Consider the following 72,089-nt stretch of genomic DNA (forward strand, 5'->3'; position numbering starts at 1 on the left):
AGGTGCACCTTGGGACTTCCTGGTTGTATCATTATCATTATCATTAGGGATAAATTGGCACTTGGAACCATACGTTTTTGAAGTATTAGGAGTGTGGATCACTAGGTTATCCCAGTCTCCTCAGTCCGCCTTCAAATCCTTTCATCCTCAATTCTTATTGATCAGTAATTAAAGACTGAAATAGATATGCGTAGCTAATTGAACACAGTAGAAATGTTACTATTTAGGCTATACTGAAGACACACACACACAAACACAGCTGTAACATGTTGGTCTACATTTCTAGCTGATGATAAATGTGATGGTAGTGAAACAGGTAATATCCGCTCCTCTCACTGTAACATGATAATATGGAGAATTACCTACAGCTATCCAGACTGTCCCAAACCAGAATATGTCTCCATGAGGTTACCTTGGGTTACCGCTGTCCAGACTGTCCCAAACCAGAATATGTCTCCATGAGGTTACCTTGGGTTACCGCTGTCCAGACTGTCCCAAACCAGAATATGTCTCCTTGAGGTTACCTTGGGTTACAGCTGTCCAGACTGTCCCAAACCAGAATATGTCTCCATGAGGTTACCTTGGGTTACTGCTGTCCAGACTGTCCCAAACCAGAATATGTCTCCATGAGGTTACCTTGGGTTACAGCTGTCCAGACTGTCCCAAACCAGAATATGTCTCCATGAGGTTACCTTGGGTTACTGCTGTCCAGACTGTCCCAAACCAGAATATGTCTCCATGAGGTTACCTTGGGTTACAGCTGTCCAGACTGTCCCAAACCAGAATATGTCTCCATGAGGTTACCTTGGGTTACTGCTGTCCAGACTGTCCCAAACCAGAATATGTCTCCATGAGGTTACCTTGGGTTACAGCTGTCCAGACTGTCCCAAACCAGACAACGTCTCCATGAGTTTACCTTGGGTTACAGCTGTCCACACAATGTCTCCATGAGGTTACCTTGGGTTACAGCTGTTCACACAACAACTCCATGAGGTTACTTTGGGTTACAGCTGTCCACACAACAACTCCGAGGTTACCATGGGTTACAGCTGTCCAGACATCTCCATGAGGTTACCTTGGGTTACAGCTGTCCACACAACGTCCCCATGAGGTTACCTTGGGTTACAGATACCCACACAACGTCCCCATGAGGTTACCTTGGGTTACAGATGTCCACACAACGTCCGTGTTGACTATTAAAAAGGCACAGTGACACTTGATAGTACACTACTTCCTGGGGTTTATTATGGATCCCCATTAGTTCCTGCCAAGGCAGCAGCTACTCTTCCTGGGGTTTATTATGGATCCCCATTAGTTCCTGCCAAGGCAGCAGCTACTCTTCGTGGGGTTTATTATGGATCCCCATTAGTTCCTGCCAAGGCAGCAGCTACTCTTCCTGGGGTTTATTATGGATCCCCATTAGTTCCTGCCAAGGCAGTAGCTACTCTTCCTGGGGTTTATTATGGATCCCCATTAGTTCCTTTCAAGGCAGCAGCTACTCTTCCTGGGATCCAGCAATAATAAGGCAGTTATATACAATTAAAAATATTACATGACATTACATGTCTTAACACTTTTCCTAATATTTTTTGTGTGTTCCCTCAGGCCACTTCTCCACTATCACATATCTACAATACAACATCCATGTGTACGTGTGTGTAGAGTGTTTGTCTTTCATGTGTATCTGTGTCTGTGTCTGTGCCTGTGTGTGTGTGTGTCTTTTCACAGTCCCGGCTGTTCCATAAGGTGTATTTTTATCTGTTTTTTAAATCTAATTTTACTGCCTGCATCAGTTACCTGATGTGGAATAGAGTTTCATGTAGTCATGGATGTTTGTTGTACTGTGCGCCTCCCATTGTCTGTTCTTCACTTTGAGAATGTGAAGAGATCTCTGGTGGCATGTCTTGTGGGTTATGCATGGGTGTCTGAGCTGTGTGCTAGTAGTTTAAACAGACAGCTCCGTGCATTCAGCATGTTAATACTTATTACAATAACAAGTAGCGATAAAGTCAATCTCGCTTCTACTTTGAGTCATGAGAGATTGACATGCATATTATTAAAACTCCTTAGGGATAGGCCCCCTTTTTTTCTCAATTTCCTGCCTGAATGACGTGCCCAAAGTAAACTGCCTGTAGCTCAGGTCCTGAAGCCAGGATATGCATATAGTTGGTACCATTGGAAAGAAAACACTTTGAAGTTTGTATAAATGTTAAAATAATGTAGGAGAATATAACACAATAGATATGGTAGGAGAAAATCCAAAGAAAAACCAACAGGATTTTTTGTTGTTGAGAGAGACCATTCTCTTAGAAATGCAAGAGAATGGTCATATTGTAAAATTGCTCCCTGATGCATATCCTATGGCTTACATAGGCTGTCAGCTGTCAGGCTTGTAACTTCAAAGTTGCAGACCTGCTAAAATCGGTTTCCTATTGAACATACTTCTTTCCGAAATAAATATTATAGTTTGATTCCATTTTAGAGTATATGAGGAGTAAATAGAAACTTATTTTGACTTGTTGAAACAAAGTTCAGGGGTAGATTTTCGGATTCCTTTCTTTGCAAGTTGAACGAGTGGATTACTCAAATCGATGGCAACAACTTAACTGAGTTTTTGGGATATAAAAAATGATTTTATCTAACAAAACTACACTACATGTTATTGCTGGGACCCTTTGGATAACAAACTTTAAAAAAATCTTCCACTGATTTGTGAATATTTAATCGCTACTTGTGAATGTATGAAATCTGTGCTGGTGGAAAAAAATATGCTGATGTGGGGCGCCATCCTCAAACAATCGCATGGCATGCTTTCACTGTAATAACTACTGTAAATCGGACAGTGCCGTTAGATTACCAAGAATTTAAGCTTTTAAACAATATGAGACACTTATATGTACATAAATGTTTAAAATCCATAATCTTTATTCACATTTTTTAGAATTACGCGACCTCCAGTTTCACCGGAAGCTGTCCCGCAAGCGGAACGCGTATTTAACCTGTTAGGGCTAGGGGGCAGTATTGACACACCCGGATAAAAAACGTACCCGATTTAATCTGGTTACTACTCCTGCCCAGTAACTAGAATATGCATATAATTATTGGCTTTGGATAGAAAACACCCTAAAGTTTCTAAAACTGTTTGATTGGTGTCTGTGAGTATAACAGAACTCATATGGCAGGCCAAAACCTGAGAAGATTCCATGCAGGAAGTGGCCTGTCTGACAAGATGTGTTTCATCTAGGCTGTTTTTATTGAAGATTTAGGATCTTTGCTCTAACGTGACACTTCCTACGGCTCCCATAGGCTCTCAGAGCCCGGGAAAAAGCTGAACGATATCGAGGCAGGCTCTGGCTGAAACACTTTATCGCGTTTGGCAAGTGGCCGCTCAGAGTACTGTGGGCTTAGGCGCGTGCCCGAGTCGACCGAATGCTTTATTTTTTTTTGTCTGTTTACCTAAATGCAGATTCCCGGTCGGAATATTATCGTTTTTTTATGAGAAAAATGGCCTAAAAATGGATTTTAAACAGCGGTTGACATGCTTCGAAGTACGGTAATGGAATATTTCGATTTTTTTTGTCACGAATTGCGCCATGCTCGTAACCCTTATTTACCCTTTCGGATAGTGTCTTGAACGCACGAACAAAACGCCGCTGTTTGGATATAACGATGGATTATTTTGGACCGAACCAACATTTGTTATTGAAGTAGAAGTCCTGGGAGTGCATTCTGACGAAGACAGCAAAGGTAATAACATTTTTCTTATAGTAAATCTGACTTTGATGAGTGCTAAACTTGCTGGGTGTCTAAATAGCTAGCCCTGTGATGCCGGGCTATCTACTGAGAATATTGCAAAATGTGCTTTCACCGAAAAGCTATTTTAAAATCGGACATATCGAGTGCATAGAGGAGTTCTGTATCTATAATTCTTAAAATAATTGTTATGCTTTTTGTGAACGTTTATCGTGAGTAATTTAGTAAATTCACCGGCAGTGTTCGGTGGGAATGCTAGTCACATGCTAGTCACATGCTAATGTAAAAAGCTGGTTTTTGATATAAATATGAACTTGATTGAACAAAACATGCATGTATTGTATAACATAATGTCCTAGGGTTGTCATCTGATGAAGATCATCAAAGGTTGGTGCTACATTTAGCTGTGGTTTGGGTTTATGTGACATTATATGCTAGCTTGAAAAATGGGTGTCTGATTATTTCTGGCTGGGTACTCTGCTGACATAATCTAATGTTTTGCTTTCGCTGTAAAGCCTTTTTGAAATCGGACAGTGTGGTTAGATTAACGAGAGTCTTATCTTTAAAATGGTGTAAAATAGTCATATGTTTGAAAAATTGAAGGTTTTGCATTTCTAAGGTTTTTGAATAACGCGCCACGGGATTGCACTGGCTGTTACGTAGGTGGGACGATTTGGTGCCACCTAGCCCAGAGAGGTTAATGCTCCCCGTGTAACTTTTAAGAACCAGCAGTGCTGCCCTGTTCTGAGGCAATTGTAATTTCCCCCTCTTTGTGGCACCTGACCACACGACTGGACAGTAGCCCAGGTGCTTCAAAACTAGGGCCTGTAGGACCTGCCTTGTTGATAGTGTTGTTAAGAGGGCAGAGTAATGCTTTATTATGGACAGACTTCTCCCTATCTTAGCTACTGTTAGCTACTATCAATATGTTTTGACCATGACAGTTTACAATCCAGGGTTAGTCCATGCAGTTTAGTCACCTCAACTTGCTGAATTTTCACACTATTTATTACAAGATTTAGGTGAGTTTTGGAGTTGAATGATGTGAATGATTTGTCCCAGATACAATGCTTTAAGTTCTTGAAATATTTAGGACTAACTTATCTTGCCATCACTTCTGGAACGTAATTTCACTCATTGTTGTAGCTGACATGTAAAATGTTGAGTCATCCGCTTACATAGGCACCAGTGGCAGATCATTCATAAAAATGTAAAATAGTAAAGGGCCTAGACAGCTGCCCTGGGGAATTCCTGTCTCTTGCTGTACTTTGTTGGAGAGGGTTCCATTAAAGAACACCTTCTGTGTTATGTTAGACAGGTAACTCTTTATCCACAATATAGCAGCTGCCACAATCTTTCTCTTAGCCAATCATCAGTTTTTGTGCAGTGCTGAAAGTATGTTGTCAATGGGTTTACTGTGACATAGAAAACTAAATTTTTTCCAAAAGTTTACTAAGGGTATAGCTAGTAAAGGGGGCTTGGAATGACTTTTCCTTCCCTCCAGGCCTGACGGCAAACACCTTCTTGTAGTCTTAGATTGAAATAGGAGTGGCAATTTCATCTGCTATTATCCTCAGTAATTGTCCATCGAAGTTGTCAGACCCAGGTGTCTTGTCATTGTTGATAGACAACAATAATTTTTTCACCTATTCTACACATTTACTTTTCAGAATTTAAAATGACAATGCTTGTTTTTCATAATTTGGTCAGTTGTACTTGGATGTGTTGGGTTGATGTTTGTTGCTGCCATGTCATTCCTAAATTTGCTAATCTTGCTGATAAAAAAATAATAAGTAATTGGCAATATCAGTGGGTTTTGTGAGGATTGAGCCACCTGATTCAATGAATGATGGACCGGAGTTTGCCTTTTGCCAAACATTTAATTTAAGGTGCTCCAAAACTTTCTACTATCATTATTTGTATAATTGTCTTTGTTTCATAGTATAGTGGGATGATGAGATGATGGGGACGGCTGTCGTCTTATCGGCTATTAACCAATCGTGCAATTTTTTAATTTTTTTGCGTTGTTCGTAACTTGTTTTATACATAATGTTGCTGCTACCATCTCGTATGACCGTAAAGAGCTTCTGGACATCAGAACTGTGATTACTCACCTCAGATTGGACAAAGAGTTTTTCTTCAATGAGTCGGATGGGAGGGAGATACTACAGACACGCGACCAGGCCCAGATACCTGGCATTCGCTGGAGAAGGAACTGAGATTTCGTGTAAAAATATCAAGGTGCCTTGTGAGGATCAGGCAATGAGTGGCTAATCTGCCTTTGACTTCCGTCCTGCTAGCCAACGTTCAATCATTGGAAAATAAATGGGAAGAAATAAAAGCATGTGTATCCTACAAACGGGACATTAAAAACTGTAATGTTTTATGTTTCACCGAGTCGTGGTTGAACGACGACATTAAAAGCTGGCGGGTTTTGCGCAGGATAGAACACCAGCATCTGGTAAGACATGGAGCGGGGGCCTATGCATATATGTAAACAACAGCTGGTGCATGATATCTAAGGAAGTCTCAAGGTTTTGCTCGCCTTAGGGAGAGTATGTCATGTTAAACTGTAGGCCACTACCTAGAGTTTTCATCTATATTTTTTGTAGCTGTCTGCATACCACCACAGACCGATACTGGCACTAAAATCTCACTCAATGAGCTGTATACCGCCATAATAAAACAGGAAAACGTTCATCCAGAGGTGGCGCTCCTAGTGGCCGGGGACTTTAATGCAGGGAACTTAAATTAGTTTTACCTCATTTCTATCAGCATGTTAATAAATGTACAACCAGAGGGAAAACAATTATAGACCACCTTTACTCCACACACAGAGACGTGCGCAAAGCTCTCTCTCAACCTCAATTTGACAAATCTGACCATAATTCAAATCTGACCATAATTCTGCAATCGGAAGAATTGTGATTCTTCCGATTGCATTAAAGTGTACACCACACATCAGTCACTGGCTTTATCAATAAGTGCATCGAGGATGTCTTCCCCACCCCAACCAGAAGCAATGGATTAGAGGCAATGGATTGTGCTAAAAAGCTGCCACTTTCAAGGAGTGAGATTCTAACCCGTAAGCTTAATAAGAAATATCACTATACTTTCCGACGAACGATCAAACAGGCTAATTGTCATTGAGCAGTACACCACATCAGTCACTGGCTTTAACAATAAGTGCATTGAGGACGTCGTCCCCACAGTGACTGTACGTACATACCCCAACCAGAAGCCATGGATTACAGGCAACATTTGGACTAAGCTAAAGGGTAGAGCTGCCGCTTTCAAGGAGCGGGACTCTAACACGGAATCTTTTAAGAAATCCCGCTATGTCCTCCGACAAACCATCAAACAGGCAAAGCATCAATACAGGACTAAGATTGAATCATACTGCACCGACTCCAATGCTCGTCAGACGGGGCAGGGCTTGCAAAATATTACAGACTACAAAGGGAAGCAGAGCCGAGGGCTGCATAGTGACATGAGCCTACCAGATGAGCTAAATAACTTCTATTCTCGCTTCCATGCAAGTAACACTGAAACATGCATGAGAGCATCAGCTGATCGGGACGACTGTGTGATCACGCTCTCCGCAGCAGATGTGAGTAAGACCTTTAAACAGGTCAACATTCACAAGGTTGTGAGGCCAGATGGATTACCAGGACGTGTACTCCGAGCATGCGCTTACCAACTGGCAAGTGTCTTCACTGACATTTTCAACCTCTCCCTGTCAGAGTCTGTAATACCAACATCTTTCAAGCAGACCACCATAGTCCCTGTGCCCAAGAACACTAAGGTAACCTGCCTAAATGACTACCGACCCATAGCACCAACGTCTGTTGCCATGAAATGCTTTGAAAGGATGGTCATGGCTAACATCAACACCATTATCCCAGAAACCCTAGACCCACTCCAATTTGCATACCGCCCCAATAGATCCACAGATGAAGCAATCTCTATTGCACTCCACACTGCCCTTTCCCACCTGGACAAAAGAAACACCTATGTGAGAATTCTATTCATTGACTATAGCTCAGCGTTCAACACGATAGTGCCCTCAAAGCTCATCACTAAGCTAAGGACCCTGGGACTAAAAACCTCCCTCTTCAACTGGATCCTGGACTTCCTGACGGGCCGCCCCCAGGTGGTGAGGGTAGGTAACAACACATCCGCCGCGCTGATCCTCAACACAGGGGCCCCTCAGGGGTGCATGCCTAGTCTCCTCCTATACTCCCTGTTCTCTCATGACTGCACGGCCAGGCACGACTCCAACACCATCATTAAGTAACAGCTGTCTTCAGAAATGGACCAAGGCGCAGCGGGAATGTGAATACTCATACTTTTAATAAACTCAAGTAAAGCATCCACAGGAAAAACAATAAACCAGACAGCAACAGTTTTGCAGGCTATACAAACGCAGTGCAAAAACAACTACCCACAACCCCAAAGAAAAACACACACTCCTATATAGGACTCCCAATCAAAGGCAACTCAACACACCTGCCTTCAATTGGGTGTCCAATCACCCACACAACATTTAACATACACAAACCCCCTGCCACATCCTGACCAAGACTAACACAATTACGCCCTCTGCTGGTCAGGACGTGACAACAACTCAGTGACACAATTGTTGAGATTATCTGAGCTGGTTTTGAGTCATTCATAAGTCATTGTTTCAACACAACCTTGAAATGCATGGACAGAGTCCAGAAACCAAGATGAGTTGGATGGACTCTGAGTATCTTCTGTTTCCAGAATCAAAGTTATCTGTAAAAGTGATTCCAACAGAGCTACAGTAGTCTTTTAGCCAGGTGTGTAATGCCTGTAGCCTGCTGAATATTTCACACCTGCGGCCCAACCATGGTACCGGACCGGAAATGATTGGCTGCATTTTGGAATCTTTCAGTGCTAGAATCAGTTCTTTCTAATCCATTTTAAGAAGTTGTGAGCTAGCCCTCCTAATGTGGTTTGACCCCACATGGACTACGACAGCGTCAGCTCCCGGCATCTGTTGTAGAACGGTAGGAAGCAACCTTGCAATGTCCTGTACTCGTGCTCCAGGATAGTACGGGTTTTTTTCCCCCCAGAACCAAGATGTTTCTTACCATAGAGCTGCAAATGACAACAGCTGGTGCAGTGGCTGATGAGGTCCCAACATTCTTTCGCCTCAAGTGATTTCGCAAACCCATTGAGGACCGAAGGCCGGTGGGGCCCGATGGACCCGGGCCAGCTGTAGTATCCGTCGTGGATGATGATGAATGTGCCAGAGTCTTAGAAAGCCTCACGGTCTAATGATAAACACCGGATTGTCTCTTTTGAAAGAAATCCACCTGTAAATAATCTGTGAGTATTTTATAAAGACAGGTTGAGGCAGAGTGGAGTCTGATAAATGATCTGTGTCACACGGCTGAAGAACCCTTTCACTGAGACTGACAGGGACCTGATTTCTTCTTATGTTAATGTGTGTTTGTGTGTTCGTGTGTGTCTGTGGTGGCATGCGTGCATGCTTTCCTGTGTTCATGTTTGTGTGTGTGTCTGGCAGACAGACAGACAGGCTGGAAGGCAGACAGACAGACTGGCAGGAAGGAAGGCAGGCAGGCAGGCTGGATGGAAGGCAGGAAGGCAGGCAGGTTGGATGGAAGGCAGGAAGGCAGGCAGGGTGGATAGAAGGCTGGCTGGCTGGCTGGCTGGCTGGCTGGCTGGCTGGCTGGCTGGCTGGCTGGCTGGCTGGCAAGTCAGGCAGGAAGTCAGGAATGCAGGCAGGCAGACAGAAAGTCAGGCAGACAGAAAGTCGGGAAGACAGGCAGGATGGATGGATGGATGGATGGCAGGCAGGCAGGCAGGCAGGCAGGCAGGATGGAAGGCAGGAAGGCAGGAAGGCAGGCAGGCAGGCAGGAAGAAAGGCAGGAAGGCAGGAAGAAAGGCAGGAAGGCAGGCAGGCAGGAAGACAGGCGGGCTGAATGGAAGGCAGGCTGGACGGAAGGAAGGCTGGCTGGATGGATGGATGGATGGCAGGCAGGCAGGTAGGCAGGCAGGCAGGCAGGCAGGCAGGCAGGCAGGCAGGCAGGCAGGCAGGCAGGCAGGCAGGCAGGCAGGCAGGCAGGATGGAAGGCAGGGAGGCAGGCAGGCAGGCAGGCAGAAAGACAGGCGGGCTGAATGGAAGGCAGGCAGGATGGAAGACAGGCGGGCAGGCAGGTTGGCTGGATGGATGGATTATTAATGAAAGCATATTGGGTATTAATGAAATGTGTATTAATGAAATGTGTATTGGTATTAATGAAACGTGTATTGGTATTCATGAAACGTGTATTGGTATTAATGAAACGTGTATTGGGTATTAATGAAATGTGTATTGGGTGTTAATGAAACGTGTATTAATGAAATGTGTATTGGGTATTAATTAGATGTGTATTGGGTATTAACGAAACGTGATTTGGGTATTCATTAAACGTGCATTGGGTATTAACGAAACGTGTACAGGGCATTAATAAAACATGTATTAATGAAACGTGTATTGGTATTAATGAAATGGGTATTGGGTATTAATGAAACGTGTATTAATGAACCGTGTATTGGGTATTAATGAAATGTGTATTAATTAATGAAACGTGTATTAATGAAATGTGTATTTGATATTCATGAAACGTGTATTGGGTATTAATGAAAGGTGTATTGTATTAATGAAACGTGTATTGAGTATTACTGAAACGTGTATTGGTATTAATGAAATGTGTATTGAGTATTCATGAAACGTGCTTTGAGTATTCATGAAACGTGTATTGAGTATTCATGAAACGTGTATTGGGTATTAATGAAACGTGTATTGAGTATTCATGAAACGTGTATTGGGTATTAATGAAATGTGTATTAATGAAACGTGTATTAATGAAATGTGTATTGGGTATTAATGAAACGTGTATTGGGTATTAATGAAACGTGAATTGGTATTAATGAAACATGTATAGGGTATTAATGAAACCTAAGGGACACATGCCTCTGTCTGCTGTAAATGATAGACAGGCATTCCCTTTCTGAATGTTACCTAGAGTTGTATAATATTATGAGTAATTTGCTTTGGTTTGCCCCTTAATGTTATGTGGTAATCAATGTGAACATACTGTCATGACGTTGGCCTCTTTTGGTACAGGGAGGACAGTTGACCCCTCCCTTTTGCACCACCACCCCCTACCTTCCCCCCAATCCACCCTGTGTGTAAAGGGTCGTAAAAACTCTAAAATTCCAGGAGAGTCTCTGGCCACATGACCCATAGAGAGACACAGGAAATTCTTCCAACTCATAGAATTGGAGAGCCAAGCGACATTTTGTGTTCTGGAGAAGGTATGGAAGATTGGTGAAGAATCCAGCTACTTACTGATCCGCTTGGTACAATTTTGTGATACTCAGAAGAGACAATATAGCCATATTACCATAAAACTGTTTATATAATAGCATCAGCTTGAGACTTGCAACATAATGGTTGTATAGAATGTATTAATAAGGATAAAGCTTTTGTAAGACATTGAGATGCTATGTACTGATGTAATGTGATAGAATTGTATTTCTGTAACCAAATCTAACTCAGTCATAGGCACGCCCCAGGGACACATACAGGACCAGGCGTCATTTGACAAGCCTGTTCGATGGGCACTATAAAACACCCCCTGATTTACATTTCTTCAGACCAGGCCTACACTCCGTGGCCACATAGGTTTTACCATCTAATTCCTCTACTGAAAGTGAACCATACCACGTGGTTAACTTTTAGATTATTGATACCGACAGAATAAGAATAAGTCTTTGATATTAATTATTAGTCTGCAGCTAAGTAAATTATATCACTGAACGCGAAGACCAACGAAACAACCATTCGATGACGACATTAATGAATGTCGCTCTGAAAGATCCATTCTAACCGAGAGAGAGAGAGAGAGAACGCGGACAAAACTTCCCAACAGAACCGAACTCTCCAACAAAGAACGACGACACACTGAGCGTAAATATATATTGATTGCAATTGTTCCCGAATGAGTGAGCCTTCAATTGTCAATTGTTAATATTAATGAACTCTGTGTAACTTCTCAGCTGACCGTTTATGACCCATTGTCTAACAGACCAGCCATGCTTGTTAGCCATTAGGGCACATTACTATACCAATCCTTTGTGACGATAATTACTGTTTGTATGTTCTCTGTTAATAACTTAGTGTAGTAAATAAATGATTTTAAGACAATTGATGTATGGATGATTTTAGTAAAGACTGGGTTCGTGCAGATACAACCATTTACGACGTTTGGAATGAGACTGGACTAGAGCTAAAATACACCATTTAAACCAGAAGATAATCGGCCTATATAATAATATAGGAAAGTTATGTTAGGAAAATTATAACTTTGTAATCTGAATATTCTCCTTGGTGCCCCGATCTCCTAGTTAATTACAATTAAACGATTAATCAGTTTAATCGCGTGATAATAATTACAGGGAGTTAATTGATAAACATGTCTTCCGTTTAATGGTACCCAAAGACACGACAATACACAAGCCTAATCTTTACAATGGAGTAAGCATCTGATTTCTATGGAATGTCTACTGAGACACTCCTTTCATTTTCAGAACTGAAACACTTATTTGTAATAGCATTAGCGTACATGGATGTTGTATTGTAAATATGCGGTGGTGTGGTGGTGGCCTGAGGGAACACGCTACATGTGTAGGGTAAGGTGTTACGAAATGTAATGTCATATAGTATTTTAAAACTGAACCTAACTGTCTTATGTTGCTGGATCCTAGGAAGAGTAGGTGTCGCCTTGGCAGCAGCTACTGGAGATCAATAATAAACAACAAAATACAAAATAAATCAAATCAAATCGAATTTATTTGTCACATACACATGGTTAGTAGGTGTTAATACAAGTGTAGCGAAATGCTTGTGCTTCGAGTTCCGACCATGCAGTAATATCTAACAAGTAATCTACCAATTCCACAACAACTACCTTGTACACACAAGTGTAAAGGAATGAATACGAATATGTACATAAAAATATATAAATGAGTGATGGCCGAACGGCATAGGCAAGATGTAATAGATGGTATGGAGTACAGTATATACATATGAGATGAGTATTGTAGGGTATGAAAACATATAAAGCAGCATTGTTTAAGGTGGCTAGTGATACATTACATCAGGATGGCAAGATGCAGTAGATGGAATAGAGTACAGTATATACATATGAGATGAGTAATGTAGGTTATGAAAACATTGTATAATGTTGGCAGCAGCCACTCAATGTTAGTGATGGCTGTTTAACAGTCTGATGGCCTTGAGAAAGAAGCTGTTTTTCAGTCTCTCGGTTCCAGCTTTGATGCACCTGTACTGACCTCGCCTTCTGGATGATAGCGGGGTGAACAGGGAGTGGCTCGGGTGGTTGCTGTCCTTGATGATCTTTTTGGCCTTCCTGTGACATCGGGTGGTGTAGGTGTCCTGGAGGGCAGGTAAACTACGGTGATGCGTTGTGCAGACCTCACTACCCTCTGGAGAACCTTCCGGTTGTGGGCGGAGCAGTTGCTGTACCAGGCGGTGATTCAGCCCGACAGGATGCTCTTGATTGTGCATCTGTAAAAGTTTGTGAGTGTTTTTGGTGGCAAGCCAAATTTCTTCAGCCTCCTGAGGTTGAAGAGGCGCTGCTGCGCCTTCTTCACCATGCTGTCTGTGTGGGTGGACCATTTCAGTTTGTCTGTGATGTGTACGCCGAGGAACTTAAAACTCTCCACCCTCTCCACTACTGTCCCGTCAATGTAGATAGGGGGCTGCTCCCTCTGCTGTTTCCTGAAGTCCACGATCATCTCTTTTGTTTTGTTGACATTGAGTGCGAGGTTATTTTCCTGACAACACACTCCGAGGGCCCTCACCTCCTCCCTGTAGGAGGAGCTAGCTACATTGTTTTAAAAGCTATCACATTGTTATGCAGATTTCAAAAGGACCAAACTGGGACTGGGCTGCAGAAAACACACGTGCCAAATACACTAGAGGCATTAAAGATCAGCAATACATCCTTCCACTACCAGCAATACATCCCTCCACTACCAGCAATACATCCCTCCACTACCAGCAATACATCCCTCCACTACCAGCAATACATCGCTCCACTACCAGCAATACATCCCTCCACTACCAGCAATACATCCCTCCACTACCAGCAGTACATCCCTCCACTACCAGAAAACATCCCTCCACTACCAGAAAAACATCCCTCCACTACCAGCAATACATCCTTCCACTACCAGCAGTACATCCCTCCACTACCAGCAATACATCCCTCCGTTACCAGCAGTACATCCCTCCACTACCAGCAATACATTCCTCCACTACCAGCAGTACATCCCTCCACTACCAGCAATACATCCCTCCACTACCAGCTGTACATCCCTCCACTACCAGCAGTACATCCCTCCACTACCAGCAATACATCCTTCCACTACCAGCAATACATCCCTCCACCACCAGCAATACATCCCTCCACTACCAGCAATACATCCCTCCACTACCAGCAATACATCCCTCCACTACCAGCAATACATCCCTCCACTACCAGCAATACATCCTTCCGCTACCAGCAATACATCCCTCCACTACCAGCAATATATCCCTCCACTACCAGCAATACATCCCTCCACTACCAGCAATACATCGCTCCACTACCAGCAATACATCCCTCCACTACCAGCAATACATCCCTCCACTACCAGCAGTACATCCCTCCACTACCAGAAAAACATCCCTCCACTACCAGCAATACATCCTTCCACTACCAGCAGTACATCCCTCCACTACCAGCAATACATCCCTCCGTTACCAGCAGTACATCCCTCCACTACCAGAAATACATCCCTCCACTACCAGCAGTACATCCCTCCACTACCAGCAATACATCCCTCCACTACCAGCAGTACATCCCTCCACTACCAGCAGTACATCCCTCCACTACCAGCAATACATCCTTCCACTACCAGCAATACATCCCTCCACTACCAGAAATACGTCCCTCCACTACCAGCAATACATCCCTCCACTACCAGCAATACATCCCTCCACTACCAGCAATACATCCCTCCACTACCAGCAATACATCCCTCCACTACCAGCAATACATCCCTCCACTACCAGCAGTACATCCCTCCACTACCAGAAAAACATCCCTCTGTTACCAGCAGTACATCCCTCCACTACCAGCAGTACATTCCTCCACTACCAGCAATACATCCATCCACTACCATGTTGACAAAAAATGATGGATGGAATGGAGAGAGAAGCTACAACTTCAACGTAGATAATCCAGGCTTCAGCCACTTTATTCATCTAGAGGGTACTTTATTCATCTAGAGGGCTACTTTATTCTTCTAGAGGGCTACTTTATTCATGTTGAGGGCTACTTTATTCTTCTAGAGGGCTACTCTATTCATCTAGAGGCCTACTTTATTCATCTAGAGGGCTACTTTATTCATCTAGAGGGTACTTTATTCATCTAGAGGGCTACTTTATTCATCTAGAGGGTACTTTATTCATCTAGAGGGCTACTTTATTCATCTAGAGGGCTACTTTATTCATCTAGAGGGCTACTTTATTCATGTAGAGGGCTACTTTATTCTTCTAGAGGGCTACTCTATTCATGTTGAGGGCTACTTTATTCTTCTAGAGGGCTACTCTATTCATCTAGAGGGCTACTTTATTCATCTAGAGGGCTACTTTATTCTTGTAGAGGGCTACTTTATTCTTCTAGAGGGCTACTTTATTCATGTTGAGGGCTACTTTATTCTTCTAGAGGGCTACTTTATTCATCTAGAGGGCTACTCTATTCATCTAGAGGGCTACTTTATTCATCTAGAGGGCTACTTTATTCATGTAGAGGGCTTCTTTATTCTTCTAGAGGGCTACTTTATTCATGTAGAGGGCTACTTTATTCATCTAGAGGGCTGCTTTATTCGTCTAGAGGGCTACTTTATTCATCTGGAGGGCTACTTTATTCTTCTTGAGGGCTACTTTATTCATCTAGAGGGCTACTTTATTCATCTGGAGGGCTACTTTATTCTTCTAGAGGGCTACTTTATTCTTCTAGAGGGCTGCTTTATTCGTCTAGAGGGCTACTTTATTCATCTGGAGGGCTACTTTATTCTTCTAGGGGGCTGCTTTATTCATTTAGAAGGCTACTTTATTCTTCTAGAGGGCTGCTTTATTCGTCTAGAGGGCTACTTTATTCATCTGGAGGGCTACTTTATTCATCTGGAGGGCTACTTTATTCTTCTAAGGGGCTACTTCATTCATTTAGAAGGCTACTTTATTCTTCTAAAGGGCTACTTTATTCTTCTAGAAGGCTACTTTATTCATGTAGATGGCTACTTTATTCGTCTAGAGGGCTACTTTATTCATCTAGAGGGCTACTTTATTCATCCAGAGGGCTACTTTTTTCATCCAGGGGGCTACTTTATTCTTCTAGAGGGCTACTTTATTCTTCTAGAGGGCTACTTTATTCATCTAGAGGGCTACTTTATTCTTCTAGAGGGCTACTTTATTCTTCTAGAGGGCTACTTTATTCTTCTAGAGGGCTACTTTATTCATGTAGAGGGCTACTTTATTCATGTAGAGGGCTACTTTATTAATCTAGAGGGCTACTTTATTCATCTAGAGGGCTACTTTATTCTTCTAGAGGGCTACTTTATTCTTCTAGAGAGCTACTTCTCAATAACTGAGTGGAGATGACAGATGGTGTGTATCTCTATTCCTTTTGTTTGTCGGAAGAGACAGGCAGGAGACCCTAGGGGTGGTAGAAACAGACAGAGATACAGACAGGAGACGCTAGGGGTGGTAGAAACAGACAGAGACAGGTAGAGAGACAGACAGGTAGAGACAGACAGAGAGAAAGACAGGAGAAGCTAAGGGTGGTAGAGACAGACAGAGACAGGCAGGAGACCCTAGGGGTTGTAGAGACGGACAGGTAGAGAGAGACAGACAGAGAGACAGGCAGGAGACCCTAGGGGTGGTAGAAACAGACAGAGAGACAGACAGACAGGAGACGCTAGGGGTGGGAGAGACAGACAGAGACAGGCAGGAGACCCTAGGGGTGGTAGAGACAGACAGAGAGACAGACAGAGAGACAGACAGGTAGAGACAGACAGGGAGAAAGACAGGAGAAGCTAGGGGTGGTAGAGACAGGCAGAGACAGGCAGGAGACCCTAGGGGTGGTAGAGACAGGCAGGTAGAGACAGACGGAGAGAAAGACAGGTAGAGACAGACAGAGACAGACAGGAGACGCTAGGGGTGGTAGAGACCGACAGAGACAGGCAGGAGACCCTAGGGGTGGTAGAGACAGACAGGTAGAGACAGACAGAGAGACAGACAGGAGATGCTAGGGGTGGTAGAGACAGACAGGTAGAGACAGACAGAGAGACAGACAGGAGATTCTAGGGGTGGTAGAGACAGAGACAGGCAGGAGACCCTAGGGGTGGTAGAGACAGACAGAGAAACAGGTAGAGAGACAGACAGAGACAGACGGGAGACCCTAGCGGTGGTAGAAACAGACAGAGACAGGCAGGATACCCTAGGGGTGGTAGAGACAGACAGAGAGACAGACAAAGAGACAGACAGGTAGATACAGACAGAGAGACAGACAGGAGACCCTAGGGGTGGTAGAGACAGACTGAGAGACAGACAGAGACAGACAGGTAGAGACAGACAGATAGAGACAGAGACATACAGGAGACCCTAGGGGTGGTAAAGACAGACAGAGAGACAGACAGGTAGAAACAGACAGAGAGACAGACAGAGACAGACAGGAGACCCTAGGGCTGTTAGAGACAGACAGAGAGACAGATAGAGACAGACAGAGAGACAGACAGCGAGACAGACAAAGAGACAGACCGGTAGAGACAGGAAGACAGACATAGACAGACAGGGGACCCTAGGACAGGTAGAGGCAGGTAGAGACAGACAGGAGACCCTAGGACAGGTAGAGACAGACAGAGACAGACATGAGACCCTAGGGGTGGTAAAGACAGACAGAGACAGGGAGAGAGAGACAGACAGACAGGAGACCCTAGGACAGGTAGAGACAGGGGAAACATGGACAGACATACAGGCAGACAGACAGACATCGTAGGGAAGAGTGACGCTGATTGAGAACAATAGATTTAGTTAGGAGCTGAAACATCATAATTGTTTGTGTTCCATGTACAGATGGCCGTAGCTCAAACAGATTTGGGACCAGGCTAAGATATCACAAAGCCTCCATGCATATTTGGGGATTTTTCTCTAACCTCATACTGAACAATAAATTACTACAATATGAGTCACACATGGCTGGTGGAAGAGATTAGTTTTTAGGATTTGCTCCTGTCCATGGATCTGAAATCTTGCTTTTTTTTTTAAACACACTTTCTTTTACAAGAATAATCTGAGATAGAGATAATAAATCTGCCATCCACAGACAAAAGCCCTCTAGATTCACACTGTAGCACTCCCATGTTTCCTACTGCCAGACCAGGAGGCTTTAACACCATACTTGTCTATACCTGTCTATTCTACACTAGATTGATTACAGGCACACTGTAAAACGTGTTGAATCTACTCAACAAAAAACTAAAATAAATGTACACAAGTAAAGCAATTCCAGGGAATTACTAGACAGCAAATGCGTTGGATTTACTGATAATATGATTAAATATGAGTAGATACTAGTGTTTGAAAACGCTTTATATTGAAAAGTGTTTAATGTATTTGACAATTTGACATTTTAACCCAGTTTAGCTGTCACGTCCTGACCCTTGTAAGATGTCATTTTCTATAGTAGAGTAGGTCAGGGCGTGACAGGGGGTGTTTTTGGGTGGTTTTCTTGTTATCTGTTTCTATGTTGTTTTTCTAGGTTTCTATTTCTATGTTGGGGTTGTTGGGATGATCTCCAATTAGAGGCAGCCGGTTCTCGTTGTCTCTAATTGGAGATCATATTTATGTAGGGGGTTTTTCCATTTGTGTTTGTGAGTTGTTAATTTTTGAGTAGTGTTATTTTCTCTGCGTCACGGTTTGTTGTTTTGTTGTTACAAGTATTTTGGTGTGTTGCAAACATTTCACGGAATAAATACATATGTGGAACTACAACCATGCTGCGCGTTGGTCCGATCCTTTGAACAACCGTGACATTAGCAGGCATTGTGGAGCACAGGGCTCGATCCACCAGCAGTAAAGTACCTGGAGGATGAACTACAGTCACCACAGTACTTATTCCACCAGCAGTAAACTACCTGGAGGTAGAACTACAGTCACCACAGTACTTATTCCACCAGCAGTAAACTACCTGGAGGGAGAACTACAGTCACCACAGTACTTATTCCACCAGCAGTAAACTACCTGGAGGTAGAACTACAGTCACCACAGTGCTTATTCCACCAGCAGTAAACTACCTAGAGGTAGAACCACTGCACAATGCTGAATTAGCCTCTGTCATTAAGAAAGGTGACGTGGGAATGTTTTTTATATCTGTTCATCGTGATCCATTACATCTGATGGCACAACAATCTGCTTAAAACTAATATAGAATATATTTTTCTTTATTTAAACATGCATTGAACATTGTGTAAAATAATCATAAAGTCAAAAAATGTTGAATTACCACAATCCTCTAAAAACGGGCAACATGTTTCAAGAACAAAAAAATATTATATTTAGAGTAATTATTATTATTTCTATTATTATTCAAATGTTCTCAATTTATAAAAATGTAGTTACACACAGACAAAGCCCTCCCTCCAGGTCAACACAGACAAAGCTCTCCCTCCAGGTCAACACAGAGACAAAGCTCTCCCTCCAGGTCAACACAAACAAAGCCCTCCAGGTCAACACAGACAAAGCACTCCCTCCAGGTCAACACAGACAAAGCCTTCCACTCTCCCTCCAGGTCAACTCACAGACAAAGCTCTCCCTCCAGGTCAACACAGACAAAGCTCTCCCTCCAGGTCAACACAGACAAAGCTCTCCCCCCAGGTCAACACAGACAAAGCTCTCCCCCCAGGTCAACACAGACAAAGCTCTCCCTCCAGGTCAACACAGACACAAAGCTCTCCCTCCAGGTCAACACAGACAAAGCCCTCCAGGTCAACACAGACAAAGCCCTCCAGGTCAACACAGACAAAGCTCTCCCCCCAGGTCAACACAGACAAAGCTCTCCCCCCAGGTCAACACAGACAAAGCTCTCCCTCCAGGTCAACACAGACACAAAGCTCTCCCTCCAGGTCAACACAGACAAAGCCCTCCAGGTCAACACAGACAAAGCCCTCCAGGTCAACACAGACAAAGCACTCCCTCCAGGTCAACACAGACAGAGCCCTCCCTCCAGGTCAACACAGAGACAAAGCTCTCCCTCCAGGTCAACACTCAGACAAAGCCCTCTACTCTCCCTCCAGGTCAACACAGATACAAAGCCCTCCAGGTCAACACAGAGACAAAGCTCTCCCTCCAGGTCAACACTCAGACAAAGCCTTTCACTCTCCCTCCAGGTCAACACAGATACAAAGCCCTCCAGGTCAACACAGAGACAAAGCTCTCCCTCCAGGTCAACACTCAGACAAAGCCTTCCACTCTCCCTCCAGGTCAACACAGAGACAAAGCCCTCCAGGTCAACACACACACACGGTTACAATTTTCTATAGCACAAGGCATCAGTAGTTAACGGCCATTGCAACTGAATATATCTCGATGAGAAAAACTTAGAAAGGTCTAGTGATCTTCTGAAATAATTGGGGCAATTTCATGAATTAATTCAGACACAGGGCCCACTGCATTACATTAATTATGCTTAAGCAGTACAGCTAGATGATTCACATATTCAATAGGGCACTTCAGGAGATCTGGTAGGTTTGCAGGATTAGCAGCAGTGGAAACCGAGCCACGGACCTGATCAATATATTGATCCACTTCCTTCCTCCTCACTGAGACCTGCATTCAATTTACCAACAATTAGATCCACCAGGAGGTTAATGTGGATGTTAATCTGGTGTGCTGGGGAGATTACTTCCAATTCGCTTTCTTTCTAACACACATTGTCTATCTCTCTCTATTTCTCCTCCCAGCAGTCTCTCTCTCTTTCTCTTCAGTCTCTCTCTCTTTCTCCTCCCACCAGTCTCTCTCTCTTTATCTCCAGTTTCTCTCTTTCTCCTCCCACCAGTCTCTCTCTCTCCAGTCTCTCTATTTCTCCCCCCACCAGTCTCTCTCTCTCCAGTCTCTCTCTTTCTCCCCCCACCAGTCTCTCTCTCTCCAGTCTCTCTCTTTCTCCTCCCACCAGTCTCTCTCTCTCCAGTCTTTCTCCTTCTCCTCCCACCAGTCTCTCTCTCTCCAGTCTCTCTCTTTCTCCTCCCACCAGTCTCTCTCTCTCCAGTCTCTCTCTTTCTCCTCCCACCAGTCTCTCTCTCTCCAGTATCTCTCTTTCTCCTCCCATCAGTCTCTCTCTCTCCAGTCTCTCTCTTTCTCCTCCCACCAGTCTCTCTCTTCAGTCTCTCTCTTTCTCCTCCCATCAGTCTCTCTCTCCAGTCTCTCTCTTTCTCCTCCCATCAGTTTCTCTCTCTTCAGTCTCTCTCTTTCTCCTCCCATCAGTCTCTCTCTCCAGTCTCTCTCTTTCTCCTCCCATCAGTTTCTCTCTCTTCAGTCTCTCTCTTTCTCCTCCCATCAGTCTCCAGTCTCTCTCTTTCTCCTCCCATCAGTTTCTCTCTCTTCAGTCTCTCTCTTTCTCCTCCCATCAGTCTCTCTCTCCAGTCTCTCTCTTTCTCCTCCCATCAGTTTCTCTCTCTTCAGTCTCTCTCTTTCTCCTCCCATCAGTCTCCAGTCTCTCTCTTTCTCCTCCCATCAGTTTCTCTCTCTTCAGTCTCTCTCTTTCTCCTCCCATCAGTCTCTCTCTCTCCAGTATCTCTCTTTCTCCTCCCGTCAGTCTCTCTCTCTCCAGTCACACTATTTCTCCTCCCTCCATTCTCCCTCTCTCTCTCTCTCTCTCCAGTCTTTCTCTTTCTCCTCCCATTTGTATCTCTCTCCAGTCTCTCTCTTTCTTTTCCCATCAGTCTCTCTCTTTCTCTCTCTTTCTCTCTCTGGGTCTCTCTCTTTCTCCATCTCTCCAGCCTCTCTATTTCTCTACCCATCAGTCTCTCTCTTTCTCTCTCTGGGTCTCTCTCCAGTCTCTCTCTCTGGTCTCTATTTCTCCTCTCGTCAGTCTTTCACTCCGTGCTCTCTCTTTCCTCTCCAGTCCCTCTCTAACTCTACAGTCTCTCTCTTTCTCCTCCTGCCAGTCTATCTTTATCTCAAGTTTCTCTTGCTTTACCTTCTAAACACTCTCTTCCTCGCTCTGTCTCTCGCTTTCTCTTTTTTTTTCAATTTCAATTAAATTAAATTCAAATGGACATTTTTGGAATAGGAAACATACACCGACTATACAAAACATTAAGGACACCTGCTCTTTCCATGACATTATGTAGACTGGAACTGGTGAAACCTGTGCAAATAGTTGAAGAACAAAAGGACAACTAAATATGGGTTGTATTTACAATGGTGTTAGTTCTTCACTAGTTGCCCTTTTCTTGTGACAACAGGTCACAAATATTACTGCTGTGATGGCACACTGTGGTTTTTCACCCAATAGATATGTGAGTTTATCAAAATTGGATTTGTTTTCAAATTCTTTGTGGGTCTGTGTATTCTGAGGGACATTTGTGTCTCTAATATGGTCATACATTTGGCCGGAGGTTATGAAGTGCAGCTCAGTTTCCACCTCATTTTTTGGCATTACTTATTTAATGGGATCTAATTTGTCTCCATTTTACATTACATTTTACATTTTAGTCATTTAGCAGACGCTCTTATCCAGAGCGACTTACAAATTGGTGCATTCACCTATAATATCCAGTGGAACAACCACTTTACAATAGTGCATCTAAATCTTTTAAGGGGGGGTTAGAAGGATTACCTTATCCTATCCCAGGTATTCCTTGAAGAGGTGGGGTTTCAGGTGTCTCCGGAAGGTGGTGATTGACTCCGCTGTCCTGGCGTCGTGAGGGAGCTTGTTCCACCATTGGGGTGCCAGAGCAGCGAACAGTTTTGACTGGGCTGAGCGGGAACTGTGCTTCCTCAGAGGTAGGGAGGCGAGCAGGCCAGAGGTGGATGAACGGAGTGCCCTTGTTTGGGTGTAGGGCCTGATCAGAGCCTGAAGGTACGGAGGTGCCGTTCCCCTCACAGCTCCGTAGGCAAGCACCATGGTCTTGTAGCGGATGCGAGCTTCGACTGGAAGCCAGTGGAGAGAGCGGAGGAGCGGGGTGACGTGAGAGAACTTGGGAAGGTTGAACACCAGACGGGCTGCGGCGTTCTGGATGAGTTGTAGGGGTTTAATGGCACAGGCAGGGAGCCCAGCCAACAGCGAGTTGCAGTAATCCAGACGGGAGATGACAAGTGCCTGGATTAGGACCTGCGCCGCTTCCTGTGTGAGGCAGGGTCGTACTCTGCGAATGTTGTAGAGCATGAACCTACAGGATCGGGTCACCGCCTTGATGTTGGTGGAGAACGACAGGGTGTTGTCCAGGGTCACGCCAAGGCTCTTAGCACTCTGGGAGGAGGACACAAGGGAGTTGTCAACCGTGATGGCGAGATCATGGAACGGGCAGTCCTTCCCCGGGAGGAAGAGCAGCTCCGTCTTGCCGAGGTTCAGCTTGAGGTGGTGATCCGTCATCCACACTGATATGTCTGCCAGACATGCAGAGATGCGATTCGCCACCTGGTTGTCAGAAGGGGGAAAGGAGAAGATTAATTGTCTCTACCTTCTTGCCCTTTGTGCTGTTGTCTGTGCCCAAACATATTTGTACCATGTTGTGCTGCTGTCATGTTGTGTTTGCTACCATGCTATATTGTCATGTGTTGCTACCATGCTGTGTTGTCATGTGTTGCTGCCATGCTTTGTTGTTGTCTTAGGACTCTCTTCATGTAGTGTTGTGGAGTCTCTCTTGTCGTGATGTGTGTTTTGTCCTATATTTTTATATATATTTTTTTTTAGCGCAGCCCCCGTCCCCGCAGGGGGCCTTTTGCCTTTTGGTAGGCCGTCATTGTAAATAAAAATGTGTTCTTAACTGGCTTGCCCTTGTAAAATAAAGGTTAAGTAAATAAAATACAATTCTCAATTTCTCTGTTAGCTGTCATTTTAATTGTGAGGCTGCATTCCAAATATCACCCTATTCCTTATGTAGTGCACTACTTTTAACCAGGGCATATAGGGAATAGGGTGCCATTTGGGATGGTGCCATGTAGTGATGCATAATGGACTTCCAGGGGTAACAGTAATAGTTGTATTTTTCTCTTTAATTATGTTTTTCTTCTTCTTCCCCAGGACATGGGTAGCATCCCAAATGACAACATATTCCTGACAATTTGCATAACATGTTTTGGTGGGAGTTTGTTGACATTTAAATTGAGGAACATTATGACTCTCCCTCTCTCCCTCTCTGCCTCTATTTCTCCCCTCTTTCTCTGTCTCTCTCTCTCTGCCTCTATTTCTCCCCTCTTTCTCTCTCCCTCTCTGTCTCTATTTTTCCCTCTCTCTTTTGCTCTCTGCCTCTATTTCTCCCCTCTTTCTCTCTCTCCCGCTCTGCCTCTATTTCTCCCCTCTTTCTCTCTCTCCCTCTCTGCCTCTATTTTTCTCCTCTTTCTCTCTCTGCCTCTCTCTCTCTCTCTCCCCTCCCTCTATCCCTCCTTCACTCCAACTTCCAGTCATTACCTTTCTTGTTGCTGTCATCCAATAAGATCACTGATTTCTGTTCTCAACTTTACAGTTTGATTTTATTTATTAGGATCCCCATTAGCTAGACTTAATGGTGTCCGACTGACACAATACTTAACAATTTACATATATTACCAGTCAAAGATTTATTTTTTATATTTTCTACATTGTAGAATAATAGTGAAGACATCAAAACTATTAAATAACACATATGGGCTCATGTAGTAACCAAAGAAGTGATAAACAAATTAAAATATATTTTAGATTCTTCAAAGTAGCCACCCTTTGCCTTGATGACAGCTTTGCACATTCTTGGCATTCTTTCAACCAGCTTCACCTGGAATGCTTTTCCAACAGTCTTGAAGGAGTTCCGAAATATGCTGAGCACTGCTTTTCCTTCACTCTGCTGTCCAAATCATCCCAAACCATCTCAATTGGGTTGAGGTTGGGGGATTGTTGAGGCCAGGTCCTCTGATACAGCACTCCATCACTCTCCTTCTTAGTCAAATAGCGCTTACACAGCCTGGAGGTGTGTCGGGTCATTGTCCTGTTATTATTGTCCCACGAAGCGCAAACCTGATGGGATCGCATATCGCTGCAGAATGCTGTGGCAGCCATGATGGTTAAGTGTGCCTTGAATTCTAAAATAATCACTGACAGTTTCACCAGCAAAGCAACCCCACACCATCACACCTCCTCCTCCATGCTTCACGGTGGGAACCACACATCCATTCACCTACTCTGCATGTCACAAAGACAAGGTGGTTGGAACCAAAAATATCAAATTTGGACTCATCAGATAAAAGGACAGATTTCCACCAGTCTAATATTCATTGGTCATGTTTATTGGCCCAAGCAAGTCTCTTCTTCTTATTGGTGTCTTTTAGTAGTGGTTTCTTTGCAGCAATACGACCATGAAGGCCTGATTCACGCAGTCTCCTCTAAACAGATGATGTTGAGATGTCTTTAGTTGAACTCTGTGAAGCATTTACTTGGGCTGCAATTTCTGAGGCTAATAACTCTAATGAACTTATCCTCTGCAGCAGAGGTAACTCTGGGTCTTCCTTTCCTGCGGTAGTCCTCATGAGAGCCAGTTTCATCATAGCGCTTGATGGTTTTTGCAACTGCAGTTGAAGAAACTTTCCGCATTGACTGGCCTTCATGTCTTAGCCTCTTACATCTAGACGTTCCGCTAGCGGAACACCTGCTCCAATATCCAATGATAGGCGTGGCGCGAATTACAAATTCCTCAAAAATACAAAAACTTCCATTTTTCAAACATATGACTATTTCACAGCATTTTAAAGACAAGACTCTCCTTTATCTAACCACACTGTCCGATTTCAAAAAGGCTTCACAGCGAAAGCAAAACATTAGATTATGTCAGCAGAGTACCAAGCCAGAAATAATCAGACACCCATTTTTCAAGCTAGCATATAATCTCACAAAAACCCAGAAGACAGCTAAATGCAGCACTAACCTTTGATGATCTTCATCAGATGACACACCTAGGACATTATGTTATACAATACATGCATGTTTTGTTCAATCAAGTTCATATTTATATCAAAAAACAGCTTTTTACATTAGCATGTGACGTTCAGAACTAGCATACCCCCCGCAAACTTCCGGAGGAATTTGCTAACATTTTACTAAATTACTCACGATAAACGTTCACAAAAAGCATAACAATTATTTTAAGAATTATAGATACAGAACTCCTCTATGCACTCGATATGTCCGATTTTAAAATAGCTTTTCGGTGAAAGCACATTTTGCAATATTCTAAGTACATAGCCCAGGCATCACGGGCTCGCTATTTAGACACCCGGCAAGTTTAGCACTCACCAAAATCAGATTTACTATTATAAAAGTTTGATTACCTTTTGTTGTCTTCGTCAGAATGCACTCCCAGGACTGCTACTTCAATAACAAATGTTGGTTTGGTACAAAATAATCCATCGTTATATCCAAATTGCGGCGTTTTGTTTGTGCGTTCCAGACACTATCTGAAAGGGTAAATAAGGGTCGTGCGCATGGCGCAATTCGTGACAAAAAAAATCTAAATATTCCAATACCGTACTTCGAAGCATGTCAACCGCTGTTTAAAATCCATTTTTATGCCATTTTTCTCGTAAAAAAGCGATAATATTCCGACCGGGAATGTCCATTTAGCTAAACAGAGGAAAGTAAACAAAGCTTTCGGTCGACGCGGGCACGAGCCTGAGTCTCACAGTACTGTAACCAGCCACTACCCAAACGCGCTACTTTTTTTCAGCCAGAGCCTGCAAAGCCACGATTCAGATTTTTACCGCCTTCTGAGACCCTATGGCAGCCGTAGGAAGTGTCACGGGACAGCTAAGATCCTCACTCTTCAATAAACAGAGACAAGAAGAACGACACCTTGTCAGACAGGCCACTTCCTGAATGAAACCTTCTCAGATTTTGGCCTGCCATATGAGTTCTGTTATACTCACAGACACCATTCAAACAGTTTTAGAAACTTTAGGGTGTTTTCTATCCATATGTAATAAGTATATGCATATTCTAGTTACTGGGTAGGAGTGGTAACCAGATTAAATCGGGTACGTTTTTTATCCAGCCGTGAAAATACTGCCCCCTAGCCATAACAGGTTAAAGTAATGATGGACTGTCATTTCTCTTTGCTTATTTGAACTGTTCTTGCCATAATATGGACTTGGTCTTTTAATAAATAGGGCTATCTTCCGTATTCCACCCCTACCTTGTGTCACGATCGTCGTAATAATTGGACCAAGGCTCAGCGTGAATAGCCACACCTTTTTTCCACACCTTTATTATAATGTAAAACTTCAGCAAAATACACAAACAATAAATTAACATACAAAATGTGAAGACAGTGAAGTGCAAATAGGCACCTACACAAAAAAAAGATCCCACGAACACAGGTGGGAAAAATAACTACTTAAATATGATCCCCAATTAGAGACAACGATTACCAGCTGCCTCTAATTGGGAATCATACAAATCACCAACATAGAAATAATAGCCTAGAAACCCACATAGAAATAATAAACTAGAATACCCCCACAATGGCTCTCTATGGTCAGGGCGTGACACCTTGTCACAAAACAACTGATTGGCTGATTTGATGTCTATAGTATTCTCTCTGGTATGCAATCTGGTTTACGCTCAGGTTATAGATGTGTCACTGCAAACTTAAAGGTCCTCAATGATGTCACCATTGCCCTTGAGTCTAAGCAATGTTGTGCTGCTATCCATGTATTGCTACCACTGTATCATCAAAGGTATTATCTAAGTGAGTTTCAGAGATTGTCAGAATATGAATGTCATCTGTTACTAGCAAATTATTGATTTCATTAACCTTGTTTCTTAAGCAATAGTTAGCGCAGGGTGAGCTGCACACAGTGGACTTCCTACTAGGGCACACCAACTCTGTCACGACACCTACGGAAGGTGGCGCCCCTCCTCGCCCGGGCGGCGCTCGTCGGTCGTCGTCGCCGGCCTACTAGCTGCCATCGATTTATGTTTCACGTTCTGTTAGTTAGGCCTAGGTTAGTTGCGCACCTGGAGGAACTCACCCGGGAGTCTAGATGGCAGGCAGAGCAATTCTTTGACACCTCAGGTGAGTCAGCACCAACCTCACCCAGATCCCTCTGTCAATCACATGTATGTATTAGTGTCCTTTCCCGCTTTTTCCCCTCACTCCCGGCTTAAGGCACTGGTCGATTCAGGCGGCGGCCGGGAGTTTTATGGACCGTGGGGTCGCAACTAAGTTAGGGATTCCCGTAGTTCAGTTGGGCCAACCCTTCACCGTGCATGCTCTAGATAGTCGACCACTAGGGTCCGGTCTGGTCAGGGAGGCGACCGTGCCGCTGGTAATGAAAATGCAGGGGGGTCATGAGGAGAGTATCAGTCTCTTCCTCATTGATTCCCCGGCGTTTCCGGTGGTACTAGGGATCCCCTGGCTAGCCACTCACAGCCCTAAGATTTCGTGGGGACAGAGGGCTCTTAAGGGGTGGTCAAGGGAGTGCTTGGGCAAATGCATAGGGGTTTCCGTCGGTGCGACTACGGTGGAGAGTCCAGACCAAGTCTCTACCGTGCACATTCCCTCAGAGTATGCCGATTTGGCTATCGCCTTCAGTAAAACGAAGGCGACCCAATTACCACCTCATCGACGAGGAGACTGTGCGATAGATCTCCAGGTAGGCGCTGCACTACCCCGTAGTCACGTGTATCCCTTGTCTCAGGAGGAGACGGTGGCTATGGAAACATACGTCACTGAGTCCTTGAGGCAGGGATACATCCAGCCATCTAACTCACCCGTCTCCTCGAGCTTCTTCTTTGTGAAGAAGAAGGAGGGGGGTCTGCGCCCGTGCATTGACTATAGAGGTCTGAATGCCATCACGGTGGGTTTCAGTTACCCGCTACCTCTCATCGCTTCAGCGATAGAGTCATTTCACGGGGCGCACTTCTTCACGAAGTTAGATCTCAGGAGTGCATACAATCTGGTGCGTGTCCGAGGGGGAGACGAGTGGAAAACAGCATTTAGTACCACATCTGGCCATTATGAGTACCTCGTCATGCCGTATGGGTTAAAGAATGCTCCCGCTATCTTTCAATCTTTTGTGAACGATGTTCTCCGGGACCTGCTCGGTCAGGGTGTGGTGGTATACATCGATGATATTCTGATCTACTCCGCCACAGGTGCCGAGCATGTGTCTCTGGTTCGTAAAGTGCTTGGACGACAGGTGGAGCATGACCTATACGTCAAGGCAGAGAAATGTGAGTTTTCCAAACCAGCCGTCTCTTTCCTGGGTTATCGCATTTCCACGTCCGGGGTGGAGATGGAATGTGACCGCATTTCGGACATGAGTAATTGGCCGACTCCCACCACGGTGAGGGAGGTGCAGCGATTCTTGGGTTTTGCCAACTACTACCGGAGGTTTATCCGGGGTTTTGGGCAGGTGGTGGCTCCCATTACCTCACTGATGAATGGGGGCCCGGTGCAGCTGCGGTGGTCGGCGGAGGCGGACAGGGCCTTTAGTCGGCTGAAGGCTCTGTTCACCGATGCGCCGGTGTTGGCGCATCCGGATCCCTCTTTGGTGGATGCGTCCGAGGCTGGGGTGGGAGCTGTGCTATCACAACACTCGGGCGCGCCACCGAAGCTTCGGCCCTGCGCTTTCTTCTCTAAGAAGTTAAGCCCAGCAGAGTGTAACTATGACGTGGGGGATAGGGAGTTGCTGGCTGTGGTACAAGCCCCGAAAGTGTGGATACATTGGCTTGAGGGGGCACGTCACCCTTTTCTCATCTGGACCGACCACCGTAACCTGGAGAACATCGCACTGTCCGACGCACTGTCTCGTCTCCATGACCCTGAGGAACCGTCCGCCGAGCCCACCCCCATTCTTCCAGCCTCCTGCCTGGTGGCACCAGTGGTCTGGGAGGTGGATGCGGATATCGAGCGGGCGTTACGGGCTGAACCCACTCCTCCTCAGTGTCCCGTGGGTCGTAAGTACGTCCCGCTTGGTGTCCGCGATCAATTGATTCGGTGGGTGCACACGCTACCCTCCTCGGGTCACCCGGGGATTGAGCGTACGGTGCGTGGTCTTAGTGGGAAATACTGGTGGCCCACCTTGGTGAGGGACGTGAGGCGCTATGTCTCCTCCTGTTCGGTGTGCGCTCAGAGTAAGGCTCCTAGGCATTTGCCTAGAGGGAAATTACAGCCCCTCCTGGTTCCGCAGCGACCCTGGTCCCACCTGGTGGTGGATTTCCTCACTGATCTCCCACCGTCCCAGGGCAGCACCATGATCCTGGTCGTTGTGGACCGGTTCTCTAAGTCCTGCCGTCTGATTCCTTTACCCGGTCTTCCTACGGCCCTGCAGACCGCGGAAGCACTATTCACCCACGTTTTCCGGCACTACGGGGTGCCTGAGGACATCGTTTCGGATTGTGGTCCCCAGTTCATGTTCCGGGTGTGGCGTGCATTTATGGAGCGACTGGGGATCTCGGTCAGTTTGACCTCAGGTTTCCACCCCGAAAGTAATGGGCAGGTGGAAAGGATAAACCAGGATGTGGGCAGGTTTCTGCGGTCCTACTGCCGGCACTGGCCAGGGGAGTGGGCGAGGTTCGTGCCGTGGGCCGAGTTAGCTCAGAACTCTCTTCGCCACTCCTCGACCAATCTGTCACCTTTCCAATGTATGTTGGGTTATCAGCCGGTCCTGGGGCCCTGGCATCAGAGCCAGATGGAAGCCCCTGCGGTGGAAGACTGGGTCCAGCGCTCAAGGGAAACTTGGAACACCGTTAAGGAGTCACTGGAACGGGCCAGGGGACAACAAAAAAAGAGCGTGGACCGTCACCTCAGTGAGGCTCCAGTGTTTGCCCCAGGGGAGAGAGTCTGGCTCTCAACCCGGAACCTGCCCCTCCACCTGCCCTGCCGGAAACTGGGTCCGTGGTTTGTAGGGCCATTTAAAGTCCTGAGGAGAATAAACGAGGTGTGTTACAGGTTACAACTTCCTTCTTATTATCGTATTAACCCCTCGTTTCATGTCTACCACCGGCCTGTCTCTCCTCAGGCCGGTGGTAGCTGGTCCGCTGCAGGAAGATGAGGTACTGGAGGTCCCTCCGCCCCCCCTGGACATCGAGGGGCCCCCGGCGTATACAGTCCGGTCCATCTTGGACTCCAGGCGCCGGGTGAGGGGTCTGCAGTACCTCGTGGACTGGGAGGGGTACGGCCCGGAGGAGAGATGCTGGGTACCGGTGGGGGACATATTGGACCCTACGCTCATCCAGGACTTCCACCGCCTCCATCCGGATCGCCAGGGCGTCCTCGAGGCCGGCGTCGGCGCGCTGCGGGAGCCGCGCGTCAGCGGGGGGTACTGTCACGACACCTACGGAAGGTGGCGCCCCTCCTCGCCCGGGCTGCGCTCGGCGGTCGTCGTCGCTGGCCTACTAGCTGCCATCGATTTATGTTTCACGTTCTGTTAGTTAGGCCTAGGTTAGTTGCGCACCTGTTTTGTGTTAGTTGTTAGTGGGGAGGGGTATTTAGGCTAGTTAGTTAGGTTTGTTGTTTGTGCGGGATTGTTCGTTGGTCAGGGTGTGTTGTTCATGTGGTTCTGTATGTTTGGAGTTACGCTATTCCTTTTGGGCTGCGTCCCTGGTTACGTTCTTTTAAAGGTGGTGCGTTACTTTTGCAGACCTTGCACTCCATACCTTGCATATTTTCCGTGTGGATATTTTTATTAAATTCATTAACGGAATCTTTCTGTCTCCTGTGCCTGACTCTTCGGAATCCACAAGCCACCCATTGTGACAAACTCAGTCACTTTAAAACCTCTTAGGGCTAGGGGGCAGTATTTACACGGCCGGATAAAAAACGTACCCGATTTAATCTGGTTACTACTCCTACCCAGTAACTAGAATATGCATATACTTATTAGATATGGATAGAAAACACCCTAAAGTTTCTAAAACTGTTTGAATGGTGTCTGTGAGTATAACAGAACTCATATGGCAGGCAAAAACCTGAGAGATTCCTTTACAGAAAGTGGCCTGTCTGACCATTTATTGGCTTTCTTTGACATCTCTTTCCAAAACAAAGGATCTCTGCGGTAACGTGACACTTCCAACGGCTCCCATAGGCTCTCAGAGCCCGGGAAAAAGCTGAATGTCGTCATTCCAGCCCCAGGCTGAAACACATTATCGCCTTTGTCAAGTGGCCGAACAGGGGACAGTGGGCTTAGGCGCGTGCACTGGTCGCCCCCGTCTTTCTTTTTTTTCCTCTATTTACCGAAACGCAGATTCGGGGTCGGAATATTATCGCTTTTTTACGAGATAAATTGCATAAAAATTGATTTTAAACAGCGGTTGACATGCTTCGAAGTACGGTAATGGAATATTTAGACATTTTTTGTCACGAAATGCGCCATGCTCGTAACCCTGATTTACCATTTCGGATAGTTTCTTGAACGCACGAACAAAACGCTGCTGTTTGGATATAACAATGGATTATTTGGGACCAAACCAACATTTGTTATTGAAGTAGAAGTCCTGGGAGTGCATTCTGACGAAGAACATCAAAGGTAATCAAACTTTTGTAATAGTAAATCTGATTTTGGTGAAGGCTAAACTTGCTGGGTGTCTAAATAGCTAGCCCGTGATGGCTGGGCTATGTACTTAGAATATTGCAAAATGTGCTTTCACCAAAAAGCTATTTTAAAATCGGACATATTGAGTGCATAGAGGAGTTCTGTATCTATAATTCTTAAAATAATTGTTATGCTTTTTGTGAACGTTTATCGTGAGTAATTTAGTAAATTGTTAGTAAATTCCCCGGAAGTTTGCGGGGGGTATGCTAGTTCTGAACGTCACATGCTAATGTAAAAAGCTGTTTTTTGATATAAATATGAACTTGATTGAACAAAACATGCATGTATTGTATAACATAATGTCCTAGGGTTGTCATCTGATGAAGATCATCAAAGGTTAGTGCTACATTTAGCTGTGGTTTGGGTTTATGTGACATTATATGCTAGCTTGAAAAATGGGTGTCCTATTATTTCTGGCTGGGTACTCTGCTGACATAATCTAATGTTTTGCTTTCGTTGTAAAGCCTTTTTGAAATCGGACAGTGTGGTTAGATTAACGAGAGTCTTGTCTTTAAATAGCTGTAAAATAGTCATCTGTTTGAGAAATTGAAGTAATAGCATTTCTAAGGTATTTGAAAATCGCGCCACAGGATTCAACTGGCTGTTACGTAGGTAGGACGATTTGGTGCCACCTAGCCCAGAGAGGTTAATAATGCCACTTTAATAATGTTTACATATCTCGCATTACTCATCTCATATGTATATACTGTATCCTTCACTATCTATTCTTTACCATCTATTGCAACTTAGCCGCTCTGTCACTGCTCATCCATATATTTTATACTTATATATTCTCATCCCATTCCTCTACTAGATTGTGTGTATTAGGTTTTGTTGTGGAATTTGTTAGATATTAGGTTTTGTTGTGGAGTTGTTAGATATTACCTGTTAGATTCTGCTGCACTGTCAGATCTAGAAGCATAAGCATTTCGCTACACTCACAATAACATCTGATAACCATGTCTATGTGAACCTATACGCTTTGATTTGATTTGATTACTGCATACAATAGCTGTAGGATCAGCAGAGGCATTCAGGGCAGTTAGAGGGACATAAATTAGGTTACTTACATTGTGTCTTCCAACGTCCCTGGGATAATGTACATTTGCTAAAGCATTATGACAACTCAGTGACACAATGGTAGGGATTAACTGAGCTGGGCTTGGGTCATTGATAAGTCATTGTCTCAATGCAGCCTTATAATGCTGTGAAAGGATCCAGGAACAGAAATGATTTGGGTGGATCCCATCCTCCTTATAATACGAGCTTTGTTTCCAGGAGGTATCAAAATTGTCAATACATGTTACACCCACAGAGCTGTAATAGTCTGGTAGCCAGTTATGGAGGGGTAAACATCTGCTGAACCGTTCAATGCCACGATTTAGGGAGGGCAGAGGGACAGATATTATGGGGCGTTTGTTGGTGTCAAGTAGAGACCCAATCAGTTCTTTTAAATCTGTCTTCAGCTGTTCTGAGCTGCCCTTCATAATGTAATTCGACCCCACATGAACCATGATAGTATCAGCCCACCGGTGACTGACTCACAGCCCTCGGGAAGCAACCTGGTGATATGCTGAACTTTGACCCACATGAACCATGACAGTATCAGCCCCCCGGTGACTGACTCACAGCCTAGGAAGCAACCTGGTGATATCCTGAACTTTTACAGATATATACCTCACCATCGAACTCCCTATCACAATCGCCAGAATGATCCTGCCTCTGCCGTGTCTTGAAGCAGATTGTGAGGTCAGAGCCACAGACCTCACCTGAGAAGAGAGCTGCTGAGTCGCCAGCTGCGTGCAGGCCACAGAGCACGGCCCAGCGGAGGGGAGCCTCTGTGGTCCAGGCTGTGCCCAGGCAGTTGATTGACTAGGACACGGAGAGGTAGCTGGAGGGGCATCCACAGCCATGGAGGGAACACCCAAGCCCCCGGCAGAAGACAGTTCGTACAGGGGCTCAAAGCAATTTGAAAGTCTTAAATCAGGACGTGGGGGGAATAAGGCAGGCACGCCGAGAACGATCCTTCTCCTTCCTTCTGGTTCTGACACGCATCCATTTACGCTCACCTGGAGTTGAACAATGAGCAGCCATTTTCTGGTTCTAACTAGTAGAGGGGTGCAGTGGGGGGAAATTGATCATAGTCCAGGAAGGCCCCATTATAATCCTCTTGGATGTTTTGATAGGAAGCATTTAAAGATGCCTATAGTCTCATGGAATCCTTATTCAGTTCAAGACGCTTGGTCAAATTTTTGTATTTCTTTATGAAGAGTAAAAATCCTTTCTTTAGCTGCATCAAGTTCAATACATTTTTCACAAATGATGTTATCCAGAGGTCCTTTACACATGATAACAACAAACATGTCGCAGATTATTTAATTGCATTTAATTGCACGCGAGTCCCCAGCAGATGTAGGCATGCAGTATACAACAGGGAAATAATTAATACTATTTTGATAGAGTAAAGTATCAGATATCGTACGGAGACAACCTCGTAATTGTTTTATTGTTTCATAAAATGCAACTAACTAGATTTATGTCAATTCCATCAGACACCATAAAAGGCATTTCAGTGTTTTTATTAAAGGCCTTGATTGTTTTAATTCTAACATCACATTACATTATATTATAATCTCCACCTGGCACAGCCAGAAGAGGACTGGCCACCCCTCATAGCCTGGTTCCTCTCTAGGTTTCTTCCTAGGTTCTGGCCTTTCTAGGGAGTTTTTCCTAGCTGTGTTTCTGTATAGCACTTTGTGACATCAGCTGATGCAAGAAGGGCTTTATAAATAGATTTGATATTATTTAAATATGTAATAAAAAATCTCTCAATTTATTTTTGTTTTTTTTTATACCACTGTGTAATGCTCAAGGATTCATTTTGTTAAGATTTTTCTAGATGCAAAACATAAAACAAAATTTAAAAAGGAAACATCCCTTAGGTCTTAGCACCGCAAATACTTCAAAAGTTTAAGCATATGTTGCTGAACGGTGATTTAAAAATATTTTTTTATAAACAATAAAATAAAAACAAATCTTTAGGGGGTGGAGTTGACAAGCCACTGACAGAGTTGATAACAGATATTCTAAACAGATTTATTTTTCTCTCTAAAAATAAAAGTTCAATGCAAACATGTCAAATACGGAAGATTATTCATTTGAAAATCCCCAATAAAAACATCAGATTTTTCAGCACTTTGACAGAGCTGTATTTTTTGAAAAAAAATCGTACTGAGTTGATGTTTTACAGATTTAACTAAACATGTATTTTTCTTCTTCATTCAAAGTAGCGACTTAGTTTCTCCTCAGTTGATTTATGTCTCTAAAACCTAAGTCATTATAACATATTGAACCAACATTCATATTGTATCTGAATATATTAGGGAGATGGAGTTGACGGGTTATGGTTGTGACCATGGCGATTCCAATATTGTTTTTTTTTAAACGATCAAAGTAGAGCGCTTTCCAGATCATGACTGGCCTTGTTGCCACTACATGTAATGCGGATATGAATAAAGGGTTGACCCAAATCTGACAGAGTTAACCAAATCTCCAGACATTTTTCAGGAATCACAGTTTTGAGAGAAATATTTTTTTTTACAAATTCCACAAAATGTAATTTCTAAACTCAGATAATGCAACTCAAATGTGTCAACTTTCAAAAGAAAGTTTCCCTAGCCGGACAAGGATTGTCCTGATTTTCAAGAATAATTTCCTGAGACAAGCAGTGTTGTAGAAAATATTCACTCATCCCTCTTCCTCTGCTTGAAGTCCCAGTAAAACACAGTTCTGCAGGACTATTTTACGATGAGAGAAATCTTTCATATCAGCTAGTACAGTAACATCTGTCTTCTATATCTGAAGCCCAGGGATGCAGCAGTAAGCAGTGGACTAAATGAAGGATCTCTACCCTCAGTAGTGCTGAGCGATTTTTTTCAGATTAGTTTTTCAGTTATTCAATAACTAATTGATCGATGTTGGTTCATTTAGTTCGGATTTTTGGGGTGAGCTCAATGCGCCGTTTCTCTGGAGAGAAATTAAGTCAAGAACTATGTGGGATGCTAGGTTGAAGGGAGGTGTATTTCAGCGCAGAAACGTGGCAATTAACTACAATGACCATTGCTCCTGCACTTCCCGGCGCAGACAGAGACGGAGAGCCTACAAACAGACCACATGAGAGAGGAATGTAAACAACACAACAACGACAGGGAACATTAGAGGGTTGTCTAGCTGGCTGGTTGCTATTGCATGAGCAGAGATGAGATGATGACATTCAGGAATTAAAAATACTGAAAAAAAATAAAAAATTAAGCAGTATACACAACTGACATATTTTGTTATTTCATTGTAATTTCCTATTGTTTTTATTGATGTCTAACCAATGTGGACCTGACAGAGACAATGAAATGTTTTCAATATTTTGGCAATTGAATTGTTCACTATTTTTGGCACTGGAATTTTCATCATTTTAATCTAATTATTTCATAATGCATTTGATGTAAAAAAAAAAAAAATCTACAAAATATTTAAAAAACCTAACTGACCTCAAAAAGCACTAATAACTCAGCGCTAACCCTCAGGGTCTAAAGGAGGTAGAGGAGTGCTCATATAAATCATTCATTCAAACATCTCCTTTTCTCTCTTCTTTCTTTCCCTTCTCCTCCCTCCCTCCCCCTTCCTTACACCCATCCCTTATTTCTACCTTTGGTCGTCGAAGAAGAGAGAAAGAAAGAAAGAAAGAAAGAGAGAGAAAGAAAAAAAGAGAGAGATATAGAGAGAGCGAGAGAGAGAGAAAGTGAGAGAGTAGGAGAGAGAGAGATAGCGATAGAGAGAGAGAGATAAAGACAGATATATATATATATACATAGAGAGAGAGAGACAGTGAGAGAGAGAGTTCTTCTGTACAGATTTTGTAAATCAGTAAATCTCAGTAAATCAAAAACATTGGTGTTCCAAAAAAAGATTCAGTTGCCAGGACCAAAAATACAAATTTCATCTATACACCGTTGCCCTAGAGCACACAAAATAACTATACATACCTCGGCCTAAACATCAGTGCCACAGGTAACTTCCACAAAGCTGTGAACGATCTGAGAGACAAGGCAAGAAGGGAATTCTATGCCATCAAAAGTAACATGAAATTTGGCATACCAATTAGGATCTGGCTAAAAATACTTTAATCAGTTAAAGATCTCATTGCCCTCTGTAGTTGTGAGGTCTGGGGTCCGCTCACCAACCAATAATTCACAAAATGGGACAAACACCAAATTGAGACTCAGCATTCAGAAATCTGCAAAGATATCCTCTGTGTACAACGTAAAACACACCACCATAGTCCCTGTGCCCAAGAACACTAAGGTAACCTGCCTAAATGACTACAGACCCGTAGAACTCACGTCCGTAGCCATGAAGTGCTTTTGAAAGGCTGGTAATGGCTACAGGAAAAGGAGGACCGAGCACGCCCCCATTCTCATCGACGGGGCTGTGGTGGAGCAAGTTGAGAGTTCAACTTTGTTGGTGTCCACATCACCAACAAACTATCATGGTCCAAACACACCAAGACAGTCATGAAGAGGGCATGACAAAACCTATTCCCCTTCAGGAGACTAAAAAGATTTGGCATGGGTCCTCAGATCCTCAAAAGGTTCTACAGCTGCAACATCGAGAGCATCCTGACTGGTTGCATCACTGCCTTGTACGGCAACTGCTCACCTCTGACTGCAAGGCACTACAGAGGGTAGTGCGTACGGCCCAGTACACCACTGGGGCTAAGCTGCCTGCCATCCAGGACCTCTACACCAGGCGGTGTCAGAGGAAGGCCCTAAAAATTGTCAAAGACCCCAGCCACCCCAGTCATAGACTCTCTCTGTGTAACGCGGGTCATATAAAGGGGACCAAGGTGCGGCGTGTGAAGTGCTCATATTTCGTTTTTAATGAATACACCTAAAACAGAAAACAACAAAACGACCAAACAGTTCCGTCAGGTACTACAGACAAAACGGAAAACAACTACCCACAAAACCCAGGAAGAAAAACCCCTACTTAAAAATGATCTCCAATCAAAGGCAACGGGGATCAGCTGCCTCCAATTGGAGATCAACCCAAACAACCCCAACATAGAAATAGAAAAACTAGAACTTAAACATAGAAATAGAAATCATAGAACAACCCAAAACACCCCCTGTCACGCCCTGACCTACTCTACTATAGAAAATGACATCTTACTAGGGTCAGGACGTGACACTCTGCTACCGCTGGCAAGCGGTACCGGAGCGCCAAGTTCGGAGCACTAAAAGGCTTTAGCCCCAACCCATAAGACTCCTGAACAGTTAATCAAATGGCTACCCGGGCTATTTGCATTGTGTCCCTTTACTTATCTATTGTTTACCTAATACCTATTTTATACTTAACAATTCCGCTGTTGGTTAGGGCTTGTAATTAAGCATTTCACTGTAAGGTCTACACCTGTTGTGCGCACGTGACAAATACACTTTGATTTGTAAACATATGTTTCCAATGCCAATAAAGTCCTTGAATTGAATTGAATTGAGAGAGAGAGAGAAACGGAGCGAGAGAGAGGGTAGAAGAGTGCCACCCCAGGCAGGCAGGCAGCAGGGCGGCAGGCAGCAGGCAGCAGGGCGGCAGGCAGCAGGGCGGCAGGCAGCAGGCAGGCAGGGGGAGGAGGGAGGGTTTTGTGTTTGTGGGGGGATCGAGGGTGGAGGGAAGGAGGATTGTGTGTGTGTTGGGGGGTGGTGGAGGGAGGGTTGTGTGTATGGGGGGAGGGTGGAGGGAGGGACGGTTGTGTGTGCGTGGGGGGGAGGGGGAGGGAGGGTTATGTGGGGGGGGGGAGTGAAGGAGGGTTGTGTGTGCGTGGGGGGGAGGGTGGAGGGAGGGTTGTGTGTGTGTGCCTTTGTGTCTGTCTGTGTGTGTATGTACGCCCATACAGTACCTTGCTCACATATACCTACATGTGGGGTAAATTTCCATTATTATTATCTACCTGCCAAACCTATACTGTTCCATGTGTTTCATCCCAACTGGCTCCCTATTCTCTATAGTCCCTAAGGGCTCTTGTCAAAAGTAGTGCACTATATAGGGAAAAGTGTGCGATTTGGGATGTAACACTAATGTTGCTACACCGTCATGGAGCGAGAGAGAATGAGAAGGAAGCAGACACCTTTTGATTGCTTATAAAACCAGACATTGCTAAATTGTATTTCAGGGCATAAATAAGCTGAACGACTGTCTGCGAGGACATCCTATTTCTCTGAGATGGTTTTTGTGTCTATAACCTTGTAGAAGTTATTGATGGCTGTCATAGTGTGTAATACCTTGTGTATAGAAGGACAATGATTCAGCAGGAAGCAGATAGGTAGAAGTTATAGAAGGACAATGATTCAGCAGGAAGCAGATAGGTAGAAGTTATAGAAGGACAACGACTCAGCAGGAAGCAGATAGGTAGAAGTTACAGAAGGACAATGACTCAGCAGGACGCAGATAGGTAGAAGTTATAGAAGGACAATGATTCAGCAGGAAGCAGGCAGGAGAAGGTGTAAATGGTGGTTGAATTTATTTTCAGAGCGCTGGTGTTTCAAGATGACATTGATATTTGCGTTGATATTTATTGACAAACTTCTGACTTTAAATGTAAGTATTCAAAGAGAAAAAGTATCTTATCAGGCAAAACCGGTCTTAACCAGTAAAACACAGCTGGGGTCTACCAAATCAAATCAAACCAAATTGTATTGGTCACATACACATGGTTAGCAGATGTTAATGCGACTGTAGCAAAATGCTTGTGCTTCTAGTTCTGACTAGTCAGTAATATCTAACAAGTAATCTAACAAATTCACAACAACTACCTTATACACACAGGTGTAAAGGAATGAATAAGAATATATATAGATATATATAATATGTATAATAATATTATACTCACAAATACACACAAATACACACAAATGTAAAGGGTATACGTACATGTAAATATATGGGTGAGCGTTGGCGTGCGGCATAGGCAAGATGCAGTAGATGGTGTAGAATACATTATATACATATGAGAGGAGTAATGTAGAATTTGTAAACATTATTATAAAGTGCCGTTATTTAAACTCTTACATCTAGACGTTCCGCTAGCGGAACACCTGCTCCAATATCCAATGATAGGCGTGGCGCGAATTACAAATTCCTCAAAAATACAAAAACTTCAATTTTTCAAAGATATGACTATTTCACAGCATTTTAAAGACAAGACTCTCCTTTATCTAACCACACTGTCCGATTTCAAAAAGGCTTTACAGCGAAAGCAAAACATTAGATTATGTCAGCAGAGTACCCAGCCAGAAATAATCAGACACCCATTTTTCAAGCTAGCATATAATGTCACAAAAACCCAGAAGACAGCTAAATGCAGCACTAACCTTTGATGATCTTCATCAGATGACACACCTAGGACATTATGTTATACAATACATGCATGTTTTGTTCAATCAAGTTCATATTTATATCAAAAAACAGCTTTTTACATTAGCATGTGACGTTCAGAACTAGCATACCCCCGCAAACCTCCGGTGAATTTACTAAATTACTCACGATAAACGTTCACAAAAAACATAACAATTATTTTAAGAATTATAGATACAGAACTCCTTTGTGCAATCGAGGTGTCCGATTTTAAAATAGCTTTTCGGTGAAAGCAATATTCTAAGTACATAGCCCAGCCATCACGGCTAGCTATTTAGACACCCACCAAGTTTAGCCCTGACCAAACTCCGATTTGCTATTACAAAAGTTTGATTACCTTTGATGTTCTTCGTCAGAATGCACTCCCAGGACTGCTACTTCAATAACAAATGTTGGTTTGGTCCAAAATAATCCATCGTTATATCCAAATAGCGGCGTTTTGTTCGTGCGTTCAAGACACTATCCGAAGTGTAAATAAGGGTCACGAGCATGGCGCAATTCGTGACAATTTTTTTTTAAATATTCCATTACCGTACTTCGAAGCATGTCAACCGCTGTTTAAAATCCATTTTTATGCCATTTTTCTCGTAAAAAATCGATAATATTCCGACCGGGTATCTGCGTTTAGGTAAACAGAGGAAAGAAAACAAAGCATTCGGTCGACGCGGACACGCGCCTGAGTCTCACAGTACTGTAACCAGCCACTACCCAAACGCGCTACTTTTTTTCAGCCAGAGCCTGCAAAGCCACGATTCAGCTTTTTGCCGCCTTCTGCGAGCCCATGGGAGCCGTAGGAAGTGTCACGTAACAGCAGAGATCCTTTGTTTTGGATAGAGATGACAAAGAAGGCCAAGAAATGGTCAGAGAGGGCGCTTCCTGTTTGGAATCTTCTCAGGTTTTGGCCTGCCAAATGAGTTCTGTTATACTCACAGACACCATTCAAACAGTTTTAGAAACTTTAGGGTGTTTTCTATCCAAAGCCAATCATTATATGCATATTCTAGTTACTGGGCAGGAGTAGTAACCAGATTAAATCGGGTACGTTTTCTATCCAGCCGTGTCAATACTGCCCCCTAGCCCTAACAGGCTAAACTACCCTCTGCCAAGGAAACGGACCAGCTCATGATGCAGCACGTCTTCCGGATCCATGGTCTCCCGGTGGATATGGTTTCCAACCGGGGTCCTCAATTCTCATCTCAGTTTTGGAAGGCGTTCTGCACCTTTATTGGGGCAATGGCCAGTCTATCCTCCGGATTCCATCCCCAATCAAATGGCCAGTCAGAGTGAGCTAATCAGGACCTGGAGACCACCTTAAGATGTATGGTCTCAACCAACCCCACTACCTGGAGCCATCAACTGGTCTGGGTGGAGTATGCCCGGAACACCCTGCCACGGGACTCTCCCTTTTCAGGTGCTCGATGGGGAAGCAGCCTCCACTTTTCCCGGAACAAGAGCAGCAGGTCAGCGTACCATTGGCCCAGATGTTTGTCCACCGCTGTCGACGTACCTGGAGAAGATCCAGGGCGGCTATTCTCAAGACCAACTCCAGGTATTGTCAACAAGTGGACCGTCGCCGGACCCCAGCTCCCCGCTACCACATTGGGCAGAGGGTATGGCTGTCCACACAGGACTTGCCCCTTCAGATAGAGTCCCGCAAGCTGTCTCCCCATTTCATTGGTCATTTTCCTATATCCAGAGTCCTGAGTTGCACTGTTGTCCGTCTTGTGTTACCCCGTACCCTCTGTTTTCACCCTACCTTCCATGTGTCTAGGATTAAGCCCATGTCTCACATTCCTTTGTCTTCTGTTTGCAGGCCCATCCCTCCCCCTGGGTCATCGATGGCCAGACAGCATATACGGCGAGACGCCTCCTGAGGGTTTGACCACGGGGCAGGGGTTTCCAGTACCTGATTGATTGGGAGGGTTAGGGCCTGGAGGAGAAGTGCTGGGTCCCTGCTAAAGACATCCTGGACCCGGCCCTCATCGCCGATTTTCACCGCCGACACCCCGGTCAGCCAGGTATGCGCCCAGGTAGGACACCAGGTGGCGCCCCTGGGGGGGGGGGGTACTGTCACACCCTGATCAGTTTCACCTGTCCTTTTTATTGTCTCCACCCCCTCCAGGTGTCGCTTGTATTCTCCAGTGTATTTATCCCTGTGTTTCCTGTCTCTCTGTGCCAGTTCGTCTTGTATGTTCCAAGTCAACCAGTGTTATTTCCCGTACTCCTGCCTTTGCTATTCTTTGGTCGCAGGCCATGTCAGTGGCGCTGTATTGTCCTCAAAGCGAGCAAAGAAGTTGTTTAATTTGTCTGGGAGCAAGACGTCGATGTCTGCGACGGGGCTGGTTTTCTTTTTGTAATCCTAGATTGACTGTAGACCCTGCCACATACGCCTCGTGTTTGAGAAGTTGAATTGCGACTCTACTTTGTCTCTATACTGACGCTTTGCTAGTTTGATTGCCTTGCGGAGGGAATAGCTGCACTGTTTGTATTTGGTCATGTTTCCAGTTGCCTTGCCATGATTGATAGTGGTGGTTCGCGGTTTCAGTTTTGCGCGAATGCTGCCATCAATCCACGGTTTCTGGTTAGTGAAGGTTTAATAGTTACAGAGGGTACGACATCTCCGATGCACTTGCTAATAAACTCGCAATCTTGAAGCGTGGAATCCGATTGGTCAGACCAGCGTTGTATTGACCTGAGCACGGGCGTTTCCTGTTTTAGTTTCTGTCTATAGGCTGGGAGCAACAAAATGGATGCATGGAGTCGTGGTCAGACATGCCGAAGGCAGGGCGGGAGAGGGCTTTGTACGCATCGCGGAAGTTCGAGTAGCAATGATCCAGACTACTACCAGCTCGTGTACCAAGCTCAGATACAGCATCCCCAAATTAATCCTTAATCAGAACTGCCAAAAAATACCCAAATGGGCACTTACATACAAGAAGCCTCACCTATTCTGGCATGCAGGCCTTGAGGTGCTTTGCCGAACGGTTTATACTGAACAACACATTTCCCCAATACATTCTTGTGCGTTCTTGAACAGACTTTGCTCACATTTGGTGGGTTTAGCGAGGTGTGGCTTGAATCGATGAGTGATCTATTTAAATAGCAGTGGCCATGCTGAAAGCGTTCTCCAACCCACAACCCAACCCCTCCCCGTTCTTCAACTGGTCGTTCAGTTCAGCACCATTTACCTTTAATTTAACGTTCTAGAACATAAATTAAACATACTGAACACAGCCCCGGTACATCTATTCAAGACAGACGCTGAATCCCAAATCGCCCACTTCTCCCTCGGCTTTCAATTTGCACTTTCACACGCACCTCCGCCATTTGCACAAGACTCAAAGCTGAGGGAGTAAAGATTATCGAGGGTTTAGGTAATTACACTTTCAAATATACACTTCAAGCAAGCCAACAGGTTTGAGAGCGAAGAGCTATGCCGACGCACTGAGATATGTTTGCATTTTACTCAATGTAGCCCTTTCCTGCAGTCACATAAACATTATAAAACCCGGACGACGCTGGGCCAACTGTGCGCTGCCCATATGGGACTCCCAATCACAGCTGGTTGTGATACAGCCTGGAATCAAACCAGGGTCTGTAGTGACACCTCTAGCACTGAGATGCAGTGCCTTAAACCTCTGCGCCAGTTGGGAGCACAGCGGTTGCTCACACTGCAGTCAAAGGTTTACACAAAACAATGGCGAGGCATGCGTAATTATACGTCACATACATTTGTATGTCTGATTAACAGATGAAATGTTTAATTGTTACTGTAAAACAACTGGGGGGATATGTTCATTTAAATGTCATGCTAATTGTATTATTATTTCAAGTCAGGAGTGTGTCCCACAGTTGATGGTTCAATTGATCTCATCACCACTCTCTAGAAGTCTCCCTCAGAGTTCTGTGACAACTGGAGGGCCCTCCGAGTTGATAGGGGCAAGTGGGTGGTTTGGGATTCACCTAGAGAAACTGGACACATGCTTCCCAAACAAAGACAATGAAGAAACTGACAAAACGAGTAAGTGGAATTAAATAAACCAAAGGGTGAAGATGGTGAAGACGTGCTAGAAACGTCTCTCCTCAAGCTCGCTGACTCCTGACAATTCTTGCGCATTCATTGTGTCAATTGTTGTTTTGTCAAATGTTTTCCAACGTTTGGGGCTGCAGGTGACCTAGTAGTTAGAGCATTGGGCCAGTAACCGAAAGGTTGCTGGATCAAATCCCCCAACGGGCAAGGTAAAAATCTGTCATTCTGCCCCAGAACAAGGCAGTTAACCCATTATTCCCCAGTAGGCTGTCAATGTAAATAAGAATTTGTTCTTAACTGACTTGCCTAGTTAAATAAAGGTTAAAAATAAAATGTGAGATGCAGCCCAATATTCATTCCTCTCCCTGTCTTCAGAGTGCTATTTATTTAACCTTTATTTTATGCTGGGAGTTATACAGAGACCAAGGTCTCTTTTACAGATGAGCCCTGAATTACATAAATTACAGAAAATACACACATCAATATAAATACAAAATGCAAGCAGAAAGAAAAAAACGGTCATAAAAAGAAACACATTCATCAGTAGTAAGGTCCTCAATCAGCTTTCTGAATTCACCTAAAGACACCAAAACATCACATGTATCAATAATAAGGTCCTCAATCAGCTTTCTGAATTGGACAAGAGGCACCAAAAACATCACATTTCAGAAAATGTTGAAGATTCTTTGACAAAAAAGGTGCAAGAAAATTACAAGCAGATACCAATTGAATTTCCAGAGTTATCCATCCCTGAGACCCGGTGTGGAATTTCCAGAGTTAGCCATCCCTGAGACCCGGTGTGGAATTTCCAGAGTTAGCCATCCCTGAGACCGGGTGTGGTAACTCGCTAAATATATATTGATACATGAAAAAGTCAGTTTTCTGTCCTTACCTCAGCCTATTTTTTCCTGTCCATTTCACTTTCCTATGGGGCCGGATTCAATGATTCACCATGGGATGTTTTGGACCGTTTTGTCACAGCCCGTTCCAATCTTTTCGCACGGACGCACAAAAGCCCACACACACACACACACACACACACACACACACACACACACACACACACACACACACACACACACACACACACACACACACACACACACACACACACACACACACACACACACACACACACACACACACACACACACCTCCATGCCCAACGTAATTCCCTCAGAGATGATAGGTGAGAACGCTCAGTGGAGCGTTTGGTTCTGGTGGTTCTCTCCTCTGACTCTCTCTCTCTCTCTCTCGTTCTCCTTCTCCTTCTCTCCCTTTCCTCCACACCCCTCTCTCTCTTTCTCCCTCCCTCCCCGCCCTTGTCACACCACCATGAGGTGTAATAGGATTTTAAAGGTGTCATGCTAACCTCTCACCGTGGAGAGCTAGAAAGCTGAGGAGCCAACCCTTCCAAAACCTAGGCAGGCATGTAATAATTTAGTGGGTGCATATATTTGTCCTATTTCCAACATGTGTAAGAGTGTAAAGTGTGTTAAGAGCCAGGAATAGTTGACAGGAGGGAGGACAGAGGAATGTAAAGAGCCAGGAATAGGAGGATGGAGGGAGGAAGGAAGCATGTAAAGAGCTGGGATGGGTGGATGTAAATTGACGGCTTTAGAACGTCAGCAGGACACTGGTCTGGTCTGGTCGAGAGAGAGTGAGAGAAACTGAGTGGTAGACTCTTCCTTGGTACTGGGTCAAACAGAGATGGGAGATGGAGGGAGGGAGAAAGAGAGAGGAGGGGGATGGAGGGAGGGAGGGAGAAAGAGAGAGGAGGGGGAATTAATTTGATAGACAGCTGGGTCACTTTGCTTTTGGCGAAGCACCTGTCTGGGTAAAAGTGATCTTTTGCTCAGAGCAATTTCTCTCTCCTACTCAAGCAAGCATTCAGAGATTAAATATTGATTTTTAAAGTTAAAGAATTGATTCACTGTTGATTGGAAATCAGAGCCTTAGGGAGCACTAAAATAGAATGCTGTTTTTGGTTCTCTCAGTCAACTCACATCTTCACCGTAAACATGTTCCACATTATTGGATAGCTCCTTTTCACCTGAAGAGGTATGGAGGGATGAAGGTAGGGATGGAGGGATGAAGGTAGGGATGGAGAGAGGAAGGTAGGGATGGAGAGAGGAAGGTAGGGATGGAGAGAGGAAGGTAGGGATGGAGAGAGGAAGGTAGGATGGAGAGAGGAAGGTAGGGATGGAGAGAGGAAGGTAGGGACGGAGGGATGAAGGTAGGGATGGAGAGAGGAAGGTAGGGATGGACAGAGGAGGTGATGAAGGATGGGGGGGGTCTGGCTAAATCAGGGAATCATTTCAATTGGTAAATTAGAACTGAGTCCGAATAAAGCAAAGTGACAGAATGCGAGGGGAAGCTGCCAGTGGTGTCAGGGATAGGACTGCCAGTTTGTGTTTTAATATCATTAGGAGTGGCCTTAGGCTGTGGTTGGAGCATGACAATGAGAGGTGCTCCTGTCGCAAGGTATTGAGGTTGTAGAGGTTAGTATTGTTGAGAAGAAGAGCTTCCCGTCTCAGTCATGGCCCTGATGATAAGCCACTTTATCCTATCAAATCGCTCTGTTATGTCACTCTGTCTCTCATACAGCCTAATAGAGACATAGGGTGGCGTACATTTGGCTCAGCATCATCAAGGGTTAGGGGAGGGTTTGGCAGGTGTAGGCCGTCATTGTAAATAAGAAATTGTTCTTTACTGAATTGCCTAGTTAAAGGTTAAATTAAAATAATAATAATAAAACAGTCTAGCAGTCATACAGCCTAGCAGTCATACAGCCTAGCAGTCATACAGCCTAGCATTTGGCATGGGTCCTCAGATCCTCAAAAGGTTTTACAGCCGCACCATCGAGAGCATCCTGACTGGTTGCATCACTGCCTGGTATGGCAACTGCTCGGCCTCCGACCGCAAAGGTACTACAGAGGGCAGTGCATACTGCCCAGTCCATCACTGGGGCCAAGCTTCCTGCCATCCAGGACCTCTATACCAGGTCTTGTCAGACGAAGGCCCTAAAAATTGTCAAAGACTCCAGCAACCCTAGTCATAGACTGTTCTCTCTGCTACCACAGGCAAGCGGTACCGGAGCGCCAAGTCTAGGTCCAAGAGGCTTCTAAACAGCTTCTTCCCCCAAGCCAAAAGACTCCTGAATATCTAATCAAATGGCTACCCAGACTACTTGGATTTCCCCCACTACCCTCTTTTACACTGCTGCTATTCTCTGTTATTATCTATGGATAAGTCACTTTAATAACTCTACCCACATGTACAGTATATATTACCTCAATTACCTCGACTAACTGGTGCCGCCGCACATTGACTCTGTACCGGTAGCCCCTGTATATAGCGGGGCGGCAGCTTAGCCTAGTGGTTAGTGTGTTGGACAGGTAACTGAAACGTTGCAAGATCGAATTCCCGAGCTGACAAGACACAAATCTGTTGTTCTGCCCTGAACAAGGCAGTTAACCCACTGTTCCTAGGCCATTGTTGAAAATAAGAATTTGTTCTTAACCTCCTGGGGATCCCTGCCCGGTATAGGGATTCATTGTCGAGACCATGGCGGGAAATTCAAAACTGCAAGAATCTAATAATTTCAATTTCTCAAACCATCACTATTTCTCACCATTTGAAAGATAAACATCTCCTAAATCCAACCACATTGTCCGATTTCAAAGAGGCTTTACGGCGAAAGCATAAAGTTAGGTTATGTTAGGAGAGTACATTGAAAATAGCTGTGTGTAATGTTTTGTCAATTCAAAGACAGGCGTCACCAAAAGCGGATAACCAGCTAGAATTATGCACTAACCTTTGACAATCTTCCTCAGATGACATGTCCAGTTAAAATAAAAAATAGCCTTGCTATTGTTATTTTACAGGTGGTCTTTAATTATTTGTTAGTTTATTTCTTATTTTTGTAGGTATTTTTCTTAAAACTGCATTGTTGGTTAAGGGCTTGTAAGTGAGCAATTCACTGTTGTATTCGGTGCATGTGACAAGTACATTTGATTTGATTTATGACTGCTAGGCTGTATGACTACTAGGCTGTATTAGGCTGTATGATTGCTAGGCTGTATTAGGCTGTATGACTGTCGATGCTGCAGACATGTTTTGGTACCCTTCCACAGATCTGTTCCTCGACACAATCCTGTCTCTTAGCTCATAGGACATTCCCCAAAAAATGCAGCCATACCGACCCATTTGTGAACCCACCTATGAACGCATATTTAGATTTTTCCAATTTCGATATGTATTTTTTAAACAGTACATGCTGGGACGGCAGGTAGCCTAGTGGTTAGAGTGTTGGATTAGTAACTGGAAGGTTACAAGATCAAATCCCTGAGCTGACAAGGTAAAAATCTGTTGTTCTGCCTGGAATAAGGCAGTTAACCCACTGTTCCTAGGCTGTCATTGAAAATAAGAATTTGTTCTTAACTGACTTGCCCAGTTAAATTAAGGTAAATAGCTTTTTGTAATTGGGTGCTGGGTTCAGTTACAGTTTATTACGAGCAGGTTTAATAGAACAAGTGCACGGGCCAACAGTGTCACACACACACCGTAGGCTACAGTATTACTGTATAACTGCAGCTGAAGGCTCAGTTGTTAATCTTATTTGTCACTATGTAAATAATACAATTATTCTCTCTTCCCTCTCTTTTCTCTGCTTCCTATATTTAAGGGTACAGCAGCTATGTTCGAATAGATTTCTGTCCAGATAAGGGGAGATGGAATTGAAGGACGGAGGGAGGTGGGGGATGGAGGAAGTGAGAAAAGGTCTTTCTTCTGCCTGGCTGTTCTGTGGAGCCATCACACACTCTTACCTCGTATCTTGTGGATCTGAAAGCCTGTCACACAGGTTGGCGTTCGCACAAACACAGCAACACACATTGAAAGAGCACTCTGTCCTGTGTGACTGACACAGACACACAATGAACCACCAGTACACTGTCAGGACTTAACGTTCAGACGTTCAGCTTTGATTGTCCTGTCAGTTTCCAAAATAAATGAATGCTAACAGGCACTGACATAGGAAATGACATGTACATATTGAGTAACTAGACAACTACACAATGGAACACATAGTAAAATCAGACACGTTTGGAACAAGGAAAGAAGCAGGAAAATCCACATTCCTTCGACCAGGATTTCTGAAAAACTTTTTTGCAAGCCTACTTGGATCAAAAACCTAGACAGACATTTGGGATGATGGTAGTCAGAAACAATGCACTGGCCCTGTGGTGAATTCTCATCTAACATATTGTACAGGCCCTGTGGTGAACTCTCATCTAGCATATTGTACTGGCCCTGTGGTGAACTCTCATCTAACATATTGTACTGGCCCTGTGGTGAATTCTCATCTAACTAGCGTATTGTGCCAGCCCTGTGGTGAATTCTCCTCTAGCATATTGTACCAGCCCTGTGGTGAATTCTCCTCTAGCATATTGTACTGGCCCTGTGGTGAACTCTCATCTAGCATATTGTACTGGCCCTGTGGTGAATTCTCATCCTGTCTACAGAAGAACCTCATTTAACCTTATTTACATAACCTGTTTGAAATCCATCTGTGGTAAATTCATTTGATTGGACATGATTTGGAAAGACACACACCTGTCTATATGTCACGTCCTGACCAGTAATAGGGGTTATTTGTATTGTAGTTTGGTCAGGACGTGGCAGGGGGTATTTGTTTTATGTGGTTCGGGGTGGTTGGTTGTTTAGAAGGGTGTTTGATTTATTATTTCTGGGTTTTGGGCTATGTTATGTTGTGTATTTCTATGTTCATTCTAGTATTAGTATTTCTTTGTTTAGGTCATTGGGTGTTGGACTCTCAATTGGAGGCAGGTGTTTCCTATTTGCCTCTGATTGAGAGTCCTATATATAGGTATGTGTTTGTGTTGGTAGTTTGTGGGAGATTGTGCTAGGTATAGCCTTAACCTGTTAGGGCTAGGGGGCAGCATTGACACGGCTGGATAAAAAACATACCCGATTTAATCTGGTTACCACTCCTACTCAGTAACTAGAATATGCATATACTTATTACATATGGATAGAAAACACCCTAAATTTTCTAAAACTGTTTGAATGGTGTCTGTGAGTATAACAGAACTCAAATGGCAGGTCAAAACCTGAGAGATTCCTTTACAGGAAGTGGCCTGTCTGACCATTTCTGGAACTTCTTTGCCATCTCTATCATTTACTAAGGATCTCTGCTCTAACGTGACACTTCCCACGTCGTCCATAGGCTCTCAGAGCCCGGGAAAAAAGAGAATGTCGTCATTCCAGCCCCAGGCTGAAACACATTATCGCCTTTCTCAAGTGGCCCATCAAGAGACACTAGCTTATGCGCGTGACCCCGACCGCCCCCGCCTTTGGGATTTTTTCCTCTGTTTGCCGAAAAGGAGATTCCCTGTCGGAATTTTATCGCTTTTCTACGAGAAAAATGACGTAAAAATTGATTTTAAACAGCGGTTGACATGCTTCGACGTACGGCAATGGAATACTTTGAATTTTATTGTCAGGAATTGCGCCAAGCGCGCGACACTTCTTTACTATTTCGGATAGTGTCTGGAACGCATCGAACAAAACGCCGCTATTCGGATATAACGATGGATTATTTTGGACCAAACCAACATTTGTTATTGAAGTAGACGTCCTGGGTGTGCATTCTGACGAAGACAACAAAAGGTAATGACATTTTTATAATAGTAAATATGATTATGGTGAGTGCTAAACTTGCCGGGTGTCTAAATAGCGAGCCCGTGATGCCTGGGCTATGTACTTAGAATATTGCAAAATGTGCTTTCACCAAAAAGCTATTTTAAAATCGGACATATCGAGTGCATAGAGGAGGTCTGTATCTATAATTCTTAAAATAATTGTTATGCTTTTTGTGAACGTTTATCGTGAGTAATTTAGTAAAATGTTAGCGAATTCCCCGTAAGTTTGCGGGGGTATGCTAGTTCTGAACGTCACATGCTAATGTAAAAAGCTGGTTTTTGATATAAATATGAACTTGATTGAACAAAACATGCATGTATTGTATAACATAATGTCCTAGGGTTGTCATCTGATGAAGATCATCAAAGGTGAGTGCTGCATTTAGCTGTCTTCTGGGTTTTGGTGACATTATATGCTGGCTTGAAAAATGGGTGTCTGATTATTTCTGGCTTGGTACTCTGCTGACATAATCTAATGTTTTGCTTTCGTTGTAAAGCCTTTTTGAAATCGGACAGTGTGGTTAGATTAACGAGAGTCTTATCTTTAAATGGCTGTAAAATAGTCATATGTTTGAGAAATTGAAGTAATATGATTTTGAAGATTTTGAAAATCGCGCCACAGGATGGCAGTGGCTGTTACGTAGGTGGGACGAATTCGTCCCGCCGGTCCCATAGAGGTTAATGCCTTACCGGCCTGTTATTCGTCATTGTGTTTTGTGTACGTGTTTATTTTGGTTTTCCTTCTTTGCCAATTTAATAAAAGAAGATGAGTGCACATAACCCCGCTGCGTTTTGGTCCGACAATGATTTTTCTTTATCATCTGACGAAGAAGACTGTGACAGAATTTCCCACCCACCAAGGACCAAGCAGCGGGGTAAGGAGCAACGGAACACTAATATGGACTATCGGGAGTTTTGGACATGGGAGCAGATTCTGTCCGGAGAGAGCCCATGGAGGAAGTCGGGTGAAGACCGGGAACACTACCGGGGAACACGGCTGGCGAGAAAGCTGGAGAGGCAACCCCAATAATTTTTTGGGGTGGGGGCACACGGGTAGTTTGGCTGGGCCAAGGGTGAGCCCTAAGCCAGCTCCCCGTGCTTTTTGGGAAGAACGTATGGAGTGGAGGGCGCCGAGGTATGCGGAAGTGCGCACGATCTCGCCCATACGCACGCACAGTCCGGTGCGAGTGATCCCAGCCCCTCGTAAGTGCCGTGCTAGAGTGGGCATCCAGCCTCGTAGGAGGATGCCTGCGCAGTGCATCTGGTCACCGGTGCGCCTCCTAGGTCCAGGCTACCCTACGCCCGCTCTACGCACGGCAACCATCAGGCCCCTGCACAGCCCAGTTCGCCCTGTACCAGCACTTCGCTCGTACAGGGCTACTAGTTCCGTCCAGCCAGGACGGGTTGTGCAGGAGGTGCGATCGAGACCGCCAGTGCGTCTCCACGGCCCGGTATATCCAGTACCAGCACCACGCACCAGGCCTCCAGTACGTCAGCCCAGTCCAACTCAGCCTGTTCCCGCTCCTCGCACTAGCCTTAAAGTGCGTGTCTCCAGTCTGGCAGCTCCACTACCAGCCCCACGCATTAGGCTTCCAGTGCGTCAGCTCAGTCTCGAGCTTCCGGCAACAGTGTCCAGTCCAGAGTACCCGGCAACAGTGTCCAGTCCAGAGTACCCGGCAACAGTGTTCAGTCCAGAGTACCCGGCAACAGTGTCCAGTCCAGAGTACCCGGCAACAGTGTTCAGTCCAGAGTACCCGGCAACAGTGTCCAGTCCAGAGTACCCGGCAACAGTGTCCAGTCCAGAGTACCCGGCAACAGTGTACAGTCCGGAACCGAGTGAGTCTGCCTACAGTCCGGAGCCCCCAGAGATGCTCTACAGCCCTGAGTATTCTGCAGGGGTGGACAGGTTGGGTGGGGGTAGTAGACCGGAACCTGAGCCACCTCCCATATAGGTGGGTTGGGGAGGGGGGGGGGGTGTTGCACGAGTGCCGTCGGTGACGGCAGCCACCCTCCCTTCCCTCCCTTTAGTTTAGGGGGATTTTTTTGGTTTTGGGGGGTATTTGTTTATTTATGTGAGGTGCATCCGGGGTCTGCACCTTTGGGGGGGGGGGTACTGTCACGTCCTGACCAGTAATAGGGGTTATTTATATTGTAGTTTGGTCAGGACGTGGCAGGGGGTATTTGTTTTATGTGGTTCGGGGTGGTTGGTTGTTTAAAAGGGTGTTTGATTTATTATTTCCGGGTTTTGGGCTATGTTAGGTTTTGTATTTCCATGTTCATTCTAGTATTAGTATTTCTTTGTTTAGGTCATTGGGTGTTGGAATCTCAATTGGCGGCAGGTGTTCCCTAGTTGCCTCTGATTGAGAGTCCTATATATAGGTATGTGTTTGTGTTGGTAGTTTGTGGGAGATTGTGCTAGGTATAGCCTTAATGCCTTACCGGCCTGTTATTCGTCATTGTGTTTTGTGTACGTGTTTATTTTGGTTTTCCTTCTTTGCCAAATTAATAAAAGAAGATGAGTGCACATAACCCCGCTGCGTTTTGGTCCGACAATGATTTTTTTTATCATCTGACGAAGAAGACTGTGACACTATATATGTGACCCATTTCAGGAAACAAAGCGTATGGCGCACGTCGCTACTTCACAGGAGAGCTGTTTGAACGTAAAATAAAATATTTATCAAAATGCATTTTTTTTGCAGAAATGCCTTCTAGAACATGTGAACTTTCATGTCCCTTAATAACAAACTTGTATGCCATCTGTAAATACAAATAAAATTAGGAGCCTAGTTGGTTTAGCCACATAAAAAGACACCAACCTTCCAGCTAGCCATGATTGGCTGAGAAAATGAGTGGGCTGGACATGCCGAGAGATGAGTTTGGATTGGTCTGTGATATTGCACACTTCTGTCTATTTGAGGTCTTCAGTAATCCTGTCTAACACTGCTTTTTAAAAATATATTGTGTATTAACACTACATAAGTGTTGCTCTCCCCTTTCTGGAGGACCGAGTTTTGAAATCAGTGGAATTCGAGTATGATATCTAAGGGGATGGAGAAAACACCTGTCTCCGGATTACATCTTCAAATTAAGGGCAACCATGGCATCTGACAGAAGACGCATCCATCCATGAATTACATATACGGATAAGACAGTCTAGCTAAGTACATGTTCAGATATTACACATTTCTAATTTCGACAGAACGAACGTGTACCAAAACATTTCTGCAGCATTGAAGGTCCCCAAGAACACAGTGGCCTCCATCATTCTTAAATGGTAGAAGTTTGGAACCGCCAACACTCTTCCCAGAGCTGGCCGCCTGGCCAAACTGAGCAATCAGGGTAGAAGGTTCATTGAACAAGAACTCAATGGTCACTCTGACAGAGCTTCAGAGTGCCTCTGTGGAGATCGGAGAACTTTCCAGAAGGACAAACATCTCTGCAGCACTCCATCAATCAGGCCTTTATGGTAGAGTGGCCAGATGGAAGCCAGTCATCAGTAAAAGGCACATGACAGCCTGCTTGGAGTTTGACGAAAGGCACCTAAAGGAGTCAGTCCATGAGAAACAATATTCTTGGTCTGATGAAAACAATCTCATTGGCCTGAATGAAAAATGTTACGTATGGAGGAAACATGGCACCATATATACGGTGAAGCATTGTTGGTGGTGATGGCAGCATCATGCTGTGGGGATGTTTTTCAAAGGCAGGGACTGGGAGACTAGTGAGAATCGAGGGAAAGATGAACGGAGCAAAGTACAGAGAGATCTTTGATGATAACCTGCTCCAGAGCCCTCAGGACCTCAGAATGGGGTGAAGGTTCACCTTATAACAGGACAACGACCCTAAGCACACAGCTAAGAAATCACTCGAGTGTCTATGGGATAAGTCTCCAAATGTCCTTAAGTTGCCTCGCCAGAGCTCGGATTTGAATCCGATCGAACATCTCTGGAGAGACCTGAAAATAGCTGTACAGTGATGCTCCACATCCAATCTGAAAGAGCTTGAGAGGATCTGCAGAGAAGAATGGGAGAAACTCCCCAAATACTGCCAAGCTTGTAACATCATACCCAAGACGACTCGAGGCTGTAATCGCTGCCAAAGGTGCTTCAACTAAGTACTGAGTAAAGGGTCTGAATACTTATGTAAATGTAATATTTCAATGTTTTTGTTTGTAGATTGATGAAGAAGAAAAATTACAATTTAATCAATTTTAGAATTAGGCTGTAACGTAACAAAATGTGGGGAAAATGAAAGGGTTTGAATACTTTAAAGTGTTAAACAAATAAAATACATTTTATATTTGAGATTCTTCAAAGTAGCCACCCTTTGCCGTGATGACAGCTTTGCACACGCTTGGCATTCTCTCAACCATTTTCACTTGGAATGCTTTTCCAACAGTCTTGAATGAGTTCCCACATATGCTGAGCACTTGTTGGCTGCTTTTCCTTCACTCTGAGGTCCAACTCATCCCAAACCATCTCAATTGTGTTGAGGTCAGGTGATTGTGGAGGCCAGGTCATCTGATGCAGCACTCCATCAATCTCCTTCTTGGTCAAATAGCCATTACACCGCCTGGAGGTGTGTTTTGGGTCATGGTCCTGTTGAAAAACAAATGATAGTCCCACTAAGCGCAATCCAGATGGGATGGCGTATTGCTGCAGAATGCTGTGGTAGCCATGCTAGTTTAGTGTGCCTTGAATTCTAAATAAATCACTGACAGTGTCATCAACAAAGCACCATCACACCTCCTCCTCCATGCTTCCCCGTGGCAACCACACATGCGAAGATCATCCGTTCACCTACTCTGTATCTCACAAAGACTCGGCGGTTGGAACCAAAAATATCAAATTTGGACTTATCAGACCAAAGGACAGATTTCCACCGGTCTAATGTCCATTGCTCGTGTTTCTTGGCCCAAGCAAGTCTCTTTTTATTATTGGGGTCCTTTTAGTAGTGGTTTCTTTGCAGCAATTCGACCATGAAGCCCTGATTCACAGAGTCTCCTCTGAACAGTTGATGTTGAGATGTGTCTGTTACTTGAACTCCGTGAAGCATTTATTTGGTCTGCAATTTCTGAGGCTGGTAACTCTAATGAACTAATCCTCTGCAGCAGAGGTAACTCTGGGTCCTCCTTTCCTGTGGCGGTCCTCATGAGAGCCAGTTTCACCATAGCGCTTGATGATTTTTGCGGCAGCACAAATGTTTCATATTGACTGACCTTCATGTCTTAAAGTAATGATGGACAGTCGTTACTCTTTGTTTTGTTTAGCTGTTCTTGCCATGATATGGACTTGGTCTTCTACCAAATAGGGCTATCTTCTCTATACCACCCTTACCTTGTCACAACACAACTGATTGACTCAAACGCATTAAGACGGAAAAAAATCCAGAAATTAAGTTTTAATAAGGTATCTGTTAATTGAAATGCATTCCAGGTGACTAGCTCATGAAGCTAGTTGAGAGACTGCCAAGAGTGTGCAAAGCTGTCATCAAGGCAAAGGGTGGGTACTTTGAAGATTCTCAAATATAAAATATATTTAAAATATATTCTTTTTTTTTTGGCTACTACATGATTCCATATGTGTTATTTCATAGTGTTGAAACTATTATTCGACAATGTAGAAAATAGTCAAAAATAAAGTAAAACCCTTGAATGATTATGTGTGACCAAACTTTTGACTGGTACTGTATATACTACATAGGTTTAATCGTTGTTGTTCTCGACCCACTTCCTGCAATTCGTTCTGACATAGTCAAACACTCCCTACCTCGTCCGTTGGTTGCACCTGTTGTTCTTCCCTGTGCGTAGCTGATGCGCATCAAGTATCCAAACATGCATGGCTTGATATGCACCGGTTGAGTGTGTGTAGCTAGCTAAATAGTTTCAATGTCAACAGTACTGCCACAGCAGATTAACACTTACATTTTAGTCATTTAGCAGATGCTCTTATCCAGAGCAACTTACAGTAGTGAATGCATACATTTCATACATTTTTTTCTCCGTACTGGTCCCCCGTGGGAATCGAACCCACAACCCTGCAAACACCATGCTCTACCAACTGAGCCACATAATTACATCATAATTAATATTGGGTCTGGTTGACTGATAAGCCCAGCAGCAATGACCCCCGACCCCTTATTATCCCTTCTTCTGTCTACATACATGTTGTACAATATCCACAGCCTGCCATACATCATGAGCTAAACCATTATTGCATTATGAAGTTATTATTTAAGAGCATTGAAGATAAAAAAAATATTGAGCAGATTTACATCACATCAATGATCATCTGATAGCCTACCCTTTCTGGAGATCATCTGATAGCCTACCCCTTCTGGCGATCATCTGATAGCCTACCCTTTCTGGCAATCATCTGATAGCCTACCCTTTCTGGCAATCATCTGATAGCCTACCCTTTCTGGCAATCATCTGATAGCCTACCCTTTCTGGCAATGTAAATAATGTCTTTAGGAGGCACTCCAAAATGTTTCTCTGCGGAGGCTGAAATGTTTCTCTGCGGAGGCTGTTGGATTTTCAGTATATGAATTATGAAAGCCTGCTTTTTTTAAGTATACCTTCTTTCATTTTGAGCACCTGCCTCCTGAAAGGTCTGTGCACAGCACTGACACACACACACACACACACACACACACACACACACACACACACACACACACACACACACACACACACACACACACACACACACACACACACACACACACACACACACACGCGTATGCTTCAAGAAACACAATCCTGTTAGCTATTGGCAGTGAAGGTCTATCTCTGTGCCAGAGTGAAAACACAGCAATCTGTTCATACTGTAAGCAAAACAAGCAAACGGACATGTTAGTGTGTCTGCCAGTATGTAGACTAGCCATGAAGCCTCTACCATTACTACAGTAGAGATGTCTCCATCTATCTTAACTTTATACAGTGTATTTACACTTATGAATCTTGAAATTTCACACTGTTTTCTCTAACTAAATTCAGTTTTGTTTGAGTATTTTGTGCACATGTATGTGCAAGCATATGTTTCAACGTAATAGGTTGTTATCAGTAAATGTCCCATGAGATGCATAATGTTTGATTTGTCTGCTGGGGGAAGGGAGAACCCCAAACTCTGCTAAAACCATTGACAACTGCGTGCCATTTTCAAGGGATTACCTAATAAATGTCACAATTAATTGGTTTTTTAATATGATCCCCTCTTGAAGAGCTTTATTCAGAAAAAAAAAACATTTAGCTCTGTTACACAGCATGCTTTTTATGATCAGTCATTTCAGGTTACGTGATGTTAGCCTTTCTGTTCAGCCTGTAGCTATCTAGTAAAGCAAACAACTTGTGAAAGTTAGCTGTTTAGCTATTTAGCCAAATTGACGTGATATGTCATTAGCTGTTTAGCTATTTAGCCAAATTGACGTGATATGTCATTAGCTGTTTAGCTGTTTAGCCAAATGGATGTGATATGTCATTAGCTGTTTAGCTTTTTAGCCAAATTGATGTGATATGTCACTAACTGTTTAGCTTTTTAGCCAAATTGACGTGATATGTCATTAGCTATATGTCATTAGCTGTTTAGCTATTTAGCCAAATTGATGTGATATGTCATTAGCTATATGTCATTAGCTATTTAGCCAAATTGATGTGATATGCCATTAGCTATATGTCATTAGCTGTTAGCTTTTTAGCCAAATTGATGTGATATGTAATTAGCTGTATGTCATTAGCTGTATAGCTTTTTAGCCAAATTGACGTGATAGGTCATTAGCTATATGTCATTAGCTGTTTAGCTTTTTAGACAAATTCACGTGATATGTCATTAGCTATATGTCATTAGCTGTTTAGCTTTTTAGCCAAATTGACGTGATATGTCATTAGCTATATGTCATTAGCTGTTTAGCTATTTAGCCAAATTTATGTGATATTTCATTAGCTATATGTCATTAGCTGTTTAGTTATTTAGCCAAATTGATGTGATATGTCATTAGCTATATGTCATTAGCTGTTTATCTATTTAGCCAATTCAACGTAGTCCATCAATCAATGTCTTTCTGTACTGTATATAGTCGCTTTTCAGCACCAATTGTAATTACAGTGTCTCTTCAGAATGTAATCTCGCTTTCTTTTTTCCAAATTTTTGGGTCTTACAGACTGACTTTAAATTCATAAAATGCAGATGTTTTTTGTCACTGGTTTACACACGTTACCCCATAATGTCGAAATGTTTTACAAATTAAATCAATACGTATTCAACCCCATTGTTATCGCAAGCATATAATTATTAGCTTTGGATAGAAAACACTCCAAAGTTTCTAAAACTGTTTGAATGGTGTCTGTGAGTATAACAGAACTCATTTGGCAGGCCAAAACCTGAGAAGAATCCATGCAGGAAGTGGCCTGTCTGACAATTTCTTGCCCTTCTTCATTATCTCTATCCATTACAGAGGAACTCTGCTGTTACGTGACACTTCCTACGGCTCCCATGGGCTCTCAGAAGGTGGCAAAAAGCTGAATCGTGGCTTTGCAGGCTCTGGTTGATACAAAGTAGCGCGTTTGGGTAGTGGCTGGTTACAGTACTGTGAGACTCAGGCGCGTGCCCGCGTCGACAGAATGCTTTGTTTTCTCTCGTCTGTTTACCTAAACGCAGATTCCCGGTCGGAATATTATCGCTTTTTTACGAGAAAAATTGCATAAAAATTGATTTTAAACAGCGGTTGACATGCTTCGAAGTACGGTAATGGAATATTTAGAAATCTTTTGTCACGAATTGCGCCATGCTCGTGACCCTTATTTACACTTCGGATAGTGTCTTGAAAGCACGAACAAAACGCCGCTATTTGGATATAACGATGGATTATTTTGGACCAAACCAACATTTGTTATTGAAGTAGCAGTCCTGGGAGTGCATTCTGACGAAGACAACAAAGGTAATCAAACTTATGTAATAGTAAATCGGAGTTTGGTCAGGGCTAAACTTGGTCGGTGTCTAAATGGCTAGCCGTGATGGCTGGGCTATCTACTGAGAATATTGCAAAATGTGCTTTCACAGAAAAGCTATTTTAAAATCGGACATATCGAGTGCATAGAGGAGTTCTGTATCTATAAATCTTAAAATAATTGTTATGTTTTTTGTGAACGTTTATCGTGAGTAATTTAGTAAATTCACCGGATGTTTGCGGGGGGTATGCTAGTTCTCAACGTCACATGCTAATGTAAAAAAGCTGGTTTTTGATATAAATATGAACTTGATTGAACAAAACATGCATGCATTGTATAACATAATGTCCTAGGGTTGTCATCTGATGAAGATCATCAAAGGTTAGTGCTGCATTTAGCTGTGTTTTTTTTTTGTGACATTATATGCTAGCTTGAAAAATGGGTGTCTGATTATTTCTGGCTGGGTACTCTGCTGACATAATCTAATGTTTTGCTTTCGCTGTAAAGCCTTTTTGAAATCGGACAGTGTGGTTAGATTAACGAGAGTCTTGTCTTTAAAATGCTGTAAAATAGTCATATGTTTGAAAAATTGAAGTTTTCGGATTTTAGAGGCGTTTGTATTTCGCGCCACGCCCATCATTGGATATTGGAGCAGGTGTTCCGCTAGCGGAACGTCTAGATGTAAGAGTTAACATGATTTTTTTTAAGGACTACCTCATCTCTGTACCCCACACATACGATTATATGTAAAGTCGTTCAGTCGAGCAGTGACTTTCAAACACAGATTCAACCACAAAAACCAGGGAGGTTTTCCAATGCCTCGCAAAGAGGGGCACCTATTGGTTGCCAGAGAGGAAGGAAACCACTCAGGGATTTCACCATAAGACCAATGGTGACTGTAAAACAGTTACAAAAGTTTAGTATCTGTGATAGGAGAAAACTGAGGATGGATCAATAACAATACTAACCTAAGTGACATAGTGAAAAGAAGGAAGCCAGTACAGAATACAAATATTCCAAAACATGCATCCTGTTGGCAACAAGGCACTAAAGTAATACTGCAAAAAATGTGGCAACATAATTAACTTTTTGTCCTGAACACAAGGTTTTATGTTTGAGGCAAATCAAATTCAACACATTACTGAGTAGAACTCTCCATATTTTCAAGCACAGTGGTGGCTGCATCATGTTAAGGGTATGCTTGTAATCATCAAAGATTGGGGAGTTTTTCAGGATAAAAAAATGTACGGAATGGAGCTAAGAACAGGCAAAATACTACAGGAAAACCTGGTTCAGTCTGGTTTCCACCAGACACTGGGAGATGAATTCACCTGTCAGCAGGACAATAACTTAAAACTCAAGACCAAATCTACACTGGAGTTGCTGCCCATGAAGACATGGAATGTTCCTGAGTGGCTGAGTTACAGTTTTGATTTAAATCTATGGCAAACACCTGAAAATTGTTGTCTAGCAATGATCAACAACCAATTTGACAGAGCTTGAAGAATTTTGATAAGAATAATGGCCAAATGTTGCACAATCCAGGTGTGGAAAGCTCTCAGAGACTAACAGCCAATTCATGCTTCATCCGAAAATGTGGTCTGAGGCGCCGTATGACGCAATTGCGGAGGCCAGATTTTTTTTAAAGATTTAAAAAATATTGGTCACATACACATATTTAGCAGGTGTTATTGCGGGTGTAGAGAAATGTGTCTGTTTCTAGCTCCAACAGTGCAGCAATATCTAACAATTCACAACACATCTAAAAGTAAAATAATGGAATTAAGAAATATATAAAAATAATATAAATAATATAAATATAATATAAATAATATAAATATTAGGACAAGTAATGCTAGAGTGGCATTGACTAAAATACAGTAGAGTAGAATAAAGTATATACATATGAGATGAGTAAAGTAGTATGTAAACATAATTAAAGTGACTTGTGTGCCATTATTTAAGTGGCCAGTGATTCCATGTCCACGTCTTTTACGCTACTGCTACTCTCTATTCATCATTAATGCATAGTCACTTTAATCATATCTACATACTACCTCAATCAGCCCGACTAACCGGTGTCTGTATGTAGCATCGCTACTTTTATAGCCTCGCTACTGTTTATAGCCTCGCTACTGTTATTTTTCACCGTCTTTTTACTGTTGTTTTTATTTCTTTACTTACCTATTATTAACCTAATACCTTTTTTACACTATTAGTTAGAACCTGTAAGTAAGCATTTCACTTTAAGGTCTACACCTGTTGTATTCGGCACACGTGACAAATAAACTTTGATTTGATATGTATGTAGGGCAGCAGCCTCTAAGGTGCACGTTTGAGTAATCGGGTGGAAGCCGGCTAGTGATGGCTATTTAACAGACTGATGGCCTTGAGATAGAAGCTGTTTTTCAGTCTCTTGGTCCCAGCTTTGATGCAACTGTTCTGACCTCACCTTCTGGATGATAGCCGGGTGAACAGGCATGGCTCGTGTGGTCTATGTCGTTGATGATCATTTTGGCCTTCCTGTGAGATCGGGTGCTGTAGGTGTCCTGGAGGTCAGACAGTGTGCCCCTGGTGATGCGTTGGGCAGATCGCACCACCCTCTGGAGAGCCCTGTGTTTGCAGGTTGTGCAGTTGCCATACCAGGCGGTGATACAGCCCAACAGGATGTTCTCAATTGTGCATCTGTAAAAGTTTCTGAGGGTCTTAGGGACCAAGCCGAATTTCTTCAGCATCCTGAGGCTGAAGAGGCGCTATTGCACCTTCTTCACCACACTACTCCACCAGGGCCCTCACCTCCTCCCTGTAGGCTGTCTCATCATTGTTGGTAATCAAGCCTACTACTGTTGTGTCATCTGCAAACTTGATGATTGAGTTGGAGGCATGCGTGGACACGCAGTCATGGGTGAACAGGGAGTACAGGAGGGGGCTGAGCATGCACCCTTGTGGGGCCCCTGTGTTGAGGATCATTCAAGTGGAGGTGTTGTGTCCTACCTTCCCCGCCTGGGGCGACCCGTTAGGAAGTCCAGGACCCAGTTGCACAGGGTGAGGTTCAGACTCAGGGCCAAAGCTTAAGGAACTACACTGGACTTTTTACAAACTGGAGCGGCCTGCTCCCAAGGACTGTGGGCTCTCGTTCTCCATGGCTGATGTAAGATATTTAAGCGTGTTAACCCTCACAAGGCTGCTGGACCAGATGACATCCCTAGCTGCGTTCTCAGAGCATGGGCAGACCAGCTGGCTGGAGTGTTTAGGGACGTATTCAATATCTCCCTATCACAGTCTGCTGTCCCCTCTTGCTTTTTATTTTATTTCAAATTGAACATATATTTAACTAGGCAACTCAGTTAAGAACAAGTTCTTATTTACAATGACGGCCTACCCCGGCCAAACCCGGATGATGCTGGGCCAATTGCGCGCCGCCCTATGAGACTCCCAATCACGGACGGATGTGATACAGCCTGGATGCTTCAAGATGTCCACCATTGTTCCTGTACCCAAGAAAGCAAAGGTAACTGAAATAAATGACTATCACCCCGTAGCACGCACTTCTGTCATCATGAAGTACTTTGAGAGGCTAGTTTGGATCGTATCACCTCTACCTTACCTGACACCCTAGAACGTAAAAATGCTGTTCATTGACTAAAGATCAGCCTTCAACACCATAGCACCCTCCAAGCTCATCATTAATCATACACCCCCGCCATTCTCCTTCCCGCAGAGTTATTTAATCTGCGCAATGAACTGAGAACCCAGCTGGCTGTATCGTCGGGGACAGTATATCTCAAGAGAGCCATGATTCTGTGAAACAGAGTATATTATAGTCCCTGATGTCTCTCTGGAAGGAGATCCTCGCCCTGAGCTCGTCTATTTTATTGTCCAGAGACTGGACATTTTCAAGTTATATACTCGGAAGTGGTGGATGATGTGCCCGTCTCCTGAGTCGGACTAGAAGTCCTCTCCGAATACCTCTTCTCCACTGGCGGTGACTTGGAGCAGCCTCTGGGAGAAGTGTATATGCCCTGGGGAGTACACTACAATGGATCCAATTCGGGAAAGTAATATTCCTGGTCGTAATGCTGTATGTAACAACACAAAAAACGTTCTTGCTTACTAATGTACAGTGCCTTGCAAAAGTATTCACCCACTTGGCGTTTTTCCTATTTTTTGCATTACAACATGTAATTTAAATTGATTTTTATTTGGATTTCATGTAATGGAAATACACCAAATAGTCCAAATTGGTGAAGTGAAATGAAAAAATTACTTGTATCAAAAATTTCTAAAAAATTAAAACTGAAAAGTGGTGCATGCATATGTATTCACCCCCTTTGCTATGAAGCCCCTAAATAAAATCTGGTGCATCCAATTACCTTCAGAAATCACATAATTAGTTAAATAAAGTCCACCTGTGTGCAATCAAAGTGTCACATGATCTGTCACATGATCTCAGTATATATACACCTGTTCTGTAAGGCCCCAGAGTCTGCAACACCACTAAGCAAGGGGCACCACCATGAAGACCAAGGAGCTCTCCAAACAGGTCAGGGACAAAGTTGTGGAGAAGTACAGATCAGGGTTGGGTTATAAAAAAATTGAACATCCCACAGAGCACCATTAATTCCATTATTAAAACATGGAAAGAATATGGCACCACAACAAACCTGCCACCCACCAAAATTCACAGACCAGGCAAGGAGGGCATTAATCAGAGAGGCAACAAAGAGACCAAAGATAACCCTGAAGTATCTGCAAAGCTCCACAGTGGAGACTGGAGTATCTGTCCATAGGACCACTTTAAGCCATACACTCTACAGAGCTGGGCTTTACGAAAGAGTGGCCAGAAAAAAGTCATTGCTTAAAGAAATAAATAAGCAAACATGTTTGTTATTTGCCAAAAGGCATGTGGGAGAATCCCCAAACATATGGAAGAAGGTACTCTGGTCAGATTGAGCTTTTTGGCCATCAAGGAAAACACTATGTCTGGCGCAAACCCAACAGCTCTCATCACCCTGAGTACACAATCCCCACAGTGAAGCATGCTGGTGGCAGCATCATGCTGTGGGGATGTTTTTCATCGGCAGGGACTGGGAAACTGGTCAGAATTTAAGGAATGATGGATGGCGCTAAATACAGGGAAATTCTTGAGGGAAACCTGTTTCAGTCTTCCAGAGATTTGAGACTGGGACGGAGGTTCACCTTCCAGCAGGACAATGACCTTAAGAATACTGCTAAAGCAACACTCGAGTGGTTTAGTCAAAGCCCAGACCTCACTCCAATTGAGAATCTGGGGTATGACTTAAAGATTGCTGTACACCAGCGGAACCCATCCAACTTGAAGGAGCTGGAGCAGTTTTGCCTTGAAGAATCGGCAAAAATTCCAGTGGCAAGATGTGCCAAGCTTATAGACACATACCCCAAGAGTCTTGCAGCTGTAATTGCTACAAAAGGTGGCTCTACAAAGTATTGACTTTGGGGGGGGGGTGTGAATAGTTATTTAATTCTTAGTGCTGGGCGTCGCGTCAGCGAGACATCGGTCGACAATTTCCGATGAAATTGGAGGGCGCACAATTCAAATAAATAATCATAAAAATGATGGATATTAAACATCAAGGTACATACACGTGTCTTATATCGGTTGAAAGATTAAATTCTTGTTAATCTAACTGCATTGTCTGATTTACAATAGGCTTTACAGCGAAAGCATGCCATGCGATTGTTTGAGGATGGTGCCCCACAACATATTTTTCAACCAGCACAGGCTTCATAAAATCACAAATAGCGATTAAATAATCACTTACTTTTTGAAAATCTTCCTCTGATTTGCAATCCAAAGGGTCCCAGCTACAACATGCATGGTCGTTTTGTTAGATAAAATCCTTCTTTATATCCCAAAAAGTCTGTTTAGTTGGCGCCATCGATTTGAGTTCAACATGCAGACAAATTCATCCAAAAAGCTACCGCTAAATTTTGTTAAAACAAGTCAAACTACGTTTCTATTTAATCCTCAGGTACCCTAAAATGTAATTAAACTATAATATTTCCTAAGGAAAGAAATATGTTCAATAGAATAGTCAAATTTGCAAGTGCGCCTCCTTTTCCTAGCGCGCACACAGACTGATTTCCAACTGTGACTCCCAGTACCAAAACACAAAATTCTTCCTCGTTTTGCAAGAAACAAGCCTGAAACCTTGAACAAAGACTTTTGACATCTAGTGGAAGCCATAGGAATTGCAATCTGGGAGCTGGAATTGCGTAGGACCCATAGCTTTCCATTGTAAGAGAATGGGATCTCAAAAAAATAATTTCTGGTTGGTTTTTCTTTGGATTTTCTCCTACCATATCAATTGTGTTATAGTCTCATACATTATGTTAACATTTCTCCAAACTTCAAAGTGTTTTCAAAGTGTTTTCTATCCAATGGTACCAATTATATGCATATCATTATCTAACATAGTCAACAACACGCCCACTGCTAGCTAGCTAACCCTACCAGCTAGCTGTATCATTTTTAGTCAATAAGATTTTTGCAACGTTAGCTTAAATTTCTGAACATTCGAGATGTGTAGTCCACTTGTGTACTTACCAGGACTGACTTTGTGTTAGCTAGCCAACGTTTAATTACTTCTGCGTTATGAACTAGACACTGACACGAATGATCCATTGGTAGCTTGTTGTTACCAAGTATTGGTGCTAACCGTGTGTTACAGGATGCTAGCATGCTAGTTAGCTACGGCGTCATAGGACACGGTGCACTAGGTGGGTTTTCACGGAAGAATACTGTACCAAGTTTTCTAGCGGAATAAACTAAGTTCGAGCCTATTCCTGGAAACATGGAACCACTGTAGTTTACATCAATTTTAATTTCTAGTGGTAGCTAGAAACGTTATATTTTAGCGTTTTAGTGTTTCAGTGAATTGTTAGTGAGGGAGGCCCTGCTCTCTCGCTTCCCCAGTTGTTTAGTTAATTTTTCATGCCAATCTCCTTTGCATTAGCGTAGCCTCTCCTGTAGCCTATCAACTATGTGTCGGTCTATCCCTGTTCTCTCCTCTCTGCACAGGCCATACAAACGCTTCACATCGCGTGGCCACTGCCACTCTAACCTGGTGGTCCCAGCGCGCACGACCCACGTGGAGTTCCAGGTCTCCGGCAGCCTCTGGAACTGCCAGTCTGCGGCCAACAAGGCAGAGTTCATCTCAGCTTATGCTACCCTCCAGTCCCTCGACTTTTTGGCGCTGACGGAAACATGGATTACCACAGAAAACACTGCTACTCCTACTGCTCTTTCCTCGTCTGACCACGTGTTCTCGCACACCCCGAGAGCATCTGGTCAGCGGGGTGGTGGTACTGGAATCCTCATCTCTCCCAAGTGGACATTCTCTCTTTCTCCCCTGACCCATCTGTCTATCTCCTCCTTTGAATTCCATGCTGTCACAATCACTAGCCCATTCAAGCTTAACATCCTTACCATTTATCGCCCTCCAGGTTCCCTTGGAGAGTTCATCAATGAGCTTGACGCCTTGATACGTTCCTTTCCTGAGGATGGCTCACCCCTCACAGTTCTGGGTGACTTTAACCTCCCTACGTCTACCTTTGACTCATTTCTCTCTGCCTCCTTCTTTCCACTCCTCTCCTCTTTTGACCTCACCCACTCACCGTCCCCCCCTACTCATAAGGCAGGCAATACGCTTGACCTCATCTTCACTAGATGCTGTTCTTCTACTAATCTCACTGCAACTCTCCTCCAAGTCTCCGATCACTACCTTGTATCCTTTTCCCTCTCGCTCTCCTCCAACACTACTCACTCTGCCCCTAGTCAGATGGTATTGTGCCGTCGCAACCTTCGCTCTCTCTCTCCTCTTCCATCCTATCATCTCTTCCCTCTGTCCCATCCTTCTCCAACCAATCTCCTGATTCTGCCTCCTCAACCCTCCTCTCCTCCCTTTCTGCATCCTTTGACTCTCTATGTCCCCTATCCTCCCGACCAGCTCGGTCCTCCCCTCCTGCTCCGTGGCTTGACAACTCATTGCGAGCTCACAGAACAGGGCTCCAGGCAGCCGAGTGGAAATGGAGGAAAACTAGCCTCCCTGCAAACCTGGCATCTTTTCACTCCCTCCTCTCTACATTTTCCTCCTCTGTTTCTGCTGCTAAAGCCACTTTCTACCACTCTAACTTCCAAGCATCTGCCTCTAACCCTAGGAAGCTCTTTGCCACCTTCTCCTCCCTCCTGAATCCTCCTCCCTCTCTGCGGATAACTTCGTCAACCATTTTGAAAAGAAGGTCGACGACATCCGATCCTCGCTTGTTAAGTCAAACGACACCGCTGGTCCTGGTCATATTGCCCTACCCTATGCTTTGTCCTCTTTCTCCCCTCTCTCTCCAGATGAAATCTTGCGTCTTGTGACGGCCGGCCGGCCGCCCAACAACCTGCCCGCTTGACCCTATCCCCTCCTCTCTTCTCCAGACCATTTCCGGAGACCTTCTCCCTTACCTCACCTCGCTCATCAACTCATCCTTGACCGCTGGCTACGTCCCTTCTGTCTTCAAGAGAGCGAGAGTTGCACCCCTTCTCAAAAAACCTACACTCGATCCCTCCAATATCAACAACTACAGACCAGTATCCCTTCTTTCTTTTCTCTCAAACTCTTGAACGTGCCGTCCTTGGCCAGCTCTCCTGCTATCTCTCTCAGAACGACCTTCTCGATCCAAATCAGTCAGGTTTCAAGGCTGGTCATTTAACCTGTTAGGGCTAGGGGGCAGCATTGACACGGCTGGATAAAAAACATACCCGATTTAATCTGGTTACCACTCCTACTCAGTAACTAGAATATGCATATACTTATTACATATGGATAGAAAACACCCTAAATTTTTTAAAACTGTTTGAATGGTGTCTGTGAGTATAACAGAACTCAAATGGCAGGTCAAAACCTGAGAGATTCCTTTACAGGAAGTGGCCTGTCTGACCATTTGTTGAACTTCTTTTCCATCTCTATCATTTACTAAGGATCTCTGCTCTAACGTGACACTTCCCACGTCTTCCATAGGCTCTCAGAGCCCGGGAAAAAACAGAATGTCGTCATTCCAGCCCCAGGCTGAAACACATTATCGCCTTTCTCAAGTGGCCCATCAAGAGACACTAGCTTATGCGCGTGACCTCGACCGCCCCCGCCTTTGGGATTTTTTCCTCTGTTTGCCGAAAAGGAGATTCCCTGTCGGAATATTATCGCTTTTCTACGAGAAAAATGACGTAAAAATTGATTTTAAACAGCGGTTGACATGCTTCGAAGTACGGTAATGGAATACTTTGAATTTTATTGTCAGGAATTGCGCCAAGCGCGCGACACTTCTTTACTATTTCGGATAGTGTCTGGAACGCATACGAACAAAACGCCGCTATTCGGATATAACGATGGATTATTTTGGACCAAACCAACATTTGTTATTGAAGTAGCTGTCCTGGGTGTGTATTCTGACGAAGACAACAAAAGGTAATGACATTTTTATAATAGTAAATATGATTATGGTGAGTGCTAAACTTGCCGGGTGTCTAAATAGCGAGCCCGTGATGCCTGGGCTATGTACTTAGAATATTGCAAAATGTGCTTTCACCAAAAAGCTATTTTAAAATCGGACATATCGAGTGCATAGAGGAGGTCTGTATCTATAATTCTTAAAATAATTGTTATGCTTTTTGTGAACGTTTATCGTGAGTAATTTAGTAAAATGTTAGCGAATTCCCGGAAGTTTGCGGGGGTATGCTAGTTCTGAACGTCACATGCTAATGTAAAAAGCTGGTTTTTGATATAAATATGAACTTGATTGAACAAAACATGCATGTATTGTATAACATAATGTCCTAGGGTTGTCATCTGATGAAGATCATCAAAGGTGAGTGCTGCATTTAGCTGTCTTCTGGGTTTTGGTGACATTATATGCTGGCTTGAAAAATGGGTGTCTGATTATTTCTGGCTTGGTACTCTGCTGACATAATCTAATGTTTTGCTTTCGTTGTAAAGCCTTTTTGAAATCGGACAGTGTGGTTAGATTAACGAGAGTCTTATCTTTAAATGGCTGTAAAATAGTCATATGTTTGAGAAATTGAAGTAATAGGATTTTTAAGGTTTTGAAAATCGCGCCACAGGCTGGCAGTGGCTGTTACGTAGGTGGGACGAATTCGTCCCGCCTAGCCTAGAGAGGTTAACTGAGACTGCTCTTCTCTGTGTCACGAAGGCTCTCCGCACTGCTAAAGCTAACTCTCTCTCCTCTGCTTTCATCCTTCTAGACCTATCTGCTGCCTTTGATACTGTGAACCATCAGATCCTCCTCTCCACCGTCTCCGAGTTGGGTATCTCCGGCGCGGCTCACTCTTGGATTGTGTCCTAGCTGACAGGTCGCTCCTACCAGGTGGCATGGCGAGAATCCGTCTCCGCACCACGTGCTCTCACCACTGGTGTCCCCCAGGGCTCAGCTCTAGGCCCTCTCCTATTCTCGCTATACACCAAGTCACTTGGCTCTGTCATATCCTCACATGGTCTCTCCTATCATTGCTACGCAGACGACACACAACTAATCTTCTCCTTTCCCCCTTCTGATAACCAGGTGGCGAATCGCATCTCTGCATGTCTGGCAGACATATCAGTGTGGATGACGGATCACCATCTCAAGCTGAACCTCGGCAAGACGGAGCTGCTCTTCCTCCCGGGAAAGGACTGCCCTTTCCCTTATCTTGCCATCACGGTGGATAACTCCATTGTGTCCTCCTCCCAGAGTGCTAAGAGCCTCGGCGTGACCCTGGACAACACCCTGTCGTTCTCCGCTAACATCAAGGCGGTGACCTGATCCTGTAGGTTCATGCTATACAACAATTGCAGAGTACGACCCTGCCTTACACAGGAAGCGGCGCAGGTCCTAATCCAGGCACTTGTCATCTCCAGTATGGATTACTGCAACTCCCTGTTGGGGGGGCTCCCTGCCTGTGCCATTAAACCCCTACAACTCATCCAGAACGCCGCAGCCCGTCTGGTGTTCAACCTTCCCAAGTTCTCTCACGTCACCCCGCTCCTCCGCACACTCCACTGGCTTCCAGTTGAAGCTCGCATCTGCTACAAGACCATGGTGCTTGCCTACGGAGCTGTGAGGGGAACGGCACCTCCGTACCTTCAGGCTCTGATCAGGCCCTACACCCAAACAAGGGCACTGCGTTCATCCACCTCTGGCCTGCTG

The sequence above is a fragment of the Salmo salar genome, chromosome ssa19, assembly GCF_905237065.1.
Source record: "Salmo salar chromosome ssa19, Ssal_v3.1, whole genome shotgun sequence".
NCBI classification, from domain to species: domain Eukaryota; kingdom Metazoa; phylum Chordata; class Actinopteri; order Salmoniformes; family Salmonidae; genus Salmo; species Salmo salar.